Source organism: Tauraco erythrolophus, chromosome 6 (assembly GCF_009769465.1).
Source record: "Tauraco erythrolophus isolate bTauEry1 chromosome 6, bTauEry1.pri, whole genome shotgun sequence".
NCBI classification, from domain to species: domain Eukaryota; kingdom Metazoa; phylum Chordata; class Aves; order Musophagiformes; family Musophagidae; genus Tauraco; species Tauraco erythrolophus.
In genome coordinates, this window is record NC_141470.1 from 61918827 (window position 1) to 61989905 (window position 71079).

A 71079-nucleotide genomic window follows, 5' to 3' on the forward strand; every position below is an offset into this window, starting at 1 on the left:
GAAGGCGCAGGGAGGGCAGTCTCAGGCACAGCTGGGACCCCTGGCTCCTCAGAGCACCCCTGCAAGCCTGCCTGTGGGGTGTCTTGTCCTGTTACCAACCTGTCAATCACCTAATGTCTACTTTGTCCCAATCCCTTCTCTCCTTTCTGCAGTAATGGAAATCAATGAACTTATTCAGAAAAGGCAACTTTTGGAAGCATTTGCAAGTATCAAGTACTTGGAAGATGAGACTATAGCTGAACGAGATGCTGAGAAATACAAAGATAACCTTCAGGAGTTTGTGAGGAAATCCAAAGATGTGGATATGCTTTATAACTCCATCATGAACACGATCCAGTCTATCGTGGTAGAAACACTGGAGCATCCCACTGTAGAGGATACCCTGCTGACCTCCCTGGTGACTTTAATTGCCTGTGAAGAAGCAGCTCATCCTAACACAGGCAATGCTGCTGGTCCTGGGTCGGACTTGCTCGGCACACCCAGAAAGTGGAGGGAGGAGTGGAGGGAAGCTATCAATGAGAGCGCGAGAAAAAGAGTCCTGAGGATACCCATGGCATCGAAGGAAGAAGAGAGTTCCTGGCTTGATCTCCACTTAGGTGTTCTCCAGAAACATCTGAGTGAAGACTTACTGAAAATCAAGTTATCAGTAAAAAAGTGCTATCCGGAGGAGTACCGGGTGTGTGACGTGTATGTGGAGGCTTTTCACAAGGCCATTGCCTCACACTTGCAAGATCTCTCCCAGAGGCCGCTGGAATTCAATGAGCTCTACACCTTACTCGACTGGGTGGCCAACACTTACCGCAGGTAAGCTGCTGCTCTTGCCATGCTGCTTCAGCCTCCTCCAGGGACCAGCAGGGCCACAGGCTGCTTCAAAAGCACTGAGCTGTTTTCAGTTTCCTAAGCAAGCAAGAGCGATGCAGAGTAGAGCCAGATAACTAATCTACTAATAGGTGGGGACCAAAGGTTTGTGGACAAAACACTTGCTGCTTTTCACAGATCTAAATGACCTCGCTTTCCCCTCCCTCTCACTGTTCTCACATGCCAGGAAGCTCCTCCTTGCAGCTCTGATAAACCTGTTCCCTTTCTGCAAATATTTTGCAAGGTCCAGCAGCTGCTCGATGACTTTTCCAGGCACAGAGAGGGACTGGGGGGGACCCCTGCCTTCTTCCTGTTTAATTAAAACTATGATGCATTTGGAAACAGGTCATGTTATCCCCCATGTTCAGGAGTTAGAGTCATCTCGAGAAGGTGCCAAGACATCACCGTGTGGAATTAGCCACGTTAAAACAAAGGCTCTGGCTCAGATGTATTTGTTAGTTGAATGGTAGGTCCATGTTTTTTAGGGCCTCTTAAAGCTGTCTGTAATTCAAGTGTGACTAAAATATTCTAGAAGCTGCATAGTCATACCAAACACCATCCTCAGGGCACCCTGTGTGTGTGGGAGTAAAGGCAGGAATTCTTCACACGGCATTGCAAAGTGTGCTGCTGGACATTGCCTCCTTTTACAGACAAAGGAGACATCTAAGATAGGCACCTGTAGAAGGTGTAGGCATTGTGTGTCTTCAGTTGTTCCCTGGGGTAGACCATAGCCTGTCATCCCAGCCCCAAAGAGCTCCCAGACTAAAACCCAACAGAAATACACAGCGGGATGGGAAGGAAGGGAAGTGACATCCACAGGAGATGAGTCTGCTAATAAGCACATAAGAACAGCCATGTCAAAGCAAAAACACGTCTGCCCCTATGGCTGGTCTCCAGGAATGGCCTGAACCATATGCCTAAGGGTGGGACAAATGCAAATCAAATGGCATCCCTCAAACAAACAAAAAAGGAAAGAAGGCAGGAGTATCAACACTGACTCAAACAGTGGGCAACAATGGACAGGAAGGGGACAGTTGCGGAGCTGGGCAAACAGCAGTGACACTTGACCAGAGGACTCCTAGCCTGGGGTAGATTTTGCTCAGGGACATTTGGACCACAGATGGTCTTTGTTTTGAACAGCCCTCAACAGATTTATTCTGTGAACTTGCCTAGTTCCTCCTAAAACCCCATTTCTAGTGTGGTGACCATGATGACCTGTGTGTAATTCCCTGAGCATCATGGCACAGGCTGACCAGTGTTATGGCAGGACTGCTATGGGAATGACACTTCCACCGGTTGCCCCTTTCCCTCGTGTCCCTGCAGATCTCATCTGGAGTGAAATTCCTGCGTGTTCCCAGCCCCTGGGAACTGTACTGCATCCCAACATTGCAGGAAAGTGGGGAAGAAAAGGGCTTCAGCAGCCAGGTTATGAACCAAAGAAAAGTGTCCCCATCATACTTCCCCAACTTGCTGTGAAAGAGCTTTTAGAGAGCTTGCAGCCCTTTTGGGCACTGCTTGCAATCACCTTGCTGGGTTGGGCTATTTCCATTTAATTTGAATTTGCCCATTTTAAAAGAACTTCATCCTCTCTTGGGACCCATCCTAAAAAAGAAGAAACTGTCTGACCCAAACTCATTATTGGTGCTATGATTCAAACAAATGGAAGAGAAGAGAGGGGAATAAGCTCCTCGAGCACGTAGTGGAGCCAGTCCTTTCAGTCATGGCGGAGAGTTTGCATTTAAATCTGTGGTGTTCTTTTAAATGAGCAGCAAACTCCTGCAGCAGCTGGGCTGTGCAATGCTCCACGTGTGCAGATGTACCTCTCTGGGAAATCTGAACCATGACTGCAAGAACATTGACTCCAGGACACTATCAGCGGGCTGAGCTTTGTTTCTGCTGAGCAGTCACTCTGCACCAGCCTGACCTCGCACATTACAATCCTCACCTGGATCCAAACTTAACCACGTGCTCAGCAGTGGTTTAGCGATAGGAACCCTTTTCAGTGGTTGAACAGTCTGTGTGTAGAACATTGCAGCTCTGATCTTTGCTAACCAGATGACTGCTTGCAACTTATTCAAGTATATGAACATTTGCTTCTTTCTCCTCTCTACCTTCATCACCCTGAAAGATGAAACACTTCCACGGTCCATGGCAGATTGCAGGGGTAGCACATTCAATCGTACAAGCTAACAACAGATTTCTTCTCTTGGAGGGAGAAACACAAGTGCTCCCTCCCTTTCCCTGCCTCTCCACTAATCAGCTGGCCTGATTACACAGCAATCCAGAGGAAAGCGAGCGGTGCAGTCGTGTGTCAGCTGAGTGCGCTTTGGAGTCAGACTCTGTAGCTGCACCTCCACCCACCGCTTCCATCTGCGGAGGAACCTCTGTGCGGTGATGGCCCATGTCCCAAGCATGGGAGTGTCTTCCAGAGGGCTGCCCTGCGCAGAGCAGGACCTGCTCTGCCACCTCCCCTTGCAGGGGTGATGCTCAGGGAAAAATAGCAGGCTGGCTGACGTAAGCTGTGATGTGACACTGGAGAGGAGCCGGGGAGATCAGCTAACTCCAAAGCGGCATACTGCTACAGGAATTACCCTGAAAGGCATTTCACAGGCTTGTAGTCAAATGAATCAGCTTCAGGTTGTTTATTTAAAAAAGTAAATTCTCATAGCACTTTTCATGTCCAAACAACTCAGAAGTCTCATGATTTCTAAGGTGGGCTGGAACCTTAGATCATTTTAATTTTGAATAATTAGGATTTTGAATAGCAAGGAAAGATTTTCGTGTTAAATCTTGAAAACAAGCATCACCATTTAAGCTTTAAGTATATTTCTCACGGCTTAATAGTTATGTAGCTCATGCCACATGAATATTCCATCAGTTTACTCACACTCTGAGGCAACACAATTTGTTTGTTTGAACCTTTCCAGTGAACTCTTTCTGGGTCACCCTGATCTCAAACCAGAAGTTAAGACAGAAGACCTGTCCCTGCTGCTAACACCAGCTGATTGGGATAAACTGAAAAACGACTACATTGCTTCTGCAAAGGTGAGAGTTTTGATCTTGCCCCTACGTGCCCCCCAAGGAGGGTATGGGACCCCAGCCTCCCGGGCAGAGGTCTCGGATGGCTGCATCATAGTTTCCAGCCCCTCCAGGTGCTAAGTGCTGCCAGCACCATGCAGAATGGCCTTTAATCAAAAGTGAAAAATCTTGAACAACAATTCTGAGGCTGAAGCAGGCCATGAGCTTGAACCTGGATGGTCATAGAGCCAAAAGGACTGTTCCAGACCCAAATAGTATGGCAGCGGCATACCAAGAAGTCATAGCTGGGCTTCATCAGACTGAACACATTGCAAAGTTAGGTGTAAAGACATTTTAGCTGCTACTTTCACTGTCCGTGAGCTCCTCCAGCACATCTGAGGTTTGCTATAGCCAGACAACTTTGGGCTTGTCCCCAGCAGAGGACCTCCACATGGTTCAGCTCCTCCTGGGAAGCCTCTTCTGCAGTTGTCTTTTCGCCATCCTTGGCTGGGACTCTGTGCGAGAGACTACATGCTTTCCTGGGTCTGGGATGGGCTCAGACATTTTCTTGCAAACCATTTCTGAAACCGGGCACTGCTGAAGGTGAGCTCAATATACTCAGATTAATAAAATCAGTATTGCTCCATTGTGCTGGTGAAGGATCATTCTGTTTCACCAGCAAAAAGACTGATTTATCAGCCAGGGCCAAACAGTGCTGCCACTTACACAAGTGGCTGTACCACCAGAAAGGACCAGTTTGATCTTTAATCCTGACCTTGTGCATTATAAGCGCTGGAAGACTTTGCAATCAAGCAAACAGCTGACACAACATTTCCCTGCCAGGAGAATGATTCTCCCTTGGTTTGGGAGTTCCTTGCCCCCACACAGCACAGCTTCTGATTTTTCCCGAGATCCTATGCAGACCAACAGGGTCTGAAGCCAGGCCTTTGTCTCTGTTTACCTTTCTGTGCCGCACCGTGAGCCTTGCACACGTGCTGACGGAGCAAAACACGGCGAGCCGCTTTACTCACGCTTGCTTCGTTATCCTGAGCTGCATGTTTCTTCCTACGTTTAACATTTAGGAGAAAATCAAAAGCTATTTTGGAAACATCCTGAGACTGGAGGTCACGGAGAAGTGGGAGAAGGAAGTTCATCCAGAAATGAAGGAAAACCTCTACCACTCCTCGCTCTCCTTTGATATTCAAACGGTATTTAATTAGCTGGGGAAAAGTGGGGGGGGGCTCTGTGGCTCCAGGGAAACTGGATTGTTACCTTCTGGGGTGGAGGTACCGCCTCCTGCGATAATTTATGTTAGTCACGCACTGGCAGAATACATTAGAGCAGAAAATGCCGTTTATTACAACTTTTTGCTCTCCCGCTTGCCTTTTAGCTGCAAATTAACCCTGCTGCCAATTGTGTCAGCAACATAATAGGCAACTGATTTTGAAGTCCTTAAATTTCTTTGATTAGAAAGAAGAAAGAGAAAGGAAAAAAAGGCGGAAAGAAAAGGTTTGTTAGAAAAACCCCGTGGCTGAAAGAGCAACTTTGTCCCGGGGCTGCGGCAGCCGCAGAAAGGCGGTAGGCAGTGACAGCCACTCCAATTTAAACAGTACAAAAAACAAAAGCTCCTACTAGCTTCAGGGGCTACAGGGTAATAAATCCAGGAGGGGTTTGGATTCATTCTCCTCACTCAAAGGCTTGAGTCATTTCAATTAAATAATATCAAAAAAAAAGGAGAGAGAAAGGAGAGAGAAAGAAAGAGAGAGAAAGAAAATCAAAGAGTTTTGCCTGCTGCCGTGACTCATTTTCCATAAAGGAATATTACACGTTGTGTGATCACCGGGAAGGCAGGTCTGAGTTGGATTAGCAGATGGGTAGGATGCCTCAGGAAGCACCAGGGTGGGACTGTAGCCTCCCTCACTCCGAAGGGGCAGGCAGGGTTGTGGGAATGGGATCTAGAGAGGAGCCCCAGTGTAAGCAAGATTTTAGGGTGATGTTGACCTTCCGTGTGGCCTCAGTATCACTTCTGTGGAGGGGGCCCCCAGGGACACTGCTTATAGCCACCCTCAGCATAGGGACGCAAGGATGGCTCAGATCCCCTTGGGCATTGGGTTGGGGATTGATCCCTCCTGGAAATCTCCCCAAAAAAAGAGGACAGCACCAGGGTGACTCGGAGCTCCAGTTGACACCACGTCTAGCTCACACTCAGACAGCAGAAGGACATGGGGCCATTAGGGATGAATGATTATGACACAAATCAACTTGTGCCTCTTGGCCCGTTCTAGATTACTGTTTTTAAAACTGCCAGAGAATAATAAAAACCACTTGGCAACAAGTCGGCTGTTTCCCCTTTTGCTAGGTGAGCCATTTTTATTAACCAAAGGATGTTTCTCCCATGCTTATCCTATTCATTGGTGGTTTTTTGTCCCCTCTTCTAGATCATTGGGGAGCACATGAAGATATCTGGAGCAATCAGCAGAAGCCTGGAAACGAAAACACTTGAGCTGTGCCTGGCAGAGCTGCATGAATTCATACCAAGGTCATCACCACTCTGGGCAGCACGTTCCTTCCAAATGGGTCCATTGGTAAAAAATCAGGGAAAAGGTCTGTGCACTGGGCCAGATGCTAGCACCAGCAGGCATGGGCCTGCTCCTGGAAGAATTAGAGATCACAATGAACCCAATAATGAGCAAGCAGCAAAACAACTTAGAGGGAGTCATAAACAGATGCAGGTGGGACTCTTGCAAGTCCCAAAATCTGAGGTCAGAGGTCCAGGAAGGAGCTACTGGTTGGAAAGGGATGGGACTACTGTGGTCCCATCCATCCAGGACCTTTGTGGTGTTGGATGCTGGTCGCTTGCAGGTATAGTCACGAGCAAGCAGCAGTTATGGAGCCCCACACCCAGGGCCTGCTTGCCCAAAACATCATCTAGGTGTCATGAGGTGAGTCTCACCAAGAGGATTTTCTCCTGTATCCCGTGGCTGTGTGATAGAAATGACTGATAGGACTCTCTCTGTTACATTGAGGCAAGACACATAGCTGGGCTGCCTTCTGAGTCTTTTTAAAATTTATCCAGTGTCTAAAGGACACAGGACCTTTCCCCTTTGCTGAAATAACATTTTTCTGCTTGGTAGTCCCTGAGTTATGGCCTCAGACCTTCTCCCCTGCCATATGCTTTGGGGATGCTTCAGGGAACGTTTTTGGCTCACAGAGAGTCCCAGCACAACAATACGGTTTCTGAGATGGTGAACCTGGGGGGTGGCAGGTGTCCTAAGTGCACTAAAGGCAACACTTTCCCTTCTAAACCATCATCTTTAATAGTCCAGCGATCTCCACTTGTCTCCCATACGCTGAGTGAGCAGGGTAGTTCAAACCAGCTTTTTGGCTTTGAAGTCTGCCTGAATTTTTGAGGAGAAACGCAGTACTGATGTTCTACTCTCTTTTTTCTTTCTTTTACCCTTTTTCCCCTTTTTTCTTTTTTTTCTTTGTTCGTTTTTCTTTTTCTTTGTTGTCTTTTTTTTTACTTTCCTTTTTTTTTTTTTTTTTATCAGAATTGGTATAAAATGCAAGCCGGGGCAGCAAGAGCTCTCAGATGAAAGGGTCACTGAAACTTAAGCTTATTCCTAAACAAACCCAAGATGCAAGTGGCTGAAGCCGGCCCAAACAGGTTCCTTTACCCTGACAAAGAATGGGACTACCAGGCAAAGCCTGCCTGAGCACGCAGCCTCCCGCCAGCAGTGCAGACCTGGCTCCAAAACAGCTGACCAAACCATAAAAGCTGTGCTACACAGAAAACAGCTACCTAGCACATCACGCTGAGGTTACGGGGGAGAAATGTAGGTGTGCTGCCCCGTTCCCATTCACCTTCTGTTGCAAAATCAGCCCTGAGGTAAATCCTTTCCTTGTGTGCTTAAGAGGCTACATAGCATATTGCCCCGAAAACCAGAGAAACAAAGGATCAGACCAATGAGCCCGAGTACCACAGCTGCAATTAAACCCTCAGCATGAGGAAAAGTCAGAGATTCGGTGTGCTGAGATCCCTGGCATCTCTCCAAAAGTGCGACGTACTCGCTCAGGCGAGCACACCCTAAACCCGTAATTATCTGCCATCTATTCCCCTCCAGTGCACGCACATGTTACGACAGCTGGAAAAAGCATGTCCACATACAGAGGGGACAGATTGGGCCAATGACCGGTGCCTCCTGACATCGCTGTGTACACAGAAGACGAGCCATCCTCGGTCCTCCTACCGTTAGGGTTACCTGCGTGTGTTCTTCCACAGGTTCGGGGAGGAGTTCATGGCGTGGAGCACTTCCCAGGACAGCCCCATCTTTGCACCCTATTTCGCTGCCTACATCAACAGCTTCCATGACCTGGCGTAAGTCCACTCACTCCGAGCCGAGCCGCCACGTTGCTGGGGTTCAGGAGGGTGGCAGCATCCGGAAAGGAAAGACCAAAGTCTCCTTGGGGTGCCCCACTGTGTGCTCAGCCTCCAGCCCTTCCCCACCTCACGGGGGATGTTTGCCCAGAGATGCAGATAAAAGTTACCTCATTGGGGCAAAAGGGTGAAAAGATAGAGGTGGGGATGTATCTGGTGCAGAGACGGATCCAGTGGTTGTGTGAAAGCTTTAAACTGGTTTTCAGCCCATCTTTTTCAGCCTCAAAGGAGAGGGTTTTTGCAGTTTTTCGTTCTGGAGGTTAGCAGAATAAACCCAGCTACACGCCCTGATGGCTGGTTTTGGCACTGGGTTGGAGGACACTGCAAAAGCACTCAACCTGCAAATAACCCCCTGCCATTGCTGCTGGCAGAAGGAACTTCTAGGATTTTGCATGTGTTAAGAGTTAGTTATTTAAAGCCATGCGTTGAAAAGGCCTCTGGTGAACAGGTATGCCCACCAGCTCTATCAAAGAGCTTTCAGGAGAGGGGCACTCTCCCTAGAAGTAGGACAGTGTCAGTTACTGTGTGTCTCAGGGTCCGGTCCATCAGCCCAGTACTGTGGCACATGGTCATCCTGTGCTTTCCACCCTGCAGCTGCCCGCACAGCTGCCACAGCTGTGCCAGTGCCGTGGGGAACTGGGGCTGCTCGAACATGGTCTGCAGCCATGCAGGGTCACAGCCCACCGAGGCCCAGGGGCTCTCCAGCACCTGGGTTGTCCCTGCCATGCAGATGTGGTGCTTCGGAGGCCAGCCCAGTCAACCGACACGAGACTAACGCCTGGGGTCTGGCTGCCAAAAAGCTTGGCTGGTTACCTCCAGCCCATGCTGCTGCATCGCTGCCCGGCACTGCCCACAGCAGGGATGCTATATGCCAAATATTATTATGGGGATGCAGAGGATTTTCTCACAGGAGCCAGCAGCTCCAGCCACAGCGAGCACTACCGTCGGGAAGTCTCTAGATGGCACGGTCTCTCCAGCAATGCTAACCTGGCCCAAGAGTCGGCTTTCCCTGCCTCCTCCGGCCCCTGCGGAAAATCGCTCTCCCGTTCCCCGCTGAGGACTGGAGAGGTGGGGAAGGCGGAAGGCAGCCCCGGGCAGGGAGCTGGCAGGTGTTCGGGTGGTGGACCGGCTCTCTGCTGAGTTTTTTCTTGCGTCGAGTTAAATATTTGTCAGCTTGGAGTGATGAGTTGCTGGGCAGAGGTAGGTGCCCTAACAGCATGATTTTGTGGATGCTGGATACAGACTTCAGGTTTTCAACAGGAAATATGGACCTGAGCTGCCAGCCTGGGGTGAGAGGAATGCTGTTAGGTGTTTTGTAGTCCTGCCTAGGCAGCCTCAGACATATAAACTAGCTACCAGGCAATGGCAGGAACCTGCCATGCTCTGTGGTCACAGCAGTGGATGTGCCACATTCAGGGAAGCTCGGGGACTGCTAGCATTTTGGTGGTGCTGCCTCAGTTTCCCCTGGAGTGTATTACAGCAGGGCAGGGATGGAAAGTGAGAAGAAAGCCAGGAGCTCACTATGCCCCCAAAGCTCACACCTGCTGCCGGGGATTTCATTAACCTCTCAGGAGTGATGTTTTCTTCCTCATTAGCGTGAAACCTTGCAGAAGTACATGCTATCCCTAGGAAATTCCAGAGGTTTCTACCTCCATAGTTCACTGTCCCAGCCACTGCCAAGTAGACTCTGCGTGGAGTGAGTCAGCTGGGCTCTGGGGGATGCAGGGTCAGCAGCTTTCCCTTTTCTGGCTTTATTATTTACTTCTTCTTCTTGCCACATAAGCCCTTCAGTGCTCTCTCAGGTACCTGGAGATCAGTTAGCAGAAGTGTTGCTCAAGTGAAAACTTAACCAGCCTACGCAACTGTTCTGCATGATTGAACCATCGCACCTGATGAGGAAATGGGTGGGGTTTAAGCACACTCAGTTATGATTAATTTTCTGTATATAGGATTGTGCAAAAAGAGTCATTACTTTTACCCATTAAGTGTTTCCAAGAGGAAGTACTAGATATGTGAATTTATTTAATAATAATGCCCAAGATGCCCATTTGGATAAAATGCTTAGGGCACTGTAATAGTTTACATTTTAACTTTACCTCATTGGTGATGTCTCTCTCTCTCTCTCTCTAGGTCAGGGTTAGAAACAGTGTTTAAAGTCAACACTGAGGAACTGCAGAAGATTTTGGCAGCTCTGACAAGGAACTTCACAAATGTTTTTTTAAATAAATTAAGAACAAAAGCACAGGTAAGAGGATCTTGGCCACATTACTGCCTAAATATAAGGGGTATGTGCAGGACCACTGCAGCAGCTGAGGGCCATTGCCCTTCCCTTGTCTTGCTAACTAGACCTCAATTTGCAGCTCATGACACTATGTTCCCTCCAAAATGCATCGTGCTTACCATTTGTAGAAACCCTCCCTAACCCAAAGCGACACTTTAGTATCCTGGGAGCTTTTCTCTATAAGCAATGATACATTTGTCAAGCTGTTTACTTTAGTACAAGGGCAACCAAAAGAGAAGTGTATTAAGTGGCTACCAGCATTGCAGACAAAGCAGAGAGGGGAAACCTTGGTTTTCATATGGTTAACATAGTGAAGCAAAGGGGAAGTCAGCTAGACACTACCAATGGGACGTTTTTCCTTCTATCAAACCATCTGGATTTTTCAAGACTTTGATTTACTCTTATTTATTCATAGATCTGCCATCACAGTCCGTTATCAGCCTCTTCAGACAGGACAGAATTCATTCTGCTAGAGGTGATTTTTCCAGTCTGTTTCCATGGTGAAGAAAGACAGACTCTTTCAGTGTGAGGATGCTAAAGCTCTGATATCAGCTGATAAAGCTCTGATATCAGTTTAACTTGTCTTAAGAGGCCTAAAAGGCAAGGCGCTGCAATGCAGTTTGTGCTTCCCAGGTGCTGTAGACAGGACTTTCTGCTCTCAGACAGCTGGGGTCCACTAGCCCTAGCTGGTATAACACGAGAAATAGGGGAAATTAAGCCTTTGGTCTCACTCCTTTTCACTCATCCGAATTCACTTTCTAAAGCACCAAGCATAATTTTCCAAAAACAAGACGGTCACGCAACTGCTCCAATCTAAGCCAAGCCTGTCTGGTCAAGGGGACTTTCCAGTGTCTGCAGGGCCTAAGTGGCAGGCGAGGAAGGAGTCAAGCCAAGGCATTGTGCAAGAGAGCCAAAATGCCATGAGAACTGAGAGAGGCCGAGGCAAAACATTTCCAAACAGCCCTCCAACAGGCTGGGAGCACAGCAGGAGGGCACAAGTGAGGGAAATAATTGGGAAGGAGATTGCCAGGAGTCTAGCAACAGAGATTCTGAGAGCTGATAAAAGTACAAAGAGGATGTGCCAGAGAAGGGATATTTTTAATGTGGCCCTTAGGGGAGTCTCTTCCAGGTGCCACCAGAAGCCTTTAGCAGATATTACTGTTTCTGCGTGCAGACACATTAACTCTATGGACCCAGCAAGAGAAATAGCCTGCTGGGGGCACTTGGTCAGAGCACCTCATACTCATGACAGATGAGAAATGGTGCCATCACTCTCACGTCACCACTGACCATGAGGCATCAAGTTAGGGATGCTCCCAGCTGCTGTTCCACCAGCATCACATCAGAGCAACGAGCAGAAGGAAAATCCCGGTGAGATCTCACACAGATGTGGGGATGTGCAGGGAATATAGACAGCCCCCTGCAAAAACTGTGAGCAAAAGGAGTTTGATTTCCTTGTGGAGAACACTGGAGAGGTGATGCATTACTGGGCTAATTTCCAACAGATTCGCTACCAAGTGACTTGTCATGTCCATAGCTGGTGCAAACCCATGTAACCCTAGCATAAATGGTCACACACTACAGCCTCTTCTAGCTATGCCTGAGTTTCTTCTGATTAGCATTTACGTCTGTTTCTTCATCCATACAGTGGGAATACACATTTATTTACCTACGGAAATAGAGCTGGTGGATTAGAAGGCAGAGAGCGAGGAAATGAGGTATCCCAAGTAAGCCTTTAATGCCAAAGCATGTCCTACTCAAGGAGGAATGCTTCTCCTGCCTGCATCCCAGAAATAGGAAATGGAGGTCTGAATTCCCTGGGGTGCAGAGAGAAACCCAGCCTGCTCCGTGCTCCCGGTGCCTAACTCCTGCTGTGTCTTCATGCAGAGTGGGTGCACCATCAGCGCTCTGTGGTTTTCTGTTCAAGCTCCCTGAGCAGGCAGATAGCTGTGTGCCTTCAGCTAGCACATCGGCTGGTCTGATTATTACTGCTGCCATCAGTGAGTGTGTCTTTTTTCAGCCACTTCTGAAGAAAATCCTGACCAAGGACTGGATTTTGGCGACAGAAAGGCCGGACTCGCTGGCATCGGCAGTCTCGCAGTTCTCCGAGCACCTGCAGCACATGAGGGAGCCCATGGGGCAGGTGGGTGGCTGATCCCGTGCCCGGGTGCAGTGACACTGGAGGGGGTCATTTGCAGGCTGTGGTCCAACCTGCAGACTCGTATCCAGCGGTAGAGGCTGTTTATAACCTTGGGGACTGCTGACGTGGGGGAGCTCAGCTATTACCGTACTTCCACATGAGAACAAGCAACATCCTTCCTTTCTGTAATTTAGATACAGGAACTGATTTCTTTAAAGGGGAACAAAAAGCTTTGGTGAACACAACCACTGAACGTTGTAATTCCGTGAGTTGCAGGCTTAGGTACTCCTTTCACATCTATGCAGTTGTGAAATAAATGGGTAGGTGACAACGGCTCTATATTTAACATCTGCAAACACCACCAAAACACACTTTTAAAAGAACCCTAAATATCCCTCTTTGTTACTGAGGAGCCAAACTGCCAACACAAAATCACAGGCTGCTTCACAGTGACGAGTATTTCCATAGCATTCCCTTGGGCACTGCCATCACTCTGTGCCAGAGCAAGGAGCTGCGAGCCACCGGTTCCCTTTGGCAAAGCTGGTCTGGGCAGCATGTGCTGGCCGATGCGTTGCCTTCAGGCATCTCCGCTGTGCCCTGGGCTCCTGCTAAAGACTCAAGGGCTTCCCCTGCCCTCTCTCACTGCTGTGGCCTTGCAAGGGAACCATGGAAAAACCATGAGGTTTGTTTTTTTTCTAACCAGGAGCTTCTACATGACATTCATAAGTACATGGTGAGGGAATACATCATGCAGGTCATCAAACACAGACGGAAAATAAACAGAGAGACGCGGCAGCAAGTAAGCAAAAAGATGAACTTGGAAGCCAGAATCCTTAATAATACGCTCATTGATCAGGTATGTGAGTACCCTCCTGGCATCCTCCGTCGCTTCGTTTCTGGACGTGCAATGTCCATGCTTGGTCTCCTGAGTACCGAGACAGCAGGATTTTGAGGAGGGCAAGCCTCAAGAAACGTAAAAGAACTTGCAAGAGAGCAAGGAAGGTAGTTACTGCAAGATCATGGTGTGGACTTCCAGCCCAGCAGCTACTCTTCAGTAGCAGCTTGTGTGTGCTCAGCTGGCAGCTCTCTGACTGTTTTAACATGCTCCAGGCCCATGAGTGCTCTGTGTAGGGTGGGTTACGTGCTGTAGAATCAAGCTTATCCTGTGGCAACTTTTTCCTGGGCCTATTCCCTTGGGCCATGGGATACACCTTGCCTCTGAAGGATCTCTGCCTCGGGTACAGCTCATGGAGATGACTCCAGTGAGAAGGTCCATCTGGGCACACAATCTGAATGCAGGAGGGGGATGGGGAGAAAATCTCATCAGCCTGGGATTTTCAAGGAAGCTAAAGTTGAATTCATTGGATTTTGCAGAAGGTCAAGTGTGCAGGGCACTGAACCCCACCATGGTGGTTACTTGGCTGAGGCAGATCCCTCTCAGCAGTGAGGCACACAAAACCACTAGGCAGCAGGAGGATGAAAGCTCTAGCATCCACTGCTGTGCCGGAGCACAGCCACAACGCCCTGCTCGGGGTCTGGCTCACTGGGGTGCTCATCAGCATTGGGGAGCACAGGGTCAGGCCCTGGCAGAGCCGTGGGAGGTGCCTTGCCATTGCCACCCATTGCTGCCTTGACCAGAACCCTGTTGCCCCTCCAGCAGCCCCCTGCCCTCCTGATGGCAGCCTGTCCTGCCTGCAGCAGTCCTGCCTTACACTAGTAAGAGCGACCTACTGCCGTGCTCTGTGCTGCAGGTGAAAAGGCATTTTGCAGGTGCTGCGGTCCCCCATGACATCCCCATATGCCTCCTCGTTTGCAGGGCTCTGACTCCGACTGGCTCCTTCCTGCCATACACCACATTGCCAATATCATTGGGGAGAGGCAAAGAGACAAGATCAAAGAGTACATCAAGGAGCTGTGTCAAGATTATCCAGATATCAGGTATGTGAAACGACAGATGCCAGAGCTACTGGGCTCCATCCCAACCAGCATCAGCTGGCATTGACCACTTCTCTAGGGAGCCTGTCAGTGTTTGACTACCCTCTTGGTAAAGAAATGCTTCCTAAAGTCAAAACCTCCCTTGACACAGCTTTGAACCATTCCCATGCATCCTGTCACTGGATACCATTTTATTGCTCCAAATGAACCTTGTGCCAGGGAGTTTTTCAGTGCATGACCAGTATTAGCCCATTTTGCAGTCTCCAGCTTTGGAGCAAATAGTTTGTCTCCTTTTCTCAGGCTCAGACTTCAAAGTGCAGCAGATGTTGACACAGTTCAGCTGCAGTTTCTAAAAGAGGCTCAACACAGCCACTAATTTTGGAATAAATTGCAAATATTTTCTTTTGCACTTTCCATTTGCTGTTCCAAAGCAGCATCTGCAAAATTTAAGGCTTCTGGAAAAGCAAACAAACTAAGAGAATAGTTCTGCGCATGGCTAAGCAGCTGCATATCAGAAGTTACCTCCTCTTCTACAGCTCTTCTACCAATCAGTGAGAAGGAATATCGGTGGTACAGCTTGCAAAAAATTCCATTTCATCAGTCATTTCAGGAAAAGATCAAAGATATTTGCATGGACTTACACAGTTCCTGCTGGATAATGTTTATACAATCAAAATAAACCATGAATTTAACATATTACTCAGAATACTGAAATGGACCCTGAATTATTCAGGAAAAAAAAATGACATTAAATGCATTTTCCTCTCCCCAAAACTGAGGCTCAAAATTTTTCATAAGTGTATTTAACTTGAGTGGATCAGATACACTTCAGGCTTATCTGTGCAGGGAAATTCAAGACATGGACTTGAGAAAGAATAATTGTGCCTGAATAATTTCCTAGGTGAACACACCTACCTTACCAAAAAAAAAAAAAAAGCCTTAATCTCAATGGCCAGACCGGGAAGTGGACAGCTGATGAAGGAGGCAGTGCCTGTTGTGAGAGGGACTGGGGAGGTAAATGATGGTTAGCCAGGCTTAGTTATTTGAAAACAATTTTTCCAGGCAGAAAAGCCATTTACAGAGCTGTGATTTGTGGTACTTTTTCATAATTACCTTTAGATCCAAGCCAGGTTTTAAGGCTTGTCCTCTTAATAGATCTGTTTCCTGGGTTTCCATTATTGAGTAACATTATGTTTAACAATTAAGTTTGGAAAACGAGGCGGAACCTGCTGGACCTGCATTGCTTCCTGTTCAGGTCTCTGTTAATTCTTCCCCTGAGCTCTCAGAGACGTTGCTGAATCTGTATATACTGAAATTACTGGAACAGGATATGTTTCCAAGTTGGCTTTCCCAGCTCTGATCTAATTAGTGCCTGTCAGCTTCCTAAATATTAGCACTTCCATTACTCAACTCAAAATAATCATTAAATAAAAGGTCTGCAGCCTCTCAGGAATACTTGCAAAAGGCATCACATGTGTGTGGAGACAGAGGGGGATATTCCCCGAAGCTCCAGCAGCAGGAGGACATCCCACTAGTGCAGGGTAGTAGGGGCTGATGCTTGCTGGCTTGGTGTTTTGGGAGGCTGCAGACCCATCCTGGTGGCTCCTCCAGAGCAGTGAGGGAACATTCCGTGGCACTTTGCCATCACCTTGCTCCATCTCCGGCATGGTTGTGGTTGCTTACCTCTGGGCTGGTTTTGCTCACCAGGACTGAGTGACGTCTTGTTTGGTTTCTGCAGGAAGGAGCACATCCTGGCGGTCCTCGCGCTTCGGGGGCTGAGATGCACCAAGAGAGCGGCGATTTTTCGGCAAGGCTACCATGCACTGGAGAGCCCTGACAGTAAGGAAGGCAGCACACTCTTCGCTGAAATTGAAGCCCCAGTGACCACCAGCTGCTTCTAAAACAGAACCAAACCAGTAGTCAGCATCCTCCCTCCTCCTACGTTGCCTTTATGGCATGATCTACAATCTGCTACCCCGCCTCCTTCCTCTGCAAAAAGAACTTTTTGACTGCCATGGGAAAAGGAGTGGTTTTCTGAACTTGCTACTCCAAATTCAGAAACCAAAGGCAACAGATGCACCAAGACACTGGCCCCCTGCAAGAGCTCCTGGGCAGCAAATCCAGCCCAGGCACTGCATCCACCCTGTGTTCAGTACAGATTTTATTGCTAGGAGGCTGCTCTGTTGTTTGGTCCAAGATTGAGTCTCTTTTCAGAGAACAGGAGAAAATGAGAAGTTCACTCAGAGCTATATTAAGGCTTGGACTGTGTGTTGCCTAATTATATAGCAGCAGAGCAAAAGCCTCCTTCGTAATTAATGTCCCTGAGCAACCAAGGGGCAGCTTGGGCAGGAACATGGTAGTGCCCGAGCCTTATTTTCTCCCCTTCGAACCAGCTGACTGAACTGTCATGACAAGAGGTTGGTGACATTGTGACCTGATGTCACAAACCTGCCTGAGGAGGAAAACCTCGAAAGGTAACCAAACCCATAGATGGAACAGGCAGTACATGGACCACTCTGCACTCCAGGATGGACCCTGTGGCCTTTCTGGTGTTTCAGCAGATTTTCCTCACTTGTGGGCTGCCTTATAAAAGTCTTGTTGGACCAAAGTCTTGTTCATGCCATCGCAGCCTCTCTGTGTGGGCAGACATGTCTGGATTGGACATGCCATGTAGAGGGAGACTCCAAGTCCTCCTTGGTCCAGAGAAAAGGGCCACCATGACCCTAGTCCATTTTCTTGAATGTTCAAACATATCTTAACAAATCTGGTACAATCTGAGTGCAGTATGAAACCTAATGGGAGGTGGACACGCATAGTGCTACAGATCAGATCTCCTCATCTGGTGTAAACCAGCATCACCCCATTGATGGGCATGGAACACCACCCGTTTGACTCCATGAGGGATCCAAAGCATTACAACCAGCATCTGCAAGGGAGACTAAAAGAGACATCCAGCAGCCTACGGCCATAAAATCTGATTTTATTTGATCCAATTTATCCTTTAGCTTGTCCTCCGCAGGAATTAATCTGAGACTCTGTACAGAGACATGTTTACGATCTATCAATTAATGTGATAAATATGGACATGGCATAGCCTTGAACACTAATTCGTCTGCTGCAGAGTTTAGAGCATCAGTGGTGAGGCTTTCATTTCCTTTGCTCCAGTTTGCACCAGTATAAATCTCAGCGCAGATGAGGTGCAGGCGCTGGTGACAGGCCAAGGGAGCTGCTCTAATGGATAAGAAATACAGAGTGCACCTTTAACTCACAACCATCGTATGAAAATTTTTCTAAGGTAGACTTGCTACCTGCACAGTCAAGATGAGATGTTTTTCTAAAGGTGGCTTTGAAACATCAGACACAAATTGAGAGCTTGAGGCAGGAAAACCTGGGAGGAATTTTCTGCCCTGCATCATTCTTCAACACAGCTCACAACAATTCCTGCATATCCTCAGCTTGGTGACTCTCTGTATTTGCTATGGAGGAGAAGTAAACTATCATCTGCATCTCCTGTTAGGTGTGCAGAGCTTAGGAGCACTTTGGACCTCCCCTTCCCTCTCCCAGGGACGTGGTGCAAGCAGGGAGCCCTGGATTACACCCCACATGCGTGTTTGAGCTACATGCCCCATCCCAGCAGAGGGGAAGGGCATCAGCACTGGGAGATTCATGTTTAATGTCAAAAGCACTGATTAAGTGAGGGAGATAAAAAGGGGATTTCAACTTTTGCATCCTCAACCTGAGACATCTAAGACTGGATTTTCAGAGGAGTGCAGCATTTGAGGCACTAAAGCTTCAGCATGAGTTCTTGTGCATCCGAAATTTCCCTCTGCCCTGCATGCATCTCTGATCCAAGCACCTCACGCAAGGCATCTGTGGCACAGATGTTTTCCCAAGTGCATTAAATGTATACCAGGTTTTCAGTCTTATTATTTTACTGGCAGTCTCTCCCCAAAGCAGCTGCTTTTCCTCAGGCTCCAGCTGCCTGGCTCTGGGATTAGATAAGGCACTCAACATCCATTTTCTAATAAAAGCAAGTTGCTACCCTGAAGTCACGGAGGAAATCTGGGCACAATGAACTGCCTTTTGTTATAGCCTCTCCTGGGACACTCGGATCCTGCAGCCTGGCATCCTGTGAGCCAGCGGCAGGAGCACATCCTGCTGCCTCCTAGAGCTGCTGCTCTCCTGCCGCTTGCTCTTGAGCAAACCAGTTTAAGGTTAACCTTATTATGGACAGTTCCTGTCCTGCCCCAATAGCCATGCAAGAGGAGAGGGAGCTCCAGGGTGAGTGGGGAGCAGGGGCACACCCTAGGCAGGGGGATGCAAGGGGCAATGGCTTTAAACTGAAAGACGGGAGATTTCGATTAGATATAAGGAAGAAATTTTTTACAATGAGCGTGGTGAGGCACTGGAACAGGTTGCCCAGAGAAGTTGTGGGTGCACCATCCGTGGAAGTGTTCAAGCCCAGGCTGGATGAGGCTTTGAGAAACCTGATCTAGGGGAAGATGTCCCTGCCCATGGCAGGGGGGTTGAAACGAGATGATCTTTAAGGTCCTTTCCAACCCAAACTATTCTACAATTCTATGATTGTATGCTTGGTCTGGGCTGCAAGTGTGGCTCCCAGACATGCGAGAGCAAGGAGAGAGGAAGAGTTGTGCTCTCTGAAATGAGCTGCTGCTGTCCAGCTGTCTTCTGTGAGACACCCAGTGTTCATTAGGACCATGTTTCACATTCCAATAAAAGAGAAAAGAAAGGCCTCCCAGGACTTTTATTGTGGAATATGTTGCTCTTGTGGGAAAGTGCCAAGAAGGTCACTTATTACCCTGTTAACTCCCTCCGTTTGTTGTTTCCCTGTGGCTTCCGCAATCAGCCCTATTCCTACCCCAGCACGCAGTTACAGTTCCCACCAAAAGACACAGCTCACTTTGCCCAAGCTACCAAGTGCAGATACATCCTCTGGTGAATAAGGCTTTCTCAAAAGCATCCAACTAAATGAAAGAGCCAAACTCTCCCCAGATTGAGCTTCTCAGGGGTGAACGCTGCATTTCAGAGGGAGAGATCTGGCACAGCTCACAGCACTGCGTGGGTGGTGACAGATATTTTTTTGGTTTCAGAGGTCTCTGATGTTTCACAACACTGTTTGTTTCTGGGTTGGGGTGAAAAGCAGCATTTCCAGTACTCTCTGTCCAAGGGAGCAGTGCTTGCAGCCAGGGTGGCCCATGGGCTGGGGTTTGCCATCTGAGACCAACCTTCAGGTGCTATCGTTTCAGCAATGTCACTTGGTGAAATTGTCCTTTCCTGGAAGGAAGATATGGAAAACAGGCTCAGTCCAAGCAAGAAAGGAACAATACCAAGATATTGCAGTGAAAGCACAGGAGGCTGTCCCTGAGCTGAGGATCCTAGTCAATGAGTCAAAATATTCCAGGAAAAGCCTTTCGGTGCAGTAGCACTATAATGCTTAGCCGTGTGGTATCTTGCAGCAAAGAGCTCTCAGTTGGGCTAAAATATTAAGGATGTCCAGTGAGAAGGGGATTGCAGTACTACGTCCACTTTACAAGCTGGGCAATGTGGCCTGACACCACCCAGCAAACACGGCTCAGAGGTGGCTGAGAAGTACAGCTCTATTAGTTTTAGGCCTAACTACCTTGGTAATTATATATCACAGCTCTCCAAAGTACCAGTGTTTAGCAAACATTTATATTCTGTATTTTGAATATTTCTCCATGAAATCTTGTTGTGGTTGGATTTACTGCCCCGAAGCCAGGCATTTCAGTTCTCCAGGCACTGAGCAGGTACAGAAGTGCTCTGCTCAGCATCACTGTGCACTTCCATCCGTTAAGGATATTTTTATTTAGTAATGCTAATGATGACATAACATTAGAACTGGGATTGGCCCACCTCTCCCATAAAACTCATGCAAAGATATCAGTCAGATTGCCAGAGCATTTATTGGATATAGCGTGTTTAAACTCTTTACTATTACTATTGCAATAATAAGACAGTATTGACAAAAGATAAAGACTGATGTAAGTTAATGCGTAGCAAAAGTGGATTAAGATTAACTTTTAAAGAGCTACAAGCACTTCCTCTAGTCCCACAGCCACATAACTATCTATTTTCCTGAGGACACTGAGAAAACATGAACTTTGCCTCCTTGTATTCATCCCTGTCATGCGCAGCACTGCAAGTAGCCTGTAATACTCTCCAATGTAGCACTCTCCATTTATGTTTGTAAATTCGTATCAACTCATTCAAATACATTACCCCAGAAAAGGAGTAACATGTAGGGGAAGCAGAGAAAACTCCAGGAAAAGGCTGTTGTAGAGGTTTTGCCATCTTGACACTACCTAAGTGATGATTCTCAAAATGCCTGTGTAAGGCTTTCTCTGTTAGCTGCACAGAGATTATACCTCTTACTTAAAGAGGCAGAAAAAGTGAATGGCACATCAATGATGAGCACCTAAGTCCCAAGACGTCTGACAAGGCATAGTTTATGTTTGGCCATATGTGAAGTTTTGCCTGGCAGTATGAGTAGGTCCTGAGGTCCACAACAAGCGTGGGGCTGGGCAGCTGCCATGGGCTTCGTTACAGGATGCAGGATTATCCTTCCTTCCCAGGATTGTGGAGAGATGGGTATCAGGCGAGACAGAACTGCTTTTGTGTGAACAATGTTGCACAATTACAGAAAAAGCAAATCAAGCCAGGAGACAGAGAAAGGGGCATTTCTACGACTTGCCAAGCCACCCCCTGCCTGCACCCAGCCCCTGGAAAGGGGCTGCTGAACTGTAGCTGCAAGAAAGATGTTGATAATCAGAAGAAAGCCCAGAAAACAAGAATGATCTTGCAAACTGCATCCACAGAGAGAGAGGTGTGCTTAATGTTTGTCAGTGCAGAGCAGCAGCCTTCCATTTTTTTCTGTCTAGGGATTAAAAAAGTGCTTGCAGGGGAGGCACAGAGCACCAACACCATTGTCATCTTCCAATCAGTTAAAAAGGGAAGGAATAAGCTCCTCTCCATTTTCTGTGAGGGTCAGGCATAGAGAAACAAGTAAGTGTCTGCTACAGCAAGTAGATGCAAGTTAGATTCAGCAAAACCACTGCGAGTGCTGTCAGGGCTGAAGCGCCGAGGACAGCATGGCCTCCATACCATCAGTGGCATTTAGCAGTCGGCCAGGCAGATACCTGCGAGAGATGTGCTGGCATGGATGGTCCTGCTCTGCGGTGGCGACGGCCGTGCTGAGTCCCTTTCAGCAGCGCTGCATGACCACACAGACATAGGAGCAGGAGGGAGCTGGTGACCTGGGCCACCAGGCTGATGACATGTGGTGGCACTGACGCTGTGGCTCTCTAGGGCTGTAGTGATGTGAGGAACCATGGGGCCATAACCAGGCCCAGGAGGCTGTTTTCAGATGCTGAAGAACTGCATCCTTGGTGATCCACAGTGCCAATGGCAAGAACAAGACAAGGGAGTTTCTCTTGCTTTCACATGCACATACCTAACAGCATTTTCTGCTGATACGCATCGTGGGTAATCCCAGAACTGAAATTAAAGAAAATCAAAGTAATCATAAAAGCCTGGCATCCTGAGCAAGGCACAAAATGCTGGGGATCATTTCCCGAATGAGAGAGCTCACAGCTTTACAATGCTTTTTCCAAAACTCGGGAAAAAATATTTCCTGAAGGAACTGTGCTATGAACAAAGTAGATAAGAGGCTATCATGGAATTAATCATCATACATTAGGAGGAGGAAGGCCAAAAAAGCTGGTGGCTTTTGTCTCCAAAAGCACCATCACCTGCACGCATGGACTGTCATCTTCTCCTCATAGCCCCAATTACAGCACAAGAATGCACTACACATGCTTTCTTCTTGAGAGCCCTTCAAACGAACGGGCCTTGAGCCTTCCAAAGGACTAGAAAAAGCCCACAGTGCCTCTTTCTCTCTGTGATCTGAAGGCTGAACCCACCCAGCACATGTTCTTGCTAAGCAGCCATTAGTCACCCTCTGAAACAAAGACCATTCCCCAGGATGACTCGTGTGCTGCCTTCAAGGAGACACATGGAGAGAAACAACAGCTCAAAGGGCCAGGCTCCATTTGTCTGTGATAAGAAGTTCTCCTAGCAAGCTCATGGAGGAGCTGTTATTTGGAAGCATGATTGCTTGTGGCAGCTGGAGGGTGGATGAAACAATGCGCTGAGTCAGGAGACCTTCTTCTGGATCTGATGAACTCGGTCCTGGGGGAGCAGGGCAAGGGGTGAAGGGGAGACAATGAGGTGCAGAGAGGGGAGACACCAATAAATGCTTTGTGTTGCTGCCAAATATATCTCCTTCCCCCAACTTAGCCTGCAGCCCAGCCCTCCACCTGCATCTGCCCAGCAGGAGATGATGGTCCTGGGGAGGATAACGGAGAAGGAGGCACCCACACAGCTCTGGTCCTACATCCTCTCCTATTTCAGGAGTGCCTCTGGCCTTATAAGTGGTTGTGCAGCCTTGTGGTATGGCATGTGAAATGCCTCTTTGCAACTCTATTTTATCTGAAAAAAACCTCTTTTTTCCTTTTTTGTTAGCCATATGACTTTTGCTCATTTCTTCACTGCCAAACAGCACAAATTCAGCTATGGCTCAAGAAAAAAAAAAATTGTGGGATAGTACTAAGTTGCGGCCTAAATTTCAACCTGATTATTCTGTGCAAAGGAAAAAGCCACCCTTGAGGATATCCTGCCCTTGGAGTGCTGGCCAGGATCTTAGAGCAGCTACAGCACCGTGCCAGGCTGGACATGCCCTCGGCACAGTGGCACTCAGCATTGCGGCCAAGGCCACGTACACCATGGCAAGAGAGCCCTTCCCAGGCAGTCCCGTGGTGAAGTCTCACACATGACGTTTCAGCACTGCCCACAGAGAGAAGATCTGAACCTGAACAGACCATTTCCTTCACATTGGGTCCTGACTCTTAGGTCCGGGATTTCTCATTTTCATCAAAATGCCTTTTGCAAGTGATTAAATACTGAAACAGCTCAAGGTTGTCTCTTCTGAGTGAATTAATAAAAAAAAGAGAAGAAAAGGATTTGTTTGGCTTGCAACAGGGCAGGACTACTTGAATGGGTGCCTGGTTTTGCTCTATTAAACAGACAGAGCAGGAGAAAATCTTGAGTTAACAAAACTGCCTAGAGACAGGCAGCAAAACTCACAGCAATATTGTTCAATTTCCCAGAGTTATTCACAATCCATTGCAAACAACAACTGTTATTTCTCCACAATCAGTTAACCTTGGGCCTTGGCGTGTGGATTTAGATGCCATTGTTTTAGTCACGACACAAAAAATGAATTACATTGTTGCTTTTACAGCTCTGTTTTTGGGAAAATGCTTGCATGATGTGTACTGAACAGAATCCTCAAAGGAATATTCTTTTCCACAGTTTTTTTTTTTTTTAAATCTCTAATACTATATGTAACAGCCCTTTCAACCTCATATAAGTGAAGCTGCTTCTTCCTAATGCGGGTGGATAGAAGCCTCAAGGAGTTAAATGTGCACCCACGGGGCATTCCTTTAAATACTGCATCCAAAATACTGCCTTTACACGGGCACTGCAATATCAGTTTTCACATCATCACTCATCTTTACTTACTTTAGTGCTTTTCCTCTGTTCTATGAAGGGGCTGTGAGCACTACTATGACAACCTCAGCTGATACCGGAGCAGTTTAGGAAGGATCTGTGTCTGGCCGCTGCACTATTGGGACAACTCTCAAGAGCGCAAATATGTACAAAGCACTTTCCTCAGCCCAGCAGCACAGGTTCTGCCAGGGCAGGAGGAGGCAAAGAGAAAGGTTATCATCCTAAAGAGCCAGCAGGATTCCTCAGATGTTTGTTGAGGAAAGAGGAATGTTTTATTGCAAGGTCAGTGGGAATTTCAGTCCTCAGGAGATCTGTAAATCTCATTCAGCAATATGCCACTATTTACAAAGAGATGCAGAGCCTCTCTCTACTGCCAGTAAATTTGATAGCAATGACTCTGTTGATTTCCACAGTGCAGGATAAGCGTTGAGTTCCTTACTGAGTCAGAGGGTTTGCAACAGAGGCTATTGAGTCCTCACAGCCACTTGGATTTCCCCTGGAAACTTCCTTCTGTTGCTACTCACCAAGCCTGAATTTGCTTGGACACACGAGGATAACTCAGCAGGAGAGAGCCCAGGAACAGCAACCGGCTAGCCTTGAGGACCCAAAAGGAAGTCCAAACCAGAAGAACTTCTTGGTGACTTGCTTTCAAGACCTCAAAAAGAAGTACTGCTTTTGCAGTTTCCCACGTTTTCCACCCAGTACTTTCCACCACACAGTGATGGGGATCTCCTGGGCAGCCTTTCCTGCTGGGCAGAAAGAGGCAGCCCAAGGCAGCAAGTGCTGGGGCAGGGAAAGCGCCTGGGCTGGGGGAAAACAGCTGCAGTGAACAGACATCGCGATTAGTTCCACCAGGTCTAAACACAATGCTGCTACCATCAAGAGGGCCAGCCGGGATTTGGTCCCATCCAGTGACCTTTGGGATCAGTGTTTCATTCCCCAATCTAAAATTAGGCCTCTCACTCCCTGCACACAAGCTGTGTGCCAGCCTGAGCACAGCCCTTGGCTTCCAGGGAGGACCCGCGAGTCGAGCACCAGCAAGGACAGGCATGCCCTGGCCCTGGCTTTTAAACACGATGGGCACATTTCTCCTGCACCCGTGGGCAGCAGGTATTCGAGCAGCTCCGCCGACACAGCTGAAGCAGCTCTGGCTGCTGCAGGGTGGTTTTGGCCATGCCAGGGTTCAGCTGGCAGCTAGAAAAGTTTGTTTTGCAGCAGCTGTTGAGGATCACTTGACTTACAGGCAGCCCAGTGCTAGTGTTGGTCTTCAGCTTGGCTTTGTATTCCAAACCCAACTCTGCAGAGCAGGCACATCAGGACCAGGCGATGGGCAAGCCAGCCCTGTGCTGCAGAGCATAGCTGTGCTGTCACATCTGGGAGCACCGAGCCACATTGCAGACAGCACGGATGTCTGGTGCTGCCTGAGATGTGGCTCCTTGTACCATTTCTTGTAGCTCAACTGGTGAGTCAGTTCCCATTTAGCTTCCCTCAGCCCCTGGCTGTGCTCACTCGGAGGGCATCTGAGTCACAAGTGGCCTTGTCTTAGTGACCTCTTTTTAATGCAGGAGCACTGGGAGGAAAACAGCGTGCGTCTTGCAAGCACACACACACACGCTTGTCCAGCTTTAGAAAGAGCTGGTCCTTGTGTATTCATCCTGCCCCTTCCAAGGGCATTAGGAAGCTGTAAACAGAGAAGCAGGGTTGTATAAAGAAGCAAGAGTAAGCTGGGAAAAATAAAGAAGAGCTAAGGGGAAGCAAGTGCTGGAGTACCTTAAAAACAGGGTGATAAAAACAACGGTGCTTTTCTGTCAGAGGATCTCTGTGGCTTCTCGGAAGCTGCAGTGTTTCCCAAAACACTTGTGGTACAGGCAGCTGTGACTCCCTGCCTCGACTGTCCCAGTCCAGAGCTCTTGTGGATCCGCTCTGAGCATCTCGTTCACTCCGTCCCAGACCCAAGCCCGGTGCTGTGATCCCACAACACGCCCTCCGTTTCCTGATGGGAGCAGGATGGCAGGAAGCGTGAGTTTCCACCCCTCTGGAGAGACTTGTGCTGAGATGACTGGACTTCCACATCGGAAAAAAAGCACTTCCAGTTTCCTTCAGGCGAAGGGGAAAAAGCTACACCCTTCCCTTAGCACCCGCCGCTCCTCCTCAGGTGACCGCGCAGCAGATGTTGCAGATGCCCGTCAGTCCGCAAGCAGCTCCAAACACAGGGGTGACACTGCGACCTCCACTTCACACAAGGACAGGGCGATTTGTCCCGGGCTATGAAGCCACTTGGCCAAAGAGCCAGGAATAGCAAACTGTGAACGTCCAGCTGCCAGGGCTGTCAGGACAAAGGGACCCCGCTTCCAGCACATGATGTCTCCCGCCTGCTTTGAACATGTCAGGGACAGCTGGGCCCAGCCAGAAACCTCTGTTATGGATGCCTCCTCCAGTCTCCATGTCAGGGGGAGGGTGGCAGAGCAACCTCAAGAATGCATACCTCCCTCACACAAACATCAGGGGGAGAGTGCCAGAGCAGCCGTCAAGACGGATGCCTCCTCCACCAGAAATATCATGGCGAAGGTGTCATCAACCTCAGCTATGGACCACTCCTCAAGCAGAAATACCAGGGTGAGGATGCAGACCAGACTTGCATATAAGCCCTTCTTTTCATGAAGATTTAGGACATTCCTATCAGGTTTAAATTCCTCATTCATTACTCATACGTGTAGGATTTTTGATGTCAATAGAAACCAAAATCAGGAAAGCTCTATATGGTTAGTTCAGTTCAGATGTGGCTGGAGAGGGCAAAGCTATCATCATGTGAGGTTTGTACCACTGACAGCAAAGTCTCAAAAGGGTTTCACACTTTTGAAGCTACCAAATCACAGCTTTGCAGCAGGTTAAACCTTCTGCATCAGCCTCCCTCAGATAGACCTGGGTAAAAATATGCTTATTTACCATTTGGGGAAGAAGAGAAAGGAGCCAGAACTATGAGATACATTGCTGCAGTAGATTTGTTGCTGAACATGGTTGGTGAAGGTCGTCCTGCTTGACTTTCACATCTAGATTCAGCAAAGCCTGAGCAGATCAATCTCCTCAGCACAAGGGCAGTCTTTTGCCTGTGGCAACAGGGTCCACATTGGAAAGGACAAAGGATTTTGCAGGAGGACAGGAACGTTTTGGATCTGAGAACATTATTTTGGGTGAGTTCTTCAATACTTAAAAAATATTCCATATTTTTTGGCATTAAGGTGTTGAGTTTAGGTGTTGCTTTTGACCAGTAAGATGTTACTAGAATTGGCCAACTTGATGGTTCCCTTTAACCTCAGGCTGATCTATCACACATGTGAGTCTGCTTCTCACCTACCGCAAAACAAAAACATAACCTGCACAAGGAGTTCTTTGGAGAAGGCCATGAGTAGGCTTCAAAGGCAACAGAAACCTTTCCCTTAGTGTGTTTCTGTGACCATTTTGAAAGCCAAGGGACATTGTACTTAAACCCATATAACTTAACACATGTCTGCAGAAAAATAATTCATTGTAAATGCATAATTATCAAGGATTGTGGGGCACAAATGAAAAGAAAGTTGGGCCAGGGAAGTAGTTCATGAAATAAGAGGACAAATGAGAGGTTATATCCTGTTATCGCACAGCAAGTATCTCGAACTGGCTCGAAACAACAGTACCATCAGCCTGAAAGATTTCAGACTCGTGTCCCAGGAGCTACTCTCCACTCATTCATTTAAGCTGGGTCCTAGGACATCTAGAAGAGGTCCAATTAGCTGCAACCTAGGAGGTTCTCAGTTCATTGACACATAGAGAAACTGAAAGAGGAAGTAACACTTCATCCTAGTGATTTCAGCTATTGCCTGGGAGAAGTCCTGGGTCCTCCGGCTTTGCTCACCACTACTTTCTCATGACTTTTACATGTAGCAGTCATTGCCTCTCTCAGGAACTTTTCCCACAGCGGTTAGCACTGTGTTACACAATCTGCATGGTGAACTCAGGTCCTCTGACCTCCCATTTCCCATGCTCCTTTTCTTCTGCTCACAACTACACTGTTCCTATGCTATGAGGCCAATATTCAGGCATATCATTATAGCTCATCTGAGCCTGATTGCTGATGGAGAAAAAGAGCTCTTGTTTCCACCACTTGCAGTCATCACAAATTCTGGAGAGGAAGACACCTCAATCAAACACAAGTAACGTATTTTGGTGAGCACATCATCCAAGTAATCCTTGTAGCGGTCTGAGTTAAAATGCACAACAGTCTTGAGAGCTGGATCGATCTCCTCTAGACCTCCCACCAGTTACCAGGTACTTGGCCTCAGCTGCTGAGCCATGACAGTGCCTTTTGAGCCAGTAAGTTCCTCCACAGCTTACTGACCTGCCATGCTTCTCCACTCAGTGAGAGGAGCTGCGACCCCTCATGACCCAGCTGCCATTGCTCTGGCCTGCAGATCTGAGTCAGTCTTCAGAATTCAAACTTTCAGTTCATCTGCTGAGCTCAAACTTATAAACTTCTGGAAAGAGCCGGATAAATGTGGCTGGTGTGACCTCTTGATCTTTTACCCCATAGTTTAATGAGGACCTCAGATTCTCCTCTGCTACCCCTGTTTGCACATGCCCCCACATCTATCAAAATAGCCCACAGTGAGCAGAAATAAAAGAGGTATTTCTGTGCACAGGGGCAGTGAAGCAACCAGCTACAAGCAGCTCAGGGCACAGCAGACATGGTCTCCATCACATGCTCCAACGTGTGCCTCCCCCAGCACTGCAGGGAGGTCAGCCACCATGGTCACATCCTTCCCCATCCCACATCCCCCACAGAAAAGCTGCTGGACATTACCTGACCCTGGTCTTCCAGTCCAATCCCACACTGAGAGCATTTTCTGACTCTCTCAAGCTCTACTTCTAGCAGCTCTACTTGGGCTTGTGTGCCCCACCAGCTCCAGGAGATGGTCCCCAAATCCCCAGAGGAGGGTGACAGGTGGTGCTCACTCACCCAGCATGCTCCTGCCACCCACCTGCACCCAGACCTGCTGCTTTTCTGTCACTGAAACAGGAACAGCTGGAATTATTTAGGACAAATGAGTTAAGCTCATGGAAAATCCCATAGGAAAACTAAGAGTTTCCTTGTCTAGTACTACAGGTAATTAAAACAAGCTTGAAAAAAACCTCAAATACTAGTCAATGAATAAGTATATTGAAGGAACAGATTCCAGGAAGGAAACCTTTACTTTCATGACAATCTGTTTCTTGATAGACTTTTAGCTGGCAACAAAGGATAACAGCTCTTGGGCACACTGGAAAAGGTAACTAAAACTTGGCTTCAAAAATAATCTCCTTATCAACACCTCTTGTTTTTAGTCTCTTCATTTTTACAGGTAAGACAAATCTTTCATTGTCTAGTGCAAAGAATTCACAACTCTTTTTTCAGTAGAGACACATCTCTTTTGTAGGCTAAATTTGGATATTAGGACTGCTAGTGAGAAAGTTTTCAACGCTCAATATAGAAGAGGTGAATGATCCCATGCAAGTTTGCTGTTCAAATTTAAGGAAGCACCTGCAAAATTAACTTACAAATCACTGAAGCACTTTTAAGTGTGGCTTGCAGCGGAGAAATATATTGTGTATATCATGGAAGTTAAGCATAAAACCCCAGATTTCTCAAAATCGCAGACTTAAGACAGCTTCTTAGATGGCATAAACTATAAACACAGAACATCAGTGTAGCTCTGTGCAATACATTGAGTAGTTGCGGAGGACAGGAAAATTCCTGCGCAGCACTAAAAGATACACAGCCTGGTATAACTCAGTTCGCCACTATCCGATGTTATATAAGTAAATACAAGGTGCCTGTCTCAGAATCAGACTACGTAGACAAGAAATGCCGTGATCAGCAGGAGGTAGAAGTGCAGTGATAGGATTGTTTCAAGTAAATAAGGGCACCTGAAGGATGACACTTAAGATCTAGGGTTTTAATTTGAGGCCCAATTACAAGATGCTTGTTGTTCCCCTGTCTGCTGGCAGAATTGCCCTGAGCTCACTGAAGTTAACTCACAGATGCCCAGCAACAAATCCCACTATGTAAATTTACTACATAAACCATTTTGTACAGACATTTATCCAAGAAAACAACCAAGGATGCCCGCAGATTTGCAGCTACCTTTGCTAACACCAGCTGAGCATCAGACTCCCTTGGGCTTTCCCACATCGCTCGCTGCAGGAGTGTCCTACAGTTAGGGCCTCCTGTGTTAAGCTAGGTATGACACATCGGTTGCATAAAACAGTAGCGCTGCTGCTGAGCCAAATGCAAAGACCCCTCTGAATACTTAAAGAGAGGTTTCAGTGGGTCTGAGATATGTGTCACTGAGCCACTTCCCGCTGCAGATTCACAGCACACCTGGGGACAGACACCCCTGTGTCCTGCAGAGATCACATAACCGAGAACGCGAGAAGCGAACCAGCCCCAAGGTCCTCCCTGCATCCAGAACAGCATCCTTTGCTTTCAGCCAGCCACAAACGCTGCCTGCCTGGCCATGCCCAGAGCTATGCACGTATGTAACCCCCGGGCCACACCAGCCTCCCCTGCATACAGCACCAAGCTCACCTCCAGCTGAACTGTGCTGCCCCAAAATCAGCTGTAACTGCAGATGGCAAACCCTGCCTCTCCTCTTCACGTTGCCATTGGACGAGGTGGTGAAGCACAGAGAAAGTGACTGCATTTCATGGCCATTTTTTCACGTTTCCAATGATTTTCAGACTGACATGGCACCCGGTATTTCTCCTATGACAATGGTTGTTTCTGGCCACTAGTTGTCAAGCAGAGAGGGGACCCAACCCTCGGGTAATCCCAGAGGGTGATCCTCCACGCAGCTCAGCCACAGGCTGGCCTGAGATGAATCAGTGTTTTCCAGACACCAGAGATCATGGGTTTGCCCATCAGGATGGCCCCTCCGCTTCTGCTTCCTGTTTTGGCAGATATTGTTGGGAGGAGGTTTTTTTTCCCTGTTACCGTGGTCTTTTTGGGAAGAGAGTTCCAGAGAGGAAAGCAGTAGCCCAGCAGACAGGATCCCTGCTGAAAGGCACAGGTCGGGAGAAGCATCTACTTGCCAGCACCATGCCCACTCAGCCCAGCACCTCTTTCCAGCATAGATGCTGGCCCCAGACCATGTCTACTGCTGGGGGATGCCCCTGTGCTGGGTTCCCGATAGCTGTGCAGCCACACAGGCATCAAGTGTGGGCATCAGCAGCACCATGATAACTCACGGTTTACACTCAGCTTTAGGTCTCTGGACTGTTTTTTGCACTTTCTATTAGATCACAGCTATCAGATTGTCATGGTTTGATGCGGGGAAGGGGGGGAGAAGGTCCGGGTGGCAGAAGCTGCCCATCAGACCGGACTCCCATCCCCCTCGGGGCTTGAGCCAATCGGCGCCTCTGCGAACTGCCCTATTTACGTCGGGACAAAGGAACCGGAAAGGTGTGCCTTTGCCCAGGAGCGAGGAGAAAGGAGGAGGGCACAGCCCCCACTCCACGGCACCCGGTCGGGCCAGCGCCCGCTCCGTCAAGGATGGCCCCGACAGAGCCGCTTGGGGAACTCGGGGAGAGCTCTGCTCCCAAGGTGCCCACCGGGCCGAGTTCAACCAGAAAAGACTGAGATCTAAGAGAAACGGCCACATCGACAGTAGGTCAGTGAAGATGGAACGGAACAATGTGTGCCGTGGCTGAGTCCCCCTTGCAAGCGGCCCCTTTGCAACCAGTCCTCAGTGGAGCAAGCAGAGACCCACTCGCAGCCCGTGGAGGATCCACGTCGAGAAGAGATGCCAGAGCCTGAGTACGGTACGCATCTAGAGTCCGTGGGATGACCCCCGCCAATGGGGAGGTGCTTTGTTAAAGGAGATGCCTGAGCCTGAGACTGTTGTGAATCATGGGCACAGGTCGAGGCACATTTACGCATCTAAGTCTGTACGGAGGCGCATTTAAGGTCGATATGGCGACCCACGCCGGAGCGCATTTAAAGTCTGTGTGATGACCCACGCCAGAGCAAGTGGCTACGGCTCCTTAAAAGTCCAGGACTGGTAAAGCCCGCACTTGGGGCAATTTGATGGGGTAAGGATTTGCCTCCCAGTGGGTAGGATTCACACTTTCACTGTGAGTAGGGGATCCACTGGAGCAAGGGACAATGATATAAGGACTCCTTCTCCTTTAAGAGAAGCGGCAGTAACAACATGGAATGGACTGACCTGCACTCCCCCATTCCCTGCCCCCTGTGCCGCTGGGGGGAGGAGATAGAGCCAGGAAGAAAAGGCAAAGGGGAGGTGGTGTTGATTTTAAGATCTGGCCTTGTTTTCTTGTTGTCCTCTCAAGTAACCATTTTTGTTTGCTTTTCTCTTTGTAGGTAGCTGTTAATAAACTGTTTAGCTTAAGAAAACAGCCTCTTTCGCCCGGGACCGTGGTTGGTGGGTGCTTCTCTATTCCTGTCTCAACCCTCAGCTCTTTTATTACATTTTTCTCCTCTCCATTTTACTGGAGTGGGAGAGCTGCGTGGGGTTTAGTTGCCGGATCAGCCTAACCCACGACACAGATATAAAACAGAAATCATCTCAGGCACTGGGGCCTGCTGGCTGACCCCTCCCTGCCCCACAGCAGCTTCCAAGAAAGGAGAGAGGAGGTCAGGCTCTGCAGGGCCACAATATTTTGATTTTCTGCCTGCAGGGCAGCTGCTTCAGCCTGGATTTCACCCAGGTGAGTGCAGAATAGCCTCCACATAGAGGCTATCTAGGCAGGGGACAGCACAGCCCTGGCAGCCTTCCAGGACCCTCTGCAAGGCCTCTCCCCACAGCCATTGCTGTCATCCAGCTGTCCCCTAGCTTTCAGTCATCCCCTTCCACGGCACCTTCCCCAGTGTAATAGGCTCATCACATCTCCATGGCCAGGGATGTGGATGCCAAGGAAATCAGGAAGACAGATGTCCCTTCTGCAAGGTTCAGAGGCTTTTGGGGGAGGAAGGAAGCCCATGTCTCCCAGTCCCCAGGCAGGGACTCAAAGCATCATACCAAAGGTGCTTGACCATCTTAGTGTCCCCTGGGAGCGCAGCGAGCCCCACTCCAGGGAAGGCACTTCACCTTGGGCATGGTGCAGGACCCTGACACTGCAGGCTGTGTTTTCAGGGACACGTCTCACCCCTGCCAGCGCACCCGTGGCAACACCCTGCCTGGGGAGCACAGCTTTTGGGGGCATCCGCTCCATCCCTAACACTGGCTTTCCAAGGCTGTAACAGGGGACAGACACATCATACACACAGACTGGGGGGGGGGGGGGGGGCAGTGAGGCCAGGCTGCCCCATCCACCGGGCCATCAGGACACGACGCTGGGGCTCAGCCCCTCTGCACGGACCAGCCGCGGGCAGCCGCCGCCACTGCCGTGGCCAGCCAGCCCCCCGCCGCGCGCACGGCTTCCCCGTCGGGGGGGATTTCTCTCTTCCCTTTGGCTAGAACCCATTTCGGGAGGGGAGGCGCGGCCGGACTTTCCCAGCCAGCGGGCTCCCGGCGCGGCTGGGTCTCCGCCTCCGCTCCGCTCCCCTTATAGCCGGGCTGCCCGGGGGCTGCGCAGCCAGCTCCGCCCGCCGCCGTCGCCGCCGCGCAGCCCGCCCGCCGCCCCGGAGCCGCAGCAGAGTAAGTCCTTCGTGCCGCCCGGCCGTGCTGCCGAGCGCGGGGCTTTCCCCTTCCCCGTAGGGCCGGTGTCTCTCCCGCTTCTCTGCCTCTTCCCGGCTCACTTGTTGCAAGGCTAGCGAAGGCTCTGTTGTGTCTGAGAGAGGGGAAGAGTCAGTGGAAGGTGCTAAAGGATGGATTTCTGGACGAAGCGACCGATTGTAGCCCCACCTTGTGATTACCAGAATAGAGAATAAATCGAACTGCTGTGAGGACAGCAGCTCCAGACACATCCCGGGGCTGGGGACTGCAAGAATATGTGTCTGGCAATTCCATTGAGGCAGCTGGGTCTGATTTCTGTTGCTCATCCCTCAAATACCAGAGCGTGAACACAGGCTGCCAGCAGTGATTCCTGTTACTGCCCCCCAACCCCTTCCCCAAAATCCAAATGTAGGTTTTGGGCACCAAAGCATCGTAAACCCAGATCAGGCATCAGGACCCAGATTCAGCACGGCACGTCCCACCTCCTCCTCTCCTGCGTTTGTTCAGAGGAAGTGGTTTTCTCCCAAATCGCAGGAAAATAATTGGATTAGGATTCGCCCATCTGCACTGGAAAAACACCATTTCAGTGCCTGAATCCTGGATGGTCCCAGGCAGCCTCTGTACCCTGCACCCTGCCAGGGTCACCGTGCTGAGCTGATACATTTCTGCATTGCCATGGTCACCGTTTTGTGACTTTTTTTTTTGCCAGTCAGGGAAGTCCCACTGCCCTGAGGACCTCTGCCTTTTCCCAGAGCACTTGAAGAGCCTGTCAAAATTCCTTTCTACCCTTGGGCAGCCACCTCATAGCCACTGCATTAGCTCCTCGGGCACAAATTGAAGGGTTCAACCTCAGAGTTAGGATCCTCGGTGTGTTTAATGTAGGACTTCTTGAGGCTGCTGCAAAGTGAGGAGGATACTTTGTGGGACTGGAACATATGGCTGGTCTAGAAGCCATGGTCCCTCGCCATCACACCCAAGTTCAGAGCAGAAAACCTGAAGAACGGTCATTCTCCAAAGTATCCAACTCCTTACACTTTCCAACGGACTTTGAGGCTTGTCAATGCCAACAGAGCCCATCAAATAGGAGCAGAGCGCTTTGGAAAACTCAGGTTTGGGTTTGCTTCACTCACTCTCTCTGTAAAAAGAGGCCTGGAAAGTAAGAGTCTGGAAGTGCTGGCCAAGGTGAGTGATCCAGGAGCTCTAGGTCTGGCTCCCAGGAAATTTGTGTATCTTAGTCACTGTTAGCTCTAGCAGTGAACTCTGCAAACTCCCAGCCTGAATGCAGGATTTGGCTTTGGGAATAGTAATAGGAAAACAAACCCCTAGACAGCAGCAGCTGGTTTCTCTTTCAGCAGCAGCAGTTTATAATGATACTACCCAGATTTGAAGCAAGAAGAAAAAGGAGCTTATGACACTGCATTTTCTCTGCTTTTTCCCAATTACAATATATATGTGTAATTTTCTCTTCTCTTTCGCTGTTTGAAAAATTCTCACTAACAACAGGAGATGCTGGTTTACAGGACCATTTTCAACTGGGCTTCAGTAATTTAGTGAAACCAAATTATCGTTTAAAAATGGTGGGGGCACTGTGTAGCAGTATCTATGCTGTTATCAAGACAGGTGATAACATGATTTAATACTGATTTAAAGCATCTCAAGCCAGGTGAGGTGCCCTGGGATCCTCTGCCTGGTCTGCTGCTTCCATTCCCCTAGGTCCCTTGGGTTCTCCGTCACCCCCAGCCCCATGGGGATGCCTGATGCTGCTGAGGTACATGGATTGAGTCCCCCAGGAGTGCTCTGCTTCTGCCTTGACTTCTTTACTGGATATATGGGGTTTGTTTCCTCTCAGCTTTTGATCCCATTAGGAGTAGAGCTTGGCCACCATCTAGATGGTGCTGGACCACATGGGGTGGTGTGTGTCCCGTAGGGGCCCGCAAACTGGAGCATGGATTTGAGCTGCACAGTAAAATTTCAGGGTGGGGGTGTTGGTGGCCCAGCTCATCTATAGACTGTGATTTCTCAGGCAGAACCAAGTGAGAGGCCCCAACTTCTCAGTGTCTCCATTCAGTACCCAGGCCAGCTAACAAAAATTGGTAGGAAAAACCCACCTCCTAGGAGGGCTTCCCAACTCGCAAAGATTGGGGCTAATATCTCCGAAGACTCTTTGCTGGCATCTCCACAGACTCTTTATTAGCAGCTTATTTAGGTGTCACTGCATAGGCCAAGGTACACTAAACTCAGACTGGCTGCACTGCTTTACTGCTTCAAAAGATGGTTTGACCTGGTGTTATTTTTCTCGTGTGGGCAGGGGTGACCCCACTTCCAAAGGGAGCAGAGGGTGGAATAAAAGGCTGATGCGAATGCAAAGAACAAACTTTGCTAAATAACTTTAGATTTCTGAGACACTGTGGCAGAGGGAGGGACTTGCACTAAAGCAAGGCAGAAATCCTTGTGACCTAGAAGTCAGCAGACTGGAGAGGACTAAAAATCCAAACAAATACTTGTTAATACTAGTAGCAGCTCAGGAAAAAGTAGTCAAGGAAAAGATCAGGAAAAATTTCAGAAGAGGGGTAATCAGTAGACCTCTTCCCCTGAGTGCTCTCTGGCACACCATGAGCCCCTTGCAAACAAGCTCATTGTTCAGCGTGCGGCGTGAAAGTTGTTTCCGAGAGGGATGAAAATGAGAAAACGGGAAGTCACTGGGCCCAGAGTTCAGGTTGTGTCTTTCTGTGTCATGGCTCTGCTCCAGGTGTTTCCCTTGCTATTGCTGCCCACCCAGGGAAGGCTCCGGCCCCGAGGGTATGTGCTGTGATCGGCACCATGCGGAGAGCTCACTGGGTCCGTCTCCAGCCACGCTGGCAGTCAACAGCACCACTGTCCTAATGGTACGGTGCTTCTCTACAGGGTAGCAGAAGATGATGCTATGTGAGCTGTGCTGCTCTTCTGGTTGGAAGCCATAAGCTGAATATCCTATGTCAAAACTAATTGGAGCTAAAGCCTCCCCCACCACAAACTATAGTGCTCATAATAATAATGAGGATGATGATGGTGGTAACAATAAATTAACAGGAAATTAGTAATAATAATGAGTTGAGATCTATGTCAAGTTTTGACCTTAAATCATTGCATTTCCCTAGACCTGAATTTGAGCTCTGTGCCTGGGAAATGATTCAGCATTTCCCCAAATGTTAACTGCTACAATAATTAGGAGCCTGATGGAGTTTTAACAAGCTTTGATTTGCGAGCAGAACACAGGCATACAAGAACAGCCCGTGGCCATCTGAGCCAGAGCCCAGCTCCTGGCGTGTCCTGTCTGCCACAGCGGCCAGGAGTGGATGCTGGAGGTGGGGGGGGTGTGGGCACAAGGAGCAGCGCCCGCACAGGCATCTCCTGCCCATGGCCTCCGGCCATTACTGGTGCCACCTCCTTTTAGCTCAGTGTTTCTTGTAGAAAGGGAAGTGTTTTTTTTCTTTAAGAAAGTTTCTTATAGGAAGGTTCTTATAGGTGTTTCTTACAGAAAGTGCTTGGCCATCTAATGATAAAGAGAAGAGATGGGGGAGTTTTGGGTACCACTTGCCCTAAGTGACTGAAGCTGCATTTCAAGGCAGGGTTTACTGGTATTTCCAGTACAAACACATGCAAAACAGCAGCAGCAAACGGATAAACGCTGGGCGAGCATTCAAGGGTGCCAAATGTGAGTGAGCGTGGCAGCTATCGCACTGACAGCTGTACCCAGATGCTTAACTCCTTCCATGTCTAGTAGTTCAAGACGGAAAAGCACGCCCTGACACGCCGATATTGCCAACACTTCTCACGCTGCTGATGTGGGCAAAACCACTGGAGGTGATTTTCTCCTGATTCCGGTGTGGGACTTTTTAGGCAAGTCAGGGTACAGGGGTGCTCTGCAGCTGATGGCTTGGTGGGCTCTGCAGGGGCTCGCCTGGGCTGCAGCCCCTGGCAGCACATGCCCAGCTACCTGCTTCGCTCCCGGGCATCGCCAGTCCCTGCACCTGGCCCTTTCAGAGCATTACCAGGACAAAGTTCTGCCAGCAATTAAAAATTAAGCTTTAGACCAGCTTAATTGTTCCCTTATGGATTCTTTTATGTGTAGTGTCACTTCAATGGTTTTCAAAGATACATGACGTTCATCTTAGCATTGAAGAAGAAGCAAAACCATTTTGAAATCCGCCTTTCTGATCATCGTTCATGAAAATATGACTTCATGAAAAAGACTCTGAAAGTCACCTTTGGCTATAGGAAAGGGAGAAGTACCTTCTTTGTTTAGAAAAAAAAAAAAAAAACAACAAAAATAGGAACAATAGATGCTTTGTTTGCAATAATAGGAGAGAAAGGACTGGCTGAGTCTGTGCTTGAACAAACAGGAAAGAAGGGATTTGGCAGAATGAATCTAAACACAGCATCATATTTGGAAATGCAGGCTAGGAAAATAACCCTACAAAACTTACGAAAGTCCCAAGCACTTACAGAGAATCCTGATTGCCATGATTATTTTTTTTTTTTAATGGAAATGGAAGAAAAAGGAGCTCTTTTCCACTGTTTTTAGGATTTTAACGGGGCATCCTGACTAGAGTAGCTGGAGTGAACCACAGAGATTTTTCCTCCCTCCTCCCCCAGTAAACGTGCAATGGGAGGAGGTAGGTGGTAGCCGCAGCTGCGACTTGCTGCTGCTGGGCAGCTCCGGTGCTGGGGCCCCCTTTGCTGTCCCACGCCGCAGCCCCGCAGCCCTGGGGCACGAGGGCTCCGCTGAGCAGCAACCCAACGCCTCTCGGCCACCTCCGCCGTCCTGCTCCTTGAGTAGCTTCACACTTTGCCCCAGGTCACAGACCACCAGTTTAGCTGGGAGCCAGCCAGATCATGCACACCCACACCCCTTTCTCTCCTTCCCAAATGAGTTTTTATCTTCACTGTGTTTTAAAAGCAATAGCATTACTAATCCCAAATGTGACCTGGCAGCGAGAAGGAATGCTTCCCAGTGATACCAGAGTAACTGCTTTCTGTATCACCTGGCTGCTACCACTAACTTGATGTTCCAAAGCTCTCTAAGCAGCCGGGAGGCAGACGGAGGAATTGCAATCAAAATGAAAAGCCACAGTCTTCCAAACAGTTTCTCCAGAAATAAATATCATGGTTTGTATCAATGTGATACACATCAACAGTATAAACTTAACAAGGGTATTTGAAGATCACCACACTGTGGCCTCATAACTGGAGCCAAATTCTTCCTTTATTTAAAGCCTAATTGCTCAGCTCCGATGCGGTACAAGTAAGTCAAAACTTGCCTGAGAGCTCTTCATGCAGAAGTGCACTGATCAACCAGAAAGTCACATATAAAAAAGCACTGTTTGAACAAGAATTGGAAACTATGAGTCACTTTATTTATAATAACTATATACTTATGATCATTACATAAATGAATGTAATTATGAAAATAAATCTATTGCAAGATATTAAATGATACATAAATACATCTCAAAATTAGAATAATTCAAAAAAATAAATAATTCTAAATAGAAATTCTGAAAAGATGTTGTTACAATAGCAAATTTCTATCGTCAATTATTTGTAGCGCAGGAGTGTTGGTGGTAGAGCAGGACTCTGGCAGCATAATGTCTGTTTAAAAAAGGCTAAACCAGCCCAATCCTGGTGCCTTGTTGCAGTTTCCCTCTCAGCCAGGCAAGGACCCTCTGGATGAGCACCAGCCCTGGTCAAAAGTCCAGTCTGGTTAGTCCCTGCTGTCAGAACCTTGCCCCCTCCACCAGCCCTTTTCACTAGCGTTTCTTTCTGCACAAGCCACTGCTCACACTGCAGCCTCAGATTTCAACATAAACCGATGGGACAATAATCATGCCCTCGTATTTGAAAACACCCAACAAGTCAGGCTGAAGTTGCCTTGTTTGGGATGCTGTACTTACCTTGGGACCATTCTGAAAATGACATTACATAGACTATGAGTGGGTTTGAAGGGTCTGAACAGGTCCTTGAGCTTGTGTCCACACAGACAGCACACAGAGCATCAAAGCCATGCTTCTGACTGAGGCTTTTGGGCCTGAAGTCATGTTCATATCAGGAGATACTGCTGTGTTTCCACACTCCCATCCTTTCAACCACGTCTTTCACATCCCAGATGTTTCTGAACTCTCAGCCACATTCTCTGGGGCTCTCCTCAGTAAAACTAAGAATTTTATTACTGGCTTCAATGGGGACACAGTTAAACCAGCAGGACTATTGCTTAGCAAAGACTGACGCATACCTGGCTTGGTAGACTTGTCTTATTTTCACACTGTACTTGCAAACTCAGTGTGCAAGAAGCTACATGGATGCTTCCACAAATGGATCTGCAGCTAGATGGGCAGAGATCAGCAAAAACAGGCCCTGAGGAAGGTTGGCATTGATCCTGATGCCATATAAAATTACGGGAGTTTTGTGGTTGCTTTGAATAGGTACAGGACACTTGTCCCACCCCACCCACCTAATTCGTGTGCAGCATCCGTGCTCACTTCACTGCCACAGCATCCCACAGAGATGCCCTATATCCAGACAGGCTCAAGGTCTCAAACCAGGCCATCTAAATCACCCTTAAAGTCACTCATCAGTTTTCTCTAAGTTTTTTCTTGGACCAGAGCTGCTTCGATCCTCTCAGCTACCTGAGGTGACATTGCTCAAGAGCTCTCCTGCAGAGCTGCACCCATACCACATGTGTGTTTATTGCGCCCCACACCACCCACACAGGGACAACTCATTCCAGAATTGTTTTTTTAATGGGAATACACCTTGTCACACTGTGCCATTGTAGTTTTTATGTAAACTGCTATAATCTGACCAGTTCTTTCTGAAATTTACAGGCTAGAAGGAAAATGATGAAAATGTTACCTTTTTTCCAAAGTGGTCCTATTGGAATACGCGATGGATCAGAGGGTTGCATTGGTGCAAACAGGCAGCTTGAAAACCCTTCAACATCAGTAGCTGAACAAGTCTCTGCCTGTCCTGAACCTTCTGGAGAAGAGATCTGGTCCAGGGACCAGGAGAAGATGAGTGAAAGGCCAGAGGCAGCCTGCAGACCCTCACGTGCATCTTCCATCACAAGCAATGGGAGCTGCACCTCTGCTGGGGACAGCCTTGAGAAGGGGAGGAAAGGAATAAAGGGAATCCTTACGAGTGCACTTAAGAAGATGAAAAAGACCAAGCCACCCAGTGGTAAGTGCTCCTCCATCCTCCTTGCATCACCTCGTAGGCCATACTTATCTTTAGAGGAGCTGCATGAGGTGGAGAATTGAGAAACAAGGGCACTGACAGATTGAAGTGACTTACCCAAGGAGCCTGGAGAAACATGGGTTGGGGGGGACATGACCTCAAGTCCTGGTCCTTTGGTACCAAGGGCACGCTTCTTGAGGAGCTGCCAGTTTGCAGGTTTTCTGTCCAAAATGAAACTTGTTTCTCCCTCTCATGGGAGCACAGAGATCTGTGGGTGGGTGAGAAACCAAGGCATACCTCTCTGTCTGTTCCTCCTGAACATACAGCTCCTCCAGACACGGGCATCATCCCTGCAGAGTGGTTAGAGAGGTAGAAAAAAACTTGTGTAGAGAAACCCAGAACTGGAGAGAAGAGTGCCTCTTTGCACTTCCAAGGCTCACCTGACACCTCAGCTGACATATCTCATTGCCTGGTTCATAAACTTAGCAAGTTGCACCTTAAAATAAGTTCATTTTTAGTCCTACCTCCTTTACTGGGGGGCTCCTCCAAAGTCTCGCTTTTTTAGTACAAATTATCTCGTTACCAGGCAAGCCTTTACCTGTCTGATTGGCTTCTTTTCTGCATGTGTCACATGTTTTCCCTAACTGATGGTTTCCCTTCTTGGCCTCAAATTTGCTCAGCTAAATGAACCAAGCCTAATGAAAACAGGCCGTTCGTGCCTTTGTTCTTACTGCTGCATTGCCCCATTTCCAGTGTCTTTTTTAGAAATAAAGCAACAAGAATTGCAGAAAATATTCCAGATGAGATATCACCAATGCCTGGTACAAAGTGTTACCATTTTTCTATCTCAGCTGGACATTCCTCACTAGGTACAGGCTGGGGTCATACCTGACTTTCCCACCATCATCTCACAGTAATGATTTACTAATTCTTCAGGCATCCCTCTTCCTCCTCCATCTCAAGCTGAGTCATATCCAGCTTGCAGCAGAAAATCCTATTTGTTGCTAAGTAACTTTTGCTCTATCGAATTTGTATCTATCTTATACTTTGTGCTATTAAATTTCAGCCCATTTACTATTCAAGTTATCTCGTTGTTCCTGTATAATACACCAAGCCCTCAGTTTCGGTTACTTTGTGTAATCAGCAGATGCCAATAGGGCACTCCCAGCTTTTGTGCCACAGTCTCTAAGGAGAACATGAAGTGAGATAAATTTCATGAATAACGTAAGATTTCTCCACCCAGGGCTTTCCATACAAACCTTACACACCTAAAAAAACTTCTTTTGGGACATAATTTCTCTAGTTTAACTAATAATTTCTGAGGTTGCACTGTATCGAGTAACTGGCTGTAGTTCAGAAGAGAGTTCAATTGTATTTGTCTTGCCTGCTAAATGTGCCCTCCAAAAAAATTTCACAGGTTGGATTGTGCCAGCCTATTTCTGGAAAACCCATGTGGTATTTCCTCTAGCACATCTTATTTAGGTACATCTGTCCGTCTATGTTTTTTTCTAAAGCCATGCTTCTTACTTGGGGTTGTATTAATGGGAGGGGAGATAATAAATAAATAAATGAATAAACCTCCACATATCTGAATTTTGGAAACAAATATGGGTAGCACATGAATATCTGTCCATATGTAACACATTAGTGATGGGTATTCAAACTTCCATTGCCCCAGTTAGAGGTGGGCTAGGAATAATATTAATTTTAAATAAACAGAAAGATTTTCTATATGGTGGAGAAGCCTAAGATCTAGTGTTATAGAAATATAAACTTTTTTAAAAAAGGTATTCCAGAGCCATCATTTTATATAAAATAGGAATTTAAATCTTTGCTATTGGGTAAAGAAAGGCTGTTTTCTTTTTCATCAGTCAAGCAAGTCATGGATCTCCTTGAAGAGCACAAGCTTTGCGATGCCGCTCAGCATCTGATTGTCCTGGAGAAGAGCCTGTCTAGCAAAAGTGAGGAGGGTCTGAACATCAGCCAGCAAGATGTCGAGTCCATCTACGAAGTTCTGAAGCACAAAGTCTTCAGCATCTTGAAAGACTCTATTCTTCTGGCGAAAACAAACCCTGAACTGCTGCAGCAGGCAGTAGATGTGCTGAAAGAACAGGAGAAAGAAGATCAGAACTACATGTTGGAGAATCCACCTGACCAAAACATGCAGGTTAGACCTAGAAAATGGAAAGAGCTTTGGATGGCTACAGTAAAGGAGTCAGTAGAGACTCGAATGAAAGACACAAGTCATACTCCTAGAACTGAGAACCTCTCTGCAGTTGGCCAGAACCTCCTGCACATGGGAAAGACAATGAAAGAAGATTTGACGGTGGTTGTAAAATACATTAAACAGCTTTATCCTCCGGAGTTTAACATGTTCAGCACATATGCAGAACTCTACCACAATTATTTTGCCTCCCAGGCAATGAAAAATGCTGAGTCGCATCTGGAAGACAAGGATATTTATCTCCTCCTCTCATGGGTGCACAACTTTTATCCAAAGTAAGTGAGGCTTTTACACATGTTTATCGCTGGTGATCAGCACAGGTTGACTGGCTGCAAAACCAGACATTTGCTTGATTTATGAATCAATATCACTGTGATGCAGGCTGGTCTGTGGCTAGGTCTTGGTGTCACTGGTGTCATGCTGATCTACACCAACTGACCAGGAGAATCAGAAGGGACACTCTTGAGGCTGCTAGTCTGTAATCCAAGGACTAACCCCACCATTCAGACTTCTGGGCAACAGACACACACACAGATGTTTAGGGCTTCACTTGTGGGGTAAATTGGGCAGATTCATTGCCCTGATCTCTATTCCAGTTGCAGATCTGAACTCATTCTTGGAAAATGTGGAAATTTCAGGCCCCTGGACCTGAAAGGGGGCAGCCAATAAATAGAACAACCTGAGATGCAATTATCCTGGGCACGGAGGATGTTGTTTAAGCATCACCCACAGTCTGTGCTCTCCTCCAGGTTAGGAGACCAAAGGGTGAGCTCCTGTGAGAGGACATCATCAGCCAAGGGTTGATCGCCCTTCATCCTCACAAGCCCTGTGTATTATAGAACTGAAAATATTCCTTGTTGTGGCTTATAGTACTGGATGGAGAATCAAGGGCTCTCATTTCCTAGGTGAAAACCAGTAAATACACCAGCAGAGTTCCTTCTGCTGTTCTAAAGCCGTTCAACCTTCACCTCCACTTTTTCCTTCTCTTGTTTCACTGACATAGTAGAGTGAGTCAGTGTTGATCCTGGAAGTTTTCCAGAGCTGGTGCTGTGCTCTAGGTCAGGGTGTTCAGGCCTGAACCAGCATGTGTTTGGAAATCAGTAGGTGCGAGGAGCAGGGCTCAGCCAGAGCAATGCAGCCCAGTGCTGGGGATGGTGCCAGCCCAGGCAGCGGCTGCTTTGCGGGATGTTCCCAGAGGCCAGGTCCAGGTGTCACCTCTCTCCACAGCCAGCAGTGAAGGGAGCAGCGAGGAGGAGGGTTGCACGACAGCCCAGTCCCAGCTTCCAGCATTGTATCAGGAACAGCCCGTGTGCGAGGAGCGCGGCAGTGTTCCCCCACAGAGATGAGTCATGTGCAGACATGGGGATTGCATGATGCTCAGGGTTATTCTCTGCAGCTCCAGAGGGAGAGGCTGCTTCCAAATCAGACCTCCCACGAGTGCTGGTCTGAGCCCCCCACGGCTGGCAGGTCTCTTCCCTCGAAGCTGCTCAGGAGCACGCGACTCAGCCGGCATGTGGTGGGGACATGGCAGTGGGATATGATACTGCTCACTCTGTTCCCAACTAGCCACAAAACACCAGCTTTTCATCTAATCACCTCTCTATATTAACGGAGAGAGGCTGTGTCCTGGGACTAGTCCCTCCTGCTGCTCTGGGTTCCCCATTCCCAGCACAGTGGCCAGTGCCCAGGAGCTCGGCAGAACATGACTCCATTCCCCGAGGTTGCTCAGGGTCCCACCCTCACCCCTGGCTGGACTAAGGACAATCATAGAATCATAGAATCATTAGGGCTGGAAGGGACCTTCAAAGGTCATCTAGTCCAACCCCCCTGCAAGGAACAGGGATATCTCCAACTAGATCAGGTTGCTCAGGGCCTCATCCAACCGGGCCTTGAACGTCTCCAGGGATGGAGCATCCACCACCTCTCTGGGCAACCTGTTCCAGTGTTCTACAACTCTCATGGTAAAAAATTTTTCCTAATATCCAACCTGAATCTACCTCCCTCTATTTTAAAACCATTACCCCTTGTCCTATCACAACTGGCCCTCCTGAACAGCCTCTCCCCATCTTTCTTGTAGGCCCCCTTGAGGTACTGGAAGACCGCTATAAGGTCACCCCGGAGCCTCCTCTTCTCCAGGCTGAACAGCCCCAACTCTTTCAGCCTGTCCTCATAGGAAAGGTGCTCCAGCCCTCTTATCATCTTCGTGGCCCTCCTCTGGACCCTCTCCAACTGGTCCATGTCCTTCTTATGTTGGGGGCTCCAGAACTGGACGCAATACTCCAAGTGAGGTCTCACGAGGGCAGAGTAGAGGGGGAGAATCACCTCCCTCGACCTGCTGGCCACGCTCCTCTTGATGCAGCCCAGGACGCGGTTGGCCTTCTGGGCCGCAAGAGCACATTGCCGGCTCATATTGAGCTTCTCGTCCACCAGTACTCCCAAGTCCTTCTCCTCAGGGCTGCTCACGATCCATTCTCCACCCAGTCTGTAATTGTGCCTGGATTGCCATGACCCAGATGTAGGACCTTGCACTTGGCCTGGTTAAACTTCATGAGGTTGGTACGGGCCCACCTCTCCAGCCTGTCGAGGTCCCTCTGGATGGCATCCCTCCCTTCCAGCGTGTCGACGGCACCATACATCTTGGTGTCATCGGCGAACTTGCTGAGGGTGCACAAATGTACATTTCCATCTGTTTTTTTCACTCATATCCTCAAAAAGTGTTAGTGATTTGCATCAACAGCTGTCTTGAATTACATTGCCCTTGGAAAATGTGTTTGTTTGGCTTTCTCATTCCAGACATATGAGAAAAGATCATGTTTTAGCAGAAGAGTTGGAAAAAGTTAAGCTTGGAAGCCTTTTGCCATCAAGTCTGAGCAAAGAACTTGAAAAGAAATACCTTGACAGTGAAGAGGTGAGAATCTGTTCAGTCCCTCCTCTTCCCTTTACTGCTCTCATACGACTCCTTGGAGGAGCTCTGACTTGTCCCTGCATGCACACTTCTCCGCTGTGAGTCACACACCTTTCCAAGAGAAGCAAAAGCAAGAATGCTTTTGTTTCTTTTTGGGGACAGGTCGGTTTTCTGCTAGATGGGACTTGCAGAGCAAACTTCTGCTTAGCTCAGCCTTCTGCCCTGGGAACCATCCCAAAGGAACTGTTCTGTGCTTGCAGACCTTGTGATAGGAAGGTGGGGAAAAATCCAACAACAAATCTTTACGGGTAACTTTCCGGTGGTCTGCTAAATCCCCAGAGGGATTTATGCTCCCTCTCACAGATAATGGATTCAGAATTACTTCTGGTCTCTGCAGCGGTGCCAGACCTTGGATGAGTGCAAAGCATGCATGTCTGGTCTTGAAAAATGTGTCTCTTTGATGGCGAATCGCCTGATCTGCAGAAAATAACAGTTGCTCTGGTTCTTGGATCACTTTTGTGTTAATGGAAAAAAGAAGCAACTTTTACAGTACTCCCATAGCTTAGTGCTTCTGGCATTTTGGGCTGGAATTCCCAGAAAATGAGAAGACAAGTTCCAGGTTTAGCTGTAGCCCGTGATGGTTTGCAGATGGGAGAGACGGGTGTGAGGGCTGCAAAGCGCCTGGACAAGGCACTTGGTGATCAGAGAGATGTGCCAGCCACTGGGCACACCGTTTTGAGAGCCCTTCTGCCCCGCATGCACGCAAGAGGGGTCAGAGCAGAGAAAAACTGAGAACGCTTTGTTTGACTCTCCAGCGCTTGTAAGGCATCAGAAAAAGGATTTTTCTCATGGAAAAGGACTGCAAAGCCAGGCCCAGAGGGTAGCATGGAGCGTGGCGCACAGGCAATGCATGGCTGGGGGAATTTGGGCTCTGGTACGTGTAGCTACCAGTGACCTTCCCCACCCCTGCCCTCAAGATCACCGCTGACGTACGTGGCAGGGTGGTGGGCAGGGATGTGGATCTTGATCTTCATTCCTGTGCTGAAACATTCAACTCACTGTTGCGTAGATGGATGTTGTGAGGGGGTTGTCCTTCCTGCCGTGAAGCGGTGGGTAAAGTGTCTTGTAACAAAAAGCCTTTATTTCTCAGCCAGGGCTGAGGAAAAAGTCTGCTCAGATGGACAAACAGAGGGTGGGTGAGTGAAACCTGCTTAAGGCAGGAGCTGCTGCATCCACTTTGTGATAAATGCTGTTGTTCTCTGTTCCCTAAAGGCTACTATCAAAAATTCACTGACCAGATGTTTAGATAAAGAAATCCAAAGATGGAAAGAAGACAAAGAACCAGAGAAAATAAATGGGCATTTTCAGAGCGAACTACTCGCAATATTTGTTATCCAGGTAATATAGATATAGACTAAAAATAAACAATTGCATCCTCTCTGTGTTTAGGATTTGAAACTAACTATAGTCAAATTAGGAAAGCAAAAAGCCAAGTTGTTGCGTAGGGCAGTAGCAGAGGCGAGCGTTACAGGGGAGCCCAAACCCGAGGTCTGGCACGGTCGTCCTGGTCAGCGTGTGGTGGACACAAACTCCTCTATAAGCAAAACAAGCAGGAAAGCTGCCTTCGTTTCTCCCTGTGCGGTCTCTTCTGCACCCCCAGCCGAAGCCGGGCTGTTAGGCACTGGGTAATGTAGCAGCAGAGAGCCAAGACAGAGGTTTAGCCGAGCGAGGAGGCAGCGCGGTGCTGATGCCCTGCTTGATCCTGGGGAGGCTGTCACGAGCAGAGCTGCTCCCAGTGCTCATGCTCTTTCCCCACCCTCAACAATCCCTCTCTAGCTGTGGAGGATTAGTAGAGTTTATTTTTAAAAAACAAACCCTTCATATATTGAGGCGGCTGTGCTTAAATTGTTGGGGTTTTTTTTAATGCAATCATACGATACACAGTGAAAAAAGTACAAGAAGCCAGGTGTTGCTTTCCCCACTTTCTCAGCTATTTTGTAGACATTCTTTAGTGCTTCTTTCTTCTTCACCTCTTTTCCCATTTGAAAATGGAGTTCAAAATTGGCTTGAGCACACCAAATAAGTATAGCTGCTCTACCCAGTCCCTGGCTCCATCCCAGCGGGGGGATGCAGGAGACGTGGGCGCAGCTACCTCAGTTGAGGATCTGTAGCCTTTTTAACCAGCAAACCTGGTCATTTTGGAGTAGGCAGCATTTAAAATTGGTCTCGTTTGTTTTTTTCTAGAGTATCTACAGCGGCCAGAAGCGAGCCGAGGACATCAGTGCAGCAGTGGGTGAGGAGCTGTCACATCGCCTGTCCAAAGAGCTGCCTGCCTTCCTGAAAAGGTGCGGTAAAAGGTCCTGGACAGCCGGGCTGCCCAAGCCACCTGGGCTGGCACTCATCCACCTCTCCTCTTCCCATCTCCCTCCAGCTACAAGGATGCTTTCGAAGACTTTAAGGAGAAAGGCAGGAAGCATAGATACTACAAGCCTATACTGATCGCAAATATTAACAACTGCTGGAATTTTAGGTAAGGGTCCGAAACAAAAGGCTTTGCTCCTTCCTCTGCAGGCAATGTTTAACAGTGTGGTAGCGGGCAGGTACTCCAGAGAGGGCAGAGGAAGGTCCATCCGCCTGCAGAGGAAGGTTTGGAGACCTCCGAATTTCTCTCTGGAGAACAGATTTTTCTGACCTTACTGATATTTCCTTGCAGAGACTATACGGAGAAAAACATGGCAGAAAAGGACGACAGTAAAGCCAGTATCCTCAGCACTCTGGGCGACATCGAAAACAGCGGCTTTGACGTGCTGCTTCAACAGCTGTTTGCGCAGCTGAAGGTACCGTACCCGCGCCCCACACCCCCTGCCCCACGGCTCAGCCTGTGCCAGTGCCGGGCACATTCTTCTGCCCTGCTATCGGTTGCCCAAATCTCTGATTCAAGTGCAGAAGAGTTCAGAAGGGCTGTGGTGTAGGTCACCTCTCAGCCTCAGTCGGAAAACTCTGGATCACCTCTCCTTGAGCTGTTCCTCAAGCCTGCGGGCAAAACAGGTGCAGGTACATGGGCATGACTGTGCAGAACAAAAAACACATCTGATCACATCTAAGATCACTGAGTTGAGGGAGAGTCTCAACTTGCAAGTCTTTACACTCCAAACTGTAGGAAGCAATCACAATTTACGTGAACTGCAATTACATAGCTTTTGGCTCCTTCATAAAGGTGACCTGAAAGGCACTTTGGGTTTCTTTCTTTTTCTTTTTTCTTTTTTCCTTTTTTTTTTTTTTATATATTAAACACAAACTTTTAAAGTTAAGCAAGAGTGGTGGAGGGGAAGGCATAGGAATCAGGAATGTTCAGCCACAGTCTTTCCTGCTTTTTCTGTAGGGCCTTTTGGAAGGCATCTGAGAGGGCAGGAGGACTTTTTTTCTTTTCATATTTATTTACTATGGCCAAGAAAAATTGTGATTGAAAACATCTCATAATGATTCATTTTTTTCCCTGATGGTTCCATAATTCTCTAATCAGACAAGATGGTAGATTTCGATTAGATCTAAGGAAGAAATTTTTTACAATGAGGGTGGTGAGCCACTGGAACAGGTTGCCCAGAGAAGTTGTGGATGCCCCATCCCTGGAAGTGTTCAAGGCCAGGTTGGATGAGGCTTTGAGCAACCTGGTCTAGTGGAAGGTGTCCCTGGCTATGGCAGGGGGGTTGGAACTAGATGATCTTTAAGGTCCCTTCCAGCCCAAAGCATTCTATGATTCTATGGTTTGGACAAAACATTAAAAATGTGGAAATAAAAAAATCATCTCCATTATGAACCTTTCAAGCTCTTGGTCATCTTCATCATGAGGAACCAAGATGAGGCACAAACCCAACAAATCCCCCTCTTCCCCTGCTGTCACACATCCCTGCACAGGGCTGCATGCTGCAGTGTCACTACGTAGGATACTGTACATATAGAAATGCTAAATATATGTGTGCAAAGAATTCGTTTTGAGGGAACTAAGAAGATTTTCCATTTTTCAGCCAATTTATAAGAAGTTTACCGAAAATAAGTGGGACTCCAGCAATGAAGTTATGAACGAGATCATTAAAACCACCAGCAAATACATTTCAGACTTCCGGACCCTAAAGGACCCTTTCTACCATGTAAGTCAAAGAGAAGTATCAGAGGGATTCTGGGACGCTGAGGATGCGTTTTCAGCTCTGATCCTCTGCGACTCGAGTTGCCTTGACCCATGTTAAGCTGGCGAGCTGGCCTGGTGTCAGAGAGCCATCTCAGGCCGGATTTCCATTAGCATGAAGTTTACTTAGATTACCCGTATAAATCTTACTCTTCTCCAGCAGAAGCAGACTCCTGAAGCTCTGCTGCAGTGTTTGCAGAGAAAAACACCCTTGCTGTAGAGAAAATGCTCTAGGGATCACCCAAAATACGGCTTTATTTATGTGTGGGTTTGCTTTAGCAATCTTGAAACACAGATGCAATCGCACGGTTCTGTCTCATGGCTCTTTTGATTGCCCGAAGGATCAGAGGAGGTGGATGCAACTGGGACAAATGGCAGATAACTGAGCCACAATCACATTTTCAGAGGTGCTGGAGTATATGTGAAACATTACCATATAAAAAAATCTTTGATTTCCTGCCTTTGTCTTTTTAGTAGCCAAACTAAAATTATCATGGTTTGTGTATTAGAGAGAGGAACAGGATGAGCAGCATGAATTCCTGTTTTTCTGGAGCACTGCTACTTCTTCTCTAAAACACATTAGATCTTTTTTATGCCTTCAACTCTTCCCAGAAGGAAACAACATTTGGAAATTCCCATGCTTCATTAGTATGAGTACAAAGAAATTCTTGGCATTTAGGATGTAATGTAACCAGTCCTGGGGAGGTTGGCAACCAGCGCCGCTCCTCACGTATGATCAGCAACAGGCGTTTCGTGGGGCATGTTTTACAACACTCAAAATGTTTTTGTCCACCATCCACACATGTGGTTTGTTTTGTCCCCAAGCAAAAGATAGATGAGCTCCCCTCTCCTTTCCAACAGGCTATCGTTGAGAAGATCCATGCCCGTTTGGTGAAAGAGTACATCGTGAGGCTGCTGAAGAGGAAAGTCAGCCTGAAAACTCCAGCACAGCAGCAAAACTTGGCCCAAAACATCTCTAAGAATGCTGCCGACCTGGAAGCCTTCTGTGCCAGTAATGTACGTGAGTGCTCACTGTGTCTGTGACAGCACAGGGCACAGGCACACTGAAAAACAGAAAAATGAATTTTCTGGAGCCTCTCGTTAACCTTTCCAACTCAGCTTAATTTCCTAGAAGGCAAGACCTTAGGCAGAAAGAGGTCTTCAAGTGCCTGTGGGCAGGAAGGCTCCCCTGCCTCCAGCCTGCCCTCCCTGGGATGCAGAGTGATTCACCCTCCTTTGTCCCGTAGGCTGTGGTTTCCTTTTTAAGATTTATAGTAATAGGGTCAGAAGATGTAGCTAAACACCACACTGCTCTGGTTTCAGTACAACTTGTGTGGAGTCTGGGTTTTGGCTCTTCTCCCTCGCCCTTGATTTCCCTCGCTCTGCTGCTTTTAGGTCAGGCAGGGGCTGAAACGGGCAGCGCTGGGTCTCTGCTACACAGGTGTTCCCTCCGCCAGAGATCTTTGCTTTTTCTATGTGGCTGAGACACCCCTCTCTGTCCTCTGAGATCACCTCCCTCCTTTCACACCTCTAAGTTTACCTGCAAAGCTAAGCCAAGCCCTGTCCTCCACCACCCCATGTACAATTGACTGGAGAAGGAACAAGCCTGAGCATCACCTGGCATGGCTGGGAGATCAGGCAGCCGGTGCCTTGGCAGATCCAATGGCCAGAAAATAGGTCCAGTTGGGGCTTTTACCTCAGTGGGCAGAGAGAGGGTTTTGACAAGGCCTGGAGATGTCAAAGGCGACGTCGCGTGCGGAGCTGGGGGACAGCAGCACGCGGCAGTGCGTTTCCTTGCCCATCAGTCCTCGTGCATGCACCAGGCAGTGTAGAAACCCAAGGAAAGGAAAATGTGGTGGGAGGGAAGAGCAGAGAGCCTGTCGAGGTGGATGTGGAAACCTCAGTCTTATGGCAAACCCTATGCCAGCTGTGTAAGAGGATTAAAAACCACCACAAAACCAATCCAATTTCTCCAAGGCTGGCCTAGGCTAAAAACGTCACTGAAAACAATGAGGCACCTAAAATCGCTGCCGCGTCCTTCCCCATCACCAGGAACCAGCCTCAGGAGCCGGCTGGGTGGCAGCCCTGGTGAAACACAGCTCCTGGGCTGGGCAGAGCTTTGCTGACCACTTTTTCTTCTGGCAGGGCTCTCGAGCCACGTGGCTGAATTCAGCGCTCCCCAAACTGGCTGAAATAATCCGACTTCAGGATTTAGGTGCTATTAAAATTGAAGTTGCAACGCTTGCCACGACATACCCAGATATCCGGTAAGGGATGCTGAAACAGATTTGCAAATACTTGTATGGAATTTTATTTGAGCCAGAAAACAGTTAAATATAAGTGAGGTTCATGTAGCCTGAGCCTATAAAAATGGCGAGGGCTGCCTCCCAGGCTGTGGCAATCCCAGTGCCGTCGAACAACAAAATAAATAAGTAAAAAAGGCCTATTTATATATTCCAAACTCTGGCCTGATTTTCTCCTTTGCCTTGGCGATTCCCTCCCCTACCCCAAACCTCCAAGGACAGTGCTGGGTCCCATGTAGGATCACCAGATGCCAAGCTGGCATCCTCTGGGGACCTCAGCACTGCCAACGGGGCGGGGGCCAGATCCCGGTGCAAGGGACCTGGCGCACGGAGATCTGTGGGAGAGGATAACACCTGCCCGTTTCTCTTCCACAGGAAGAGGCACCTGGAAGCGTTCCTGTACATCAAAGCCAACTTGTCACGCAGTGAACTCAAAAGCATCCTGGGCTACTTGGCAGACAGCACGGCGTCCACACTGCCCGAGGCCCCGCTCTTCTCCAACATAAACGTGTCCTAGGCCAAGGTACCCCTCAGCACCCAACTTGTGCCAGGCTGTGGGCGAAGCTGGGGATGAAGACTGTGCCCTGGAGCAATGCACAGCGCACACTGCCACTTTTTCCTACGGAAAATACTTTGTCCTAATCCAGCGCTCAGCATCTCCATGGGAATCACTGTCCTCGCTGCCCAGCTGGGAAAAGGGGGCACCCATGGGGGCACCCATGGAAGGAGTGGTGCTGGCAAGGATCAGGGCTGCTCCTCACAACAGTCACAGACTCCCTCCAAGGTCTCCTTGGTGCCACCACGTTCTGTGCCTGGACAGTGCCCTGGTGCTCTGACCTCCGTCTACCTCACAGGGCGCCATGAAGGCCACATCGCTGACTCCCCAGCTTGAGCAGAAACCTCCTATGTAGCTTTGCGTCTTCTAAGGAAACAGAGGGAAAACAAAACTGAAGCTAAAATTTAGAGATAGAATCATAGAATGGTTAGCGTTGGAAGAGACCTCAAAGATCATCTAGTTTCAACCCCCCTGCCATGGGCAGAGAAATCCTCCACTACACCAGGTTGCCCAAAGCCTCATCCAAGCTGGCCTTGAACACTTTCAGGGATGGGGCAGCCACAACTTCTCTGGGCAATCTATTCCAGTGCCTCACCACCCTCACAGTGAAGAATTTCTTCCTTATATCTGATCTAAATCTCCCTTCTTTCAGTTTAAATCCATTGCCCCTTGTCCTATCACTACACACCCTTGTAAAAAGTCCCTCTCCAGCTTTCCTGTAGCCCCCTTTAGGTACTGGAAAGCTGCTATAAGATCACCCCGGAGCCTTCTCTTCTCCAGGCTGTTGTAAAAGTCCCATGTGAGCATGCTTGCACCCTATCTGCCGCCTTGTGAGCCGGGCAGGGGCAGCTGTGTGGGCCTGATGGGAGAGGCACCAGGTTTGAGGTCCAGAGGAGCTATTGCTCAGCCATGGCAGGACTCTTGCCGTCTCTCCATGCAGCAGCGCCCACAGACCTGGGCTTGGAGTGGCCCTGGCTGCACGCTCTGCCCAGGGCATTGGGGTTTCCGAACTGGCCCCGACGAGCCCCGGCTGGCCCCACGGCAGCACTCTGGCCAGGGCAGCGTGGGCTTCCTTCACCTCCGTGAGGTGGGAGCACCCAACCCCCCGGCAGCCACCAGCCCCTGTGCGGTGATCCTGGCTGGTGTGCCCACCCTGGAGTGACACCCCGCTAACAGAGGGTGAGGGGCAAACCGCCCCTTGTGACGGACACTGTGGGCTAAGCACCGGCGTCTAGTACAGCACTTTGGATGTTGTAAGGGTGCTTAAGCCCTTCTTGTTGGCTTAAGGGTGCTTAAGCCTTTCTTGTTGAGGAGAGGATTTTCCGGACCCCATTAACGTCGTAGGCTTTGAACGGGTGGTGGAACTGGTCTCAAATGCCACTGAAACATATTGAGCACCCTGTAGGCACCACCAGTTCCTGCTCCCTCTTTCCCCTCTTGCTGTGAGGTGGGTCTGTTGTGAAACTGTTTTTTGCTTTACAGCCCAGTTTTTTTTGAATTGAATCACTTGCCAAAACAACAACGTGTTTAGCTGAAGACCTTTCCCTTCTGTTTTTCTCTGTTTCAACTTCTGTATCAGGCTGTAGAAAGTCGGTCCGGAAGGAAGACGCATAATGACTGTGCAAACCATGTAATGTATTTATACACATATGCGGTATACCACTGATGTATTTTCGCATCCAATTTTATTTTTTTCTCAGTTAGAGATATTCATTTGCAATGTTTATATTTAAACAGTATTCAAATATGCTAGAAAAGTGACTCATTTATTCTGTCTCTGGCTGTTGTTTACTGCGTTGCCACATATAGTCCTACGTACTCCTTCAAAGGGCCAATTCTTCTACCCCTCCCAGCCTGTTTTGGTGAATGTCACCCACCGGTTCTGGGTAGAGAGGGTCTTGCTGGACTACAGACAGGCTGGAAAAGCACCCTCTGTTTGTGCTGTGTGTGGGTCCCACAGCCTGGCTTTCCTTGCTCTCTGGAGCCAGGACTGTCCTGCGCACTATGTTTATGGTAGCTTGTATAACAAGGTCTGAAATGTCAGCCTCTAAGCACTACCGCAGTCTCAATGTTGAATAATAAAAAGATATATATTTGACATACATCTCATCCTTACTGCTCTGGCGTCCCACTTCCTCCACCTCTCTTGTCTCCTCCTGTTCACATGAGTCTAGCAGATACAGCCCACCAGAATTTGGCCCCACCAAAATTCGGGTGAAAAACGGGGCTTTGGTTCCAGTCTGCTGTCTGTCCACGAGTAGGGCAAACCTTCCTCTCCTTCCATAAGCATGCTCACGCTCCCACAAAATCTCATATATACGCATCATTTAATAACTTATTACACATTATTTAAACACTTATCTCAGCTACAATTTAAAGCCAAATGCCGAAACGGCTTCTGACAGCACCAAGCACTCATGGCAACTGTCACCTATTGTGCAACATTTTCTTTCCCAATTAGTGAAAGGTCATGCTATTGCTATAAATAATTGCATTTTGATTTAGAGATCTTTTAAGGGCCTGCGGAAATGCATCATACAAGTGATTGTGCTGGTCTTTTAAAAAAAAAGATTCCAGCTGAGTAAGTGCTCAAAGGAAAATAGTGAATCTATTTATATATCATAATTAGGATGGGTGGGAGAAAATGGTTTTCATACACATTTCATAAGCCATATGGAGCTGCATTGTGCAATTCTCTTCATCCTGCTATAAAAGCCCAGCTTTCAGCCCTAATGAGCCCAGGAAATTTAATTTATTTATCTTCCTGCATGACTCGACATTTACAATGGCATTTATTTATATGTGGCATATTACACATAACCAGGTACTTCCAGGAGGTTGCATGAGTATCTTCTGATAACAGTGTTAGATTAATACTGATAAATAGCCCTTCTATAAACTAACTAAATAAAAATTTCTGAGGTCAGTGTGGATGGGTTTTCTTTATCGCGCAACCTCTGCTGATGTTGATGTCTGCCCCTTCTTGGACACAAAGCAGATAAGCAAGACGAAAAAAATCAAATCGGCTTTATAAAAGAGTTGAGAGAGCTGGTTCCTGGGCGCAGTTGCTGTGGCACTGCGAGCTCACCAGGTCAGTTGTCACCAGTGCCACCGGTTCATCAGCCTGCAACAGCCACCACATGGGACACGGACTGAGCTTACATACGCATGCACGCATACCCCTTGCTCCCTACCCATCCATCCCACCAGGCAGTTCCATCGTTTGGCTTTAGACTGGCAATTTGCAGTGCAAAAGATGCAGGGACACAAACCACAGCAATATCAGAGAGTGGACTGAGGCATTGCTCACCTCCTCTGCTTCTGCAGGAGCCATCCACTGCACTCCGAGTCCCTGGTAACACCTGGGGAACCTCTGTCCTTGCTGCAGGGAAAGCCAAAATCAGCCGGAGAGCTACTGGGCTCCTTCCAACGGTGGGTATGAAGAAAATAAGTAGAAACCTTCTACTAGAGCTTGCCGAGAAACTTTGGGGTCTCCAGACATGGAAATGAAGAGTTAAGAAATCAGAATGCCTGCAGCACCTCCCCTTTGAGGCTGGATCTTCTCACCAGGACCCCCTGAGAGATGACAGCACTGGACTAAAGGCCATAAGATTTGTCGATGTGCAGATTTTAAGAGAGACACACTAGACCAAAGCTCTTCAGTAAGCCGGCCTTTCCGAATTCAGCCCACATCACTGGGTGGACAGTCCTGGCTTCATTGACCTGCAGTGACATGCACAGATGACATAGTTCCTCAGCTACTAATGGATGTAAAGCATGAAGATTATGTGCAATTACATCTTCACAAAGGGTGTGGCAGCCATTTGCTGACCTGCATTTGCGGATCTTTTATTTTATTTAGCTGGTATGAAGTTTAATAGGAGAAAATCTGGAAACCCCAACCCAGTGGGAAGAGACAGTGAAGCCTGGTGATGCATGGAGCATCCCAAAGGAAACGTGCACCTGCAGTGAGTGGGGACAGCAGAGTCTCCTTCCCTTGGGAATTAAGGCTCACAGGCTGAGAGTCTCGCATCGCTCAGCACAGCTTCGCTGGCTGCCCTATCACCTGCCTCTACTTTGCACAGCTGGGGTGAAAAGCCGGTGCTGGGGACCAAATGGGCAGGAGTCAGCAACACTGAGCATAGGGAGGAAGGATATTTCAGGAACGGGCTAGGGGCGGGTGAGCTTGGGTGTGACTAGCAAAATCATGCTTTGCCACACTGTAGATTGAAACCCATGAGAGTAATTGATGCCTTCCTGCATGACTTAAAAGAGGATGTGGCCACACCACCCACGCTGATATCCTTGAAATATGAAATATCTCTTCTGTAGCCACAATCACAGAGGTGGCAGCTAATGTTGGGGGATTTCAGGAATTAGTCATCGGTGCGGCAGCCACAGATTTCCCCCTTAGCAAGGTGTAACTGCACACTGCTGGGAAGGGAGGCAAATCTCACCTCCTGGGAGGAAACCAGAGGGATGCAGTGGAGCAGGCACACACATCAGGCTGTTCAGGTGCACGTTACTGGAGGATGGTTAATTGTGTTTTTTTAAAGCAATGAGAAGTTTTTAAGGCTACTATGAAGTGAATATTCGCATCTGCTGGACACCATTTCTCCTTGCTACCCAAGGCTTTCTCCTCTAGAAATCAGGTTAAAAAAATCCTTTTGAACTGACCGGTTTGAAGGCTTCCCTACAAACCCATTTTTCATCTCTTCTCTGGGTCTTGTCTCCTCAGAGATTTTCAGTTGCTTCTTTCACTTCTTTGTAAGTCTTAGATGTTCACCCCAACTCTCCTCCCAACACTACCCAGTGGTGCCCTTGGACCATGTTCTCCTAATCCTCCGGCCCTTCATTCAGCAGATGGGACACACCAGGGCATGTCATGTACCAGCACCCAGAAAGACCGTCATTCGAGGACGAGAAATTCGTTGCTATTTATCTAAGTAGTTTTCATCCAAATAAGACAGAGCACTTGAGCTGTAATAACTCTCCTAATGGGCTAATAAAAGAGGAAAACTTATCATTTAGCAGAAAAGCTGAGCTCTGAAAAGTACTCATTAGTGTTGGAACAGCTGTGATGGGGAGAGATTAGCTCTGAAAGGGAGGAGATTATAACAAGCTCTCGGGTAGAACAATATTGGTCCTGGAGTCTTCAAGAGCTTTTGAGCCCTATCCCAAAGGCTGGAGGCCAACCCCCAAGTCCCATTGGCAAGAGCAGTGCAGCCTGAGAGCTAAACCAAGTGTACGGATTAGATAAAATACTAGGATAAAGTTAATAGTGCTACGTCCTAGTTAACAGAGGGTTGTTTCTGCTCTTTGGTTTCATTGCAGTTCCCTCTACCCTACACTAAGGCTACAAAAAGTGATGACAGACATCTAAGCTCTGGAGCAGGGACTGTCACCTTCACGCTCCTGCACAGCAGGACCTTCGACAAGGTCCCAACCCCATCTTCACGCATTGTGACACAGCCCCTCACAATCTTCATGGGGCTATGCAGACCCAAAAAGGTTGGTTGAAGATATCCACTCCCTCTGTCTAACATGTGGAGTGACAGAGGTATTTCCAATGCCCCAAAAGAAACATTTGACTCAGCAGGATCCTGGCAGCCACTTGCTTGTGACTACCTTACGTGGACGCTCCTGAACCACAGCAGCCTTGAGGTCCTTTGGTCAGCAAGCAGGTGTGAAGGGAATGTCATCTCCAGAGACTGCACTTCATTCAGAGCTGTCACTGCTGTCCTATCTGGGCACGGGTGGTTTGCAGAAAGCAGCTCTGAGCAGCCTTGTGTCTTTCTTCCAGGGTGCTCAGGAAGGGGCATCCCATTCCACCTCTCAGTGATCACAGGGCTTGGGGTAACTCAAGAGAGTTAGTAGGACCCACAGACCTGTCCTGTGATCTCATAGGACAAAGATACCCAGAAGAGTTACTGAAAAAGGTGGGCAAACCAAACCAGAGTAACTCTTGCACACACTGGGTGGGCTAGACCTGCTCCTGGAGGAACCTTGGCAGCTTGTGAAGATCTCACAGGTAACACTGTTAATCCTGGAGCTGGCAAAACACAGCGTGAGCAGTAATCCAGATAACTTTTGCTGTGTATCAGTAAGGGAAATACAGGAGGTGCCTTGGAGAAACAAGGCTGCAGAAGTAGAGACTGAGAAGGTGGGAGAGCAGCCTTCAAATACCTGCCATGACTTTGGCTGTGCTCAAAAGTCTTTTGTTGGTCTTTATTTAACTGTCCTGCTCAGCATCCTCTTCTGATCCGTTAAAATATCACAAAGACTAAAGTATTACTGTGGAATGCATGAACTGTCCAAGCTCTCATTTTTGTTTGATTTGATTTCTCTACGAAGCCTCTCTCAAGGATCTCAGATTGCATTTACTTGGGGAACATTTTGTCAGGTCAGCACGTACAGCATGAAATCAATAGCAGCTTTTGAAGAAAGACCAGATTCAGCCTTCATCCAGAACAACCTCTTAAGCCAACTTTTCTTAGGTAGAAATCACAGCTAAGAAAAGGAAAAGGTTCCACCTTTCTTCCACTCACCTCAAAACCTCACCCTCTATGTATCCTGTGGGCAAAGGGTAAAAGCCCATCTCTCCGTGCAACACCATTTCTGTCAAAAACCTATTTCTGTACAAAATAACACTATTTTTATCCAGTATGATGTTCTTCTTTCCAGTGTAAGTTTGTACTGTCTCATATAAACAACTCTATACCACAAGCTTCAGTTTATTATTCAAAACGAAACTAATTGCCCATTTTCATACATTTCATCATAGCTTGACTCGAAGAACAAATTTCTGCTTTCAGTAGCACACGAGCAATGCTCCCGTGTTAATGTGCAAATTATCATTAAGAGAATCAACACACAGGAGATTTCCACAATCTGTTTACTTTTCTTTACTCACAGAAAAAAATCTCAATAGGGGTTATTCCAAGACAGAAATGGAAGCAATAAAATCTACAGGTTTTTGAGAGCTGACACCTGGAGTTGTAACGGATACTGAGATCATTTCTTAGTCTAAGAATCACACACGCACACAGTGCCCACACACAGATGCTACTTCCATCACAACTGTTTTTCTTACAGACATTCTGTATCCAGCCTTTTGCCCAGTTTCAGCTCTTCAAAAAACACTGTTTTCTGGAAAGTCAACATTTTTCTCCACAAAAATTGGCCAAATTGGGGTATTTTGTTTGGCGAACTCAAACCGTGAAGTCTGGGACCGAAGAGCTGGTTGTGCCAATGTGTGAAACCCCCTTCCTCTTCCCACACTCTGCCACAGCGCGTGCTTAGACAAGTCTCAGCACGGGTTTTGGTCATTATTCCTTCTGGTAACTTTCTTTTCAATAAAAATATCAGAAAATTCAGGCCATGCAAGCTCACAATGTTGTAGGAGCTTTGACACATTATGAAAGAAATACAATATAACATGTAGAGGACTTCCTTGACTTCTCCAGGTTTGTGAGCTGTCGAGAACCTCAGTGTTTCAGTCATGAAATTCCCACCTAATGTACAAAATAATCTAACAACCAGAAAACATGTTACGACCTTACAATCTTACCTCTACTTCCAGTACTCAGGACTGACGAATTGGGAGTCCTGAAAGTTTGAATTCTCTGAATTCTGAAGCTTTTGTTAGACAAAGACAAATATATCCTTTTGGGTATGCCCAAAAGGACGAGGGAGGGCATTAGCTCCCAGAGACTGATGTGACCGGTCTCAAGAGCCAGTGACGAGCTAAGTGGTTGTTCTGTTTAAGTGTTTCACCTGTGTGTCATCAGGGCAGCCTGCGAGGTCTGGTGGAGGAGATGTCCCTCTCTAGGACAGGCTGAGAAGTCACCCAGAGTCCAGGGTCAGTGTCACCTCTCCCAGCAGCAAAGAGTTGCAGGAGGGGAATCCCTGCCTATGTAAGGATGGGAAATGACTATTGCTGTAATTGAGTGGTTGTCTATCTCCTGGAGAAGGAAGAGTTCCCAGGAGGAAGGTGACACCTGCCTGGATGGCCTGGAAAGATGTCAGAAAAGGATGGTTATGCCGTGAGAGTGTCACTGAAAATTTGGACAAAAACTGTCTGGCACAGTTTGTAGTGTTAGAAGACGGCATTACCTCACTGCAGTGCCAGGGGTGTGGGGGATATTTCCACCTGGTATGCACACATAGTCCTGGGATAGAATCTTAGTTATACATTGTAATCACACATATTCATAACGTTTCCCTGAAATCATACATATTCAGTATTATTCTCTTAAACAATTGATTAATTTTCTCTTGCCTAGCATGTAAATTCCTTCGCATGCCCAGTCCTTTGCCTCTGCCCTTTTCTTTTGGGTCTGGGGTATGTTTAGGGTAGGTGGTCCACGAGTCGGTGGTTGCCATCTCCCCCTGCCAAAATTAACTTTCCCCCAGTTACTGCTGCACATGCTGACAATCCAAAACATGGTAGCAAGTTTTATACATTTTCTGGGATGTTCCCTCTTCAAGGATGGCAAATTCTTGATAGAGAGTTTTTCAATTAATCGCTCTTTATAACTTCAAAGATGGTCATCCCGTCCTCAGACCCTGTGTGTGTTTCTGTCTTTAGATATGTGCCGACAGCCTGCTAAACACTTCGTTCAATTCTTTCACAAAATTTAACTCCTTCGCTGTTGGATAATAAGAGGGGAGGGCGATTCGACACCAGCACGAGGAAGGGGGACCCAGAGTTGGTGTCTCGGCAAAGCTCTTTATCTACTGCTCACTCCTGCAGGACAGTCCCTGTCAGAGGCTTCCAACAGGCACAAGCCAGAGCACAGGAGTGGGAGGAGGTGGAGGCCTTGCTGGTGTAGCATTAGTGCATCTTGCATATCTTTCATGTCTTCATTTGCAATGATGTTCTCAGGCGGAGGAACAAATTATGACCATCTGGCTGTGTTTGTTCTCTTACTTTGACCTGGCTTGGGTGACTGCAGCACAAGGTGACTGGGTAGCAATGGATTATCCTGACAGACCGTGGCATTTCTTCTCCAAAGACACAGCAAAACCACAGTCAGGGCTGAAGCACCATACCACAGTGCTCCAGCTCCCCCAAACAGTCCTAGACACAGACATGACATGTGAGGGCAGCAAAGGCATCTCCTGGGGACCTGGTGGCTCTTTGGTACACAGCACGAGCTGAGGACAAGTGCCTTGATATGGGCAGAGCCATGGAAGGGACATCATCACAGGTGCAACTGAAAGCCAGAGGGACACAGCCTTCAAGGTCAGATGACGACAAGTTTAGGATGTGTGTCTCTATATTTGGCAGTGACGCAATTAGCTAGAAGCAAATACTCATTTTCCACTGATCTGGAAGCAAGGCGACCATCATCAAAGGTAACATGAGCACCATCAGTGACAGATGATATGTTGTTGAGGTTCAGATCATCTGATTCTCCTGTGCTTCCGCGTGGTCAACAGCCTTTAACGCAGTTTCAGTTCTCATGGGAAAAAAAAAAAAAAACAGAGAATGGATTATTTCCCTCCTGCTATACAAAACCAAGCATGCCAAGAAAGGGTGTGGTATTTCCACAACCAGAGGTAGAAGTTTTGCTTCCCAGCCAGGATTTCTTTGGCAATCTGCAAAGCTTTGGTGCTGTCAGCCACAGCTGTGCTGCACACAGAAGCCAATCTGAAGCCAAAATGCTTTCAAGGGTGAAGTTTCAGGCAGCAGTGCGCGCTGAGCCAAAATTTAGCTAAACAGCAGCAGGAACCTGGAGGAGGAGGACCACCCTACCCTACCTTCTGCTTCTCCTCAGCCACAGGAACCACAGCCCTGCAGATACACCATCACCAGTCTGTAAGAGATCAGTCCCACAAACAGCATCTTGTCCTAAACTCAACCCTGCCTTCAGCCACAGCTTTCAGAAAACAGAGGCCCTTCTGGAGCTGCTTGGCCAGAGTTCTTTCCCATCCCCAATTTTGGCTGCCATTTGTCCAGGTCGAGGAGTTTTCTTTATGGCAGAGGAGTGTGATGCTCAGCATCTGTCTGCTCTCCCGTTGTTGTCTGTCCTTCATCCAGCTGAATTCAAGTAATGTCATTAATGAAACCCATCAAGCATCACTTATCATCTCTTATAGCCAGACTAAAACATCTAAATGCTGCACGTTACACAGATCAGCTGAGGGGGAGCAGGAAGAAGAGGGAGATGACCGCCGAATAGGAGAGTGTTCCGATGCATTGCACAACACTGGAGCCATGGGACAGAAGTGTCTCAGATTTACATTAAGCCAGAAATACGCTGAGCTGTGTCTGCTGGGGTCCCAGGGCGCCACTCCTGGCGGCACTGATCCTGCTTCATCAGCTCTGCTGGCCACCAGGCACGTGCAGCATCCGCTGATGGAGCTGTTATCTCACCACTGATAACAACCCACCTAAGCCAAGAGGGAAAGGAAACCTAGGGACAAGCTGTGTTTGTGCAGTGTGGGGAGCTCAGAGTGCAGCCTGCCGAGGTCTGGGATGAAGATCGTGGCCTCGCTGCAAGAAGACAACGTATGCACCAAGCTGCCTCCTGAAGCCAGGTGTCAGGGACACATGGTGTCGGTCTCAGAGGGGACCTGGTAGCTCTGGGAAGCAGATTGGTCTTTCTTACTTATCACATGGAGGAGACAGGTAATTCATCAGCAGTGTGCAATCTTTTGAAATCTCCATTGTGGTTGCTCAGCTGTGAAAAGGAGGAAACCTCTGCAGTCTTGGGCTGGGTAGCAGTTGCACATTTGGCTAAAAACTGCTCCTCCCGAGAGCTACCTAGAGAGATCATGGTGGGCACACAGAGGCGCGCAGCGGGCTCATGGCAGCCAAGCATTCGTCTGACCAGCAGCTGGGCAAGTGCTGTCCTCAGCCTCCCTCTGGCCCCCACCACGGGACTGTGGGCGCTGTGTTTACCCTGCACAGAAGCAAGACAGATGGCAGCTTCATCAGACCAGGAATGCACATGCCCTCCATCTCATGTTTCCTCTGCCCTCTGCTATCTCACTTTTCTCTCCTGTCCAACACACGGTTTAGCTTGTAGCTCTTTGGGGAAGAGGCTACCATGTGTGAGGCTGGCCTGGTGCCTAGTCAAACCTGCTTTTCAAATACAAGTGGAGTTGTCAAGCATCTCCAGCAGCACAGCAGAGCCGCACGGACAGATTTCACTGTGTCCCAGTCCGCCTGACACAGTCACAATGTGTGTCCACCAGGTCAGCTCAAATCCAGCAGAAAATAAGGACATCAGGCGATATATTTATTGGCTTTCCTCCACACAGTTGAATTGTGTTTGCTTTAATTTATCCCTCATTACAGGAAAGCTTTGGCAAGAGAACTTTGAGCAATCTCAAGTCTCATAAAGTTAACAGTGGCTGGGAGAAATGAAACCCACACAGCTTGTGTAGTTCCGTCAAAAATCCGTGAGTTAATATAACAGCGTCCATATTGCTACGCCTATACTTAGTTTTAACCACACAAGCGATTCTGAGCCATGTGTTTCTGCATAGATTTAAGCATGTAGATGAGCTGGACAGAACTGGGCTTAAAAGCCTTTACTACAGTGTGCTCTCTGCTTTATATCTCCAGTACAACCCACTTGCCTGCTTCCATTGAAATATGCTCCAGTTCGCAATGTAAATGGAATCGAGCCAAGCCAAAAATTCTTGAAGAAGCAGACTGCACTTTTTTCAGAGCAGATGTGTAGCAATAACCCTGCAGAAATCACATTATGCACCAATTGACTCAAACCACACTGCTGTTTCACTGGGAGAAGAGGCATTTGGCCTTGTTCCTCCTTGGAACAGACATCTATTGAGATGGTCCCTCGTGCCCAGGATCACAGCCCAGTGCTGAGTATTTGTTCTCTCTGTGCACCAGGGAAAAGAGCTGTGCTGCTCTTACAGACCAGGAGATGAACCACAGATGTGACCTGCCCTTGGACAGCTTGCAGCAGAACACAGACTTGAGCCCAGGCCCAAGGGTCCTTGCACACTCTTCGGCCACCAGACCAGCTTAGATCTTCAATCAGGCTAAGGCAGTTAGCTTGGAAATGGAGAAGAGTCTCCCACCATCCTTCTTTCTGACGTCTACTGTGCCATACTGATGGCACTGCAATGCAAAAGGTGCCAGCAAGAAGATGTAAGCTATGGCTTGGGAAGTCCCTGTGTTGCACGCTGCTGGGGGCTGGATGGGGCAGAGAGCATTGCCACAGGCATGCCCAGGTCTCGCATTCCTTCCCTGGCCACCACTGATGGCTGGTTTTCGTCTGCAGCGGTGGTTTGCTTTTTTTCTTTAACCGCTGCAAAATTTATGTGGTAAGGATAGCAGTATGCCTGAAGAAGGGACTCTCCATGAACAAAATAAACCAGTCTAAATACATGCTATGCGGATGGTTTCAGTTGTATTGGACCATAGCCATTCCAGGACTTCTATCAGATGACTCTGTTACTGGATGTTGCCACCATCCCTGTTCATCTCCTGTCCTCCCAGAACCTCTGTCATCATCTGACCAGATGCATGGTGAGGTCTGTGTGCGAAAGGGAGAGTCAGCCTGACAGAGCAGTTCCTGCTCCAGCATGGTTAACTACACCCCACCGCCCTCGCAGAAGGACCTAGATAACTATTTTCCTTCTATACTTGCTGCCCTAAACCCATCTGCTTCATTCCTGAGGCCTTCCAAAGACCCAGTTTTCACCCTTAAAAGCAGTCATATCCAGGGAGTAACAGAAACAATGGACACAGGAATGAGAGAGCGAGTAAAGGTCTTGCAATCTCTTGTTGTCAAAATGAGCTCATAGCTCTGCCACAACTGCTTCCTTCCCCTGTACTTTCCCTGTGTCACTGGCTGCTCAGTGGATAGCTCTGAGTTTTGCTCTTTGTTGCCTTGATGGGTTTCACTTTTTTCACAGCTTCCTTATCTGAAAGCCTCCGACCTCAAGCAAAGCCAGTGAACTAAGATCACAGGATTTAACAGCAAGTTTTCTATTTTCCCTGATGGCATCTGTTCACATCGAGCTGGGATAGCTGCAACACCTTCCGCGCTGTGGGACACAAGCTGAACCTGCAATGCAATCAGCACAGGTTAATTGGCCACATGGACCGGGAAACATGCTCGAGCTGTTTGTGCCAGGGAAGGACCAGGGTGTGGAAGGCTGTTGGGTCTTGAAATACTGTCTTTTTCCTCAAAAGGTGAGCTCCAGCCAGCTAATCAGTCCCGTTCACTCGAAATTGAGTGAACAACTTTGAAGGTTATCAGAAGGAAGGAAGAAGGCTGTTGTCATGGGTACTGCAGACTCTCCCCACGGGCTGTCCTCCAGACGGCGGCTGGAACATCCCTGGTGTAAGGCAGCAGCCTCACCAGCATGTCTCCATCTGCCTCTCTGTGGTTCTTATGAAGCAAAACTCAAAACCTTGGAGAACGCAAGGAGGGACGCCTGCACCCTGAGATACAAAGCTCAAATATAATGTGGGGATGGAGAAAGGAGGAGTGCGTGACACACTTGGACAGACACATGTAAAAGCCTTAGGAAATTTTGCAGAAACGTCCCTGTTTGAGGCAGACTCAAGTGGGAAGGATACTCTGCACCAACCTATACAAAACTGTTGGGTGAGCCTTGGAGCAGCACTAAGCAGCTGTACCGCCTTGGCACTGTGGCCCCATGCCCAGGAAGGGCTCCTCATCGGGCAGGGGCGGGTAGGGTCCCTCCTGCACAGGGTCTGTGTGGTGGCAGACACAGACCCTGTGGCAAAGGCAGCCCTTGGATGTCTCCAAACAACCTGGAAGACACCCACAGAGCCTGGCCCCCTCCCATTGGTTGGCACTGACACCTGGTAGGTGCCTTTCTCACCTTCCTCATGGTGATGCACGGGGGAAAAGCCAGCTCTGCTCGGCAAGGAGAAATGGCACCTTGCAAACACCTCACTCACCTGGTGTTCTTGGAGGGGGTGAGCAAGGGAGCACAGAGGAGATGTGGTCGCTATAGCCCACTGGGATTTCCAAAAGGCACTTGACAAGCTCTTGCCAAAGGCTCTGAGAGAAAATGGGACGCCATAGGATGAGCAAGAAGGTCTCACAGGGATGAGTCACAAAGCAAAGATGGGAAATAAGGAGCAATTTTCCTACTGGAGGGGTGTCCTTCCATGCAGGGTTGTGCTGGGGTCTCTGCAGGAGCCTGTGCAGGGGTGGACAGGTAGGTGACAGCTTTTGCAGGTGATACCAAATGACTCATGGCAGTAAAGTTGACCTTATGATGCTGAGCAAGCAGATGTTCAAGTGGCAGAGGAGATCTATGAAAAGGGATGCAAAATCCTTGTTTTACATACAAAACATTCAAAAAATGAGACCCCAGGCAGATAGTTAATGCAAGGAAGAGAGAAGAAATCTCAAATTAAATGTAAGGACTTAATAAGAGAAGAAAAAGTGAACAGATCAAGAACAAGAAATTATGTCATAACAAAAACTCATGGCAGCCCCAGCTCGAGGACTGTGGGTCCCTCCATGTCAAAGAGGTGCTAGCAGAGGAGCAGAAGGTCCAGAGCAGAGTCATAGGGTTGGCTGCGTCATGGCAGAGCTTCTGGGTGAGCAGGGAAGGATCCTCCATGCTGGAAATGGGACAGCTGAGGATGGAGGGCTGCAAAATAATGGAGGACTAGAGAGGGTGGAAAGAGGAAAACCACCTCTTCTTACAAAAGAGGTATCAGATGAAGGTGGTAAGTGCAAGACCCAAAACCAGAAAACGAAGGCTTTTTCATGCAGTGTGTAACGAGGCTGCAGCAGCTCCTGCTGCAGGATGCTGTGGCTGCTAAGAGCTAAGCTGTATGCAGAAAGCAGCCAACAGGGTCAGAGAGGGGGCAAGAGGAATGAAATACCATCGAAGGCTTTTAAATACAGACACCGCTCTGGCTTGGAAAATGGGTAAGCCACAAATTGCTGACGTCTGGGAGAGTATATGGGGATGGATCATGCTTCTCCCATCCCTTCTGCTTGCCCTGGGCATCTCTTCTGGCCACTGTCGCAGAGAGGACACTGGGCTGGAGAGATGCTTGACCCATGCAGCTATCCTGCCCCCGCTCCCAGACTCCCCACCTGTTTGAGGCTTGTGGATTGTGTCATTTGGCTCCACACTATCTGAGTTTTGTGTTTATTTTAATGGTTTTGATGTAGTGCCCAGAGGTTCAGGAGAAGCAACCAGTGCCTCTATGAAAGGTCACCATCAGACTCTGCCAAACCTGTCACACTCATTTTTGAGCTCAAAAGCAGTCTGGGAGGTCAGATTGGTAAATCAGTCTTCTCATTGTTCTTCCCCAAAAATATCTTCTGTGCACTTTCTTCTTGTCACCCAGGCAAAAAACAAAACAAGGCTGATACCATGTTAAATATAGAAAATGCCTTTACAAGAGAGGAACTGCGCTTACAAGTTCAAGTCAACTTAAGCTCATCGAAAACTCCCAAATCTTTTCACCATGGAGTTCTGGTTTCATAGGAGCTTGGAGCCCTGCCTCCCATTCCTGTATGCAGCTAGGACATGTGTTTATGCTCCAGTCATGTCAACAAGAACAAACATCCCGAGCAAGCATCACTTCTTGGTTCAATGCCTTGAGAAAGGGGAGCCTTGCAGGAAATTCCGCCCTTGCCACAGGCTCCTAGGAATCTTAACTTCCCAGGGAGCAACACAAAAATGTAGGTCCTCAATGTCAACAAGCTTCAGATTGGAAAAGACTATCCATTGGCTCAAGGAAGCTCCTGTCCTTCCACTCCGCTCTTATCTGGTCCCTGGCAGGGACTTTGGCTATCCCATCCAGTCCCATCCTGGCATGGTGTGTGGTGAAGTAAACAGAGTCCTGATTTTGAGGAGATGCAAACCCTTCTAGTCTAGTCTTAATTATGTTTTCCCTCTCTTTGTTTGCTCTTTCTCTTAGTACAATAGGTCAATGTTTAAAAATCACAGAAGGATAGGAGTGCTCTTCACACCAGCTCTCCGCTCTGTCAACCTCCCTGTTAGGCCATGCTTGGGAAATCAACTCTTCAGACGAAGTCCATGGAGCCTTCACTTCCTATTTCTTTTCAGGTGGGTAAGAAGCGATGATCGGTTACACCTAAGCACTCAGACAAGCAGCAGGTAATCTTAGCCGGCCACAGGGCTCACAGGGCAACAGCACTGCTGTCAGGGGGCTCTGAGGGCCTCCAGTCCATCTTCCCATTCAAAGCAGGACCTTTTCCAATACTAGCTCAGAGCAGCCCGTGGTTTTGCCTAGCAAAGTCCCTGAAAACCTCAAAGTGAAGAGTCCACCACCTCTCTGGGCTGCTTCACCTCCTAGGGAAGAAGTTTTTCCATGTCGTTGAACCTGAACTTAACAAACCACAACCTGTGCCATTTTCCCCTTGGTGTATCACCTGCTGCTACAGAGAAGAGTTTGACTCTGTCACTGTTATAACCACCGTTCTTGTAGGTTGCTATCAAATTACCCTTTATCTTCCTCTTTGCCAGATTAAGCAAGCCCAGCTTCTGCAACCTCTGTTCATCATCCACATGGTCTAGATCCCTCAGCTGGACCTTCTCACTGACAACATGCCTGTTACTGGGGCAACTCTCTCCTGCATATGTTTTCAGATGTGGAGGACCTCAGTGGAGATCCTTCCGGCCAACAACCGGGTTCTTCCTAAACTAGTGGCTGTCAGAGGACAGGCCCCTGTCTCCAAGCCCCCTGACGTCAGCTCTCAGCACCGCCCTTGGGGAGATGTTGGAGATGTCAGCCCAGGGTCAAGGATGACCTTTACTGTTGGTGTCTAATGCCAGCACCTCAGTGGTGTGGCAGTGCTGCCCTGCCTGTGCAGGCAGCCTGGCAGCCCCGGGGCAACCTGGCCAGCAGAGAAATTTGTCCCCAGCCCTCCCTTATGGCCAAGAGGGAGGTACCCAGCTGCATCCTATCTGAGGCAAAAGGGGAATTTCATCAATGCTGAAACCATGAGAGTCCAGCATTGTGCAAAACATTTGAGGCTAACATAAACATCTCTGCATTTATGGAAACGAAAATCAGATGGTGTCTGAGTGGAAGCAGAGTGCTGTTCTTTCAGGGCAGTCCTCTGTCATTTCTCCAGGGATGAATGAGGCGCCCCTCTGAGAAGAATATGGCTTTTCCAACCGAACAATTCAAGCCACACTGCCGTTGTCAGTAGCTGCAGCCTTGTTTTGACACAGTCCTTAAAGCATGCAGAAATATGAGCTTGCGTCATGCCTGGCAGCCTTGACTGTTTCCAAAGGTTTGGAGAGACACATGATTTCCCAGAATCTCTGCTTTTCTCGGATCCCTCCAGCCACACCAGCCCTTAAATACAACCCCAATGTTATGCTGGGATAGGAGAGGGAGAGCCCCAAACACACGCCTTAGCCCCAGGAGTCAGCAGCTCAGCCTCCACTGAAGACCAGGACACACGCGAGCCGGACACCAGCTTGGGTTTACCTGCACGGCCCCACAGCCAGACAGGACAGACAAACCCCCTGCGCCTTCCTGCAGCTGGACACGCACGACAAAACGTGGCAGGGCACGTAACAGCAGCACCGCAGCTTTAAAATGGAAACTGAGGCACAGTTGCTGTCTGGCAGCACTTCCCAGGGCCATGTGCCAAGGTCTCCCCAGGTGTCTTGCAGCCTTTTCATCCTGAAGCTCAGCTGCAGAAGTGATTTATCTGGAGTTCATCCACTCAGGGTAGTTCCTGTTCCCAAAACAGCCCTGTGCCAT

The 71079-nt window shown here is 48.3% G+C and overlaps 2 protein-coding genes across 2 annotated transcripts in view; both read left to right on the forward strand.

The window, feature by feature from the left end:
• The window catches only part of EXOC3L4 (exocyst complex component 3 like 4), a 20437-nt gene extending 3866 nt beyond the window's left edge, over positions 1-16571 (forward strand). The window contains exons 2-11 of the mRNA XM_009978690.2: positions 153-804; positions 3786-3903; positions 4959-5084; positions 6315-6415; positions 8159-8254; positions 10445-10559; positions 12616-12738; positions 13439-13591; positions 14552-14673; positions 16409-16571. Coding sequence (XP_009976992.2) covers positions 153-804; positions 3786-3903; positions 4959-5084; positions 6315-6415; positions 8159-8254; positions 10445-10559; positions 12616-12738; positions 13439-13591; positions 14552-14673; positions 16409-16571 — 1769 coding nt within the window. The remainder of the gene's footprint in view (positions 1-152; positions 805-3785; positions 3904-4958; positions 5085-6314; positions 6416-8158; positions 8255-10444; positions 10560-12615; positions 12739-13438; positions 13592-14551; positions 14674-16408) is intronic.
• A 24266-nt stretch (positions 16572-40837) lies between these two features.
• On the forward strand, positions 40838-53309 carry TNFAIP2 (TNF alpha induced protein 2). The gene is made up of 11 exons (XM_086613937.1): positions 40838-41180; positions 43049-43676; positions 46195-46309; positions 47579-47704; positions 48551-48651; positions 48738-48836; positions 49020-49143; positions 50332-50454; positions 51351-51506; positions 52635-52756; positions 53168-53309. The coding sequence occupies exons 1-11, from the start codon at positions 40841-40843 to the stop codon at positions 53307-53309; spliced, it is 2076 nt and encodes a 691-aa protein (XP_086470063.1). The 5' UTR covers positions 40838-40840.
• Positions 53310-71079: the final 17770 nt, after the last annotated feature.

Coding starts and splice junctions, on each gene's coding strand:
- TNFAIP2 (XM_086613937.1), top strand. CDS start 40,841: ATGATGAAAATGTTACCTTTTTTCCAAAGTGGTCCTATTGGAATACGC. Junction 48,837..49,019: donor AACAACTGCTGGAATTTTAG/GTAAGGGTCCGA, acceptor ATTTCCTTGCAG/AGACTATACGGAGAAAAACA. Junction 52,757..53,167: donor ACGACATACCCAGATATCCG/GTAAGGGATGCT, acceptor TCTCTTCCACAG/GAAGAGGCACCTGGAAGCGT.